This window comes from Pogoniulus pusillus, chromosome 7 (genome assembly GCF_015220805.1).
Source record: "Pogoniulus pusillus isolate bPogPus1 chromosome 7, bPogPus1.pri, whole genome shotgun sequence".
Lineage (NCBI taxonomy): Eukaryota > Metazoa > Chordata > Aves > Piciformes > Lybiidae > Pogoniulus > Pogoniulus pusillus.
Genome location: NC_087270.1, coordinates 16,036,858 through 16,108,946, shown reverse-complemented (window position 1 = coordinate 16,108,946; position 72,089 = coordinate 16,036,858). Strand labels below are relative to the sequence as shown.

The following is a 72,089-nucleotide window of genomic DNA, read 5'->3' as shown; positions in this document are numbered from 1 at the left end:
TGACAAACTGAGGGAGATGAGGTTGTTCATCCTGGAGAAGAGGAGGTTCTGGGGAGACCTAATAGGAGCCTTCTATTACCTGAAGGGAGCCTACAAGAAGGATGGAGAGAGATTGTTTACAGAGGCCTTTAATGACAGGACAAGGGGCAATGGCTTCAAAGTAGAGTAGAGCAGATTTAGATTGGGTGTTAGGAACAGATTGTTTACCATGAGGGTAGTAGAATACTGGAACAGGTTGCCCAGGGAGGTAGTTGGGCCCCCATCCCTGTAGATAGTCAAGGTGAGGCTTGCTGGGGCTCTGGGCACCCTGGTCCAGATGAGGACATCCCTGCTGACTGCAGGGGAAGTTGGATTAGATGACCTTTGGAAATCTCTTCCATCCCGGACCAGTCTGTGATTTCAGCTGCTTTCTCCAGTGTCCTGTTAGACCTCCTCCTGTGACCATAAATACTGTGTCTATGCTGTCTGTCAAGAAAGAAGCAAACTCTATGGAGAGGCTGTTTTCTCATTTTCTTTCTATGCAAATGGCTCTTCCTTTCACAGAAATGAGGTGTGGTCAACCTATGGCAACACTTTATTTAATTTCAGGGTTTGTTTGTTTGTTTTCCTAATAATTTCAGTCAAATAAAATTGCAGCATGTCTTCTGTTAAAAGCGGTTTTTTACATTTCATGGGTGTGAGTTAATTTAACAATAACTACATTTCCCTGGTGCTATTACCAAATAATACTGTTTTTTTGGTGGCTTTTTTTTGTGATGGCTGCATCAAGATCCTGTTATGGATCGGAACAATGTATATGTGCTAGAAATAAAATTAGCAATAAGTGAAAGAGAAGGATGACCCAGGAACTACAGACCAGTCAGTCTCATCTCTGTGCCTGGCAAGATCATGGAGCAGATCCTCCTGAAAGCTCTGCTAAGGCAAACGGAAAACAAAGCAGAGGTGATTGGTGGTAACCAGCAATGGCTTCACCAAGGGCAAATCATGCCTGACAAATTTAGTGGCTTTTTATGATGAAGTCACAGCAACAGTGGACAAGGGAAGGGCAACTGACACCATCTACCTGGACCTGAGTAAGGCATTTGACTCTGTTCCACATGACATCCTGGTCACCAAACTGGAAAAACACAGACTGGGTGGGTGGAGCACTGCTGGATAAGGAACTGGCTGGCTGGTCACATGCAGAGAGTAATGATCAACGGTACAAGGTCCACCTGGAGACCAGTGACAAGTGGCGTCCCTCAGGGGTCAGTGCTGGGACCAGTGCTGTTTAACATCTTCATCAGCAATATGGACAGAGGAATCGAGTGCACCCTCAGCAAGTTTGCAGATGACACCAAGCTGTGTGGCACAGTCAACCTGCCAGAGGGCAGGGATGCCATTCAGAGGGACCTGGACAGGCTGGAGAGATGGGCCCAGGCCAACCTCATGGAATTCAACAAGACCAAGTGTAAGGTCCTGCACCTGAGTCAGCGCAATCCCAAGCACAAACGCAGGCTGGGTGGTGAATGGCTGGAGAGCAGCCCTGAGGAAAAGAACCTGGAGGTCTGGACTGATGAAAAGCTCAGCATGAGCCAGCAGTGTGCATGTGCAGCCCAGACAGCAACTGTGTCCTGGGCTGCAGCAAGAGAGGTGTGACCAGCAGGGCAAGGGTGGGAATTTTCCCCCTGTGCTCTTGTCAGACCCTACCTGGAGTCTTGCGTGCAGTTCTGGAGCACCCAACACAAGAAGGACATTGAACTGTTGGAGCGAGTCCAGAGGAGGGCCATGAAAATGATCAGAGGGCTGGAGCACCTCTGTTATAAGGACAGGCTATGAGAGTTGGGGCTCTTCAGCCTGGAGAAGAGAAGACTTCGAGGAAACCTTACAGTGGCCTTCCAGTATCTGAAAGGGGCCTACAAGAAGGCTGGGGAGGGACTATTCACAAGGTCTTGTAATGACAGGATGAGGGGTAATGGGTTTAAACCAGAAGAGAGGAGATTCAAACTAGATGTTAGGAAAGGGTTCTTTACAGTGAGGGTGGTGAGACACTGGCACAGGTTGCCCAGGAAGGTTGTAGATGCTTCTGCCCCGGAGATGTTCAAGGCCAGGTTGGATGAGACCTTGAGTGACCTGTTCTAGTGGGAGGTGTCCCTGCCTATGGTGGGGGGTTGAAATTGGATGATCTTTGAGGTCCCTTCCAACCTCTCTATGAGTCTCTATGAACCAGATTCATACTAGAGATGGACAAACCAGAGTAGCTGAGGTTTGTTTAGATTTTTCCAGTGCTCACTTCAATTCAAGCTTTCTAAACTAGAAGTTTCAAAGCAATAGTCTATTTGATCTGTGGGACATTGTGTCTGTATCTGGTATCTCTCTGTAGTTCTCTCAGAGGTTTTGGTTTCAACTTTTGCATTCATTTTTGCTACACTTTGACTGCTCCTTTTTATCATCCCTAAATTGGTTTATTGAAAATATTACCAACATGTGCTGTCTTTGTCTTTTGAGCTGGGTTTGTGCAGGTTCTCTAACGTCAGGGAAATACAAGGGTTTACTGTCTAAGCCTTTATTAACTACTTTATTAACTACTCAGTCCCTTGTTTAGTCTGTGAATGACAGTGAGTTTTCCTTTGTCGTTCACATGCTGCTTTCATTTTGTCATATCAATATTGCAGCAAATTAATTAACTCCTGTTCATTCTTTTGTTCGTCTGAATCAGAGGGCAGGCTGTCTAAGATTTCCATAGGACCCAGGAGGGAAGGGCACTCTTGTACTGCTCCCAGCTCTAGGGCTACCTCAGCATGCCTATGGGTAAAATCACCTGCAGCAAATCTTGCCTCCTGTCTTCCAAGATAAGGATTTCACTTGTGAGTGACTTGTGAGTGCCTCCTTTTCTGAGAGGTGCTGTATGGGATAGTGTATGTAAGGGTACCACAGGCCTTTTAAAGGAGCAGGATCCCAACAATTCATGGTTTTGTTCAAAAGAAGGCTAAGGACATTTTGTGTTGAGCAATTACAATCTCCTAATATTAGAAGTACTTAAAAAGATGGTAGAACCTAATATCACGCACAAGAGCCACAGGACTGTTCAAAGAGGATGAGAGGTGCCACATATCCTATGAAAAGAAGGACTTTAGGAGAAGGCTGCCAAATGTTTCTTGCAGATAGTGCATGACATGGATTGTTTTGTTCAGAACCATACAACATCTGTGCATAAAAAGGGTTTATTATTTGCAGTGCTTTTTTTTTCCCCCCTAAGTGCTGAGAATTGTAAAAGAGTAAACCTGCCTTAATATTTTAAAGTGAACTGTATTTTTATTGATAGCTCTTCAACTGTGATGGTATTAGAAGGTTTCCAGTGATGTGGCTGCCCTGCCAGAGATTGTAGCCAGTAGAGAGGGGAGTTTCTTTACAGTTTTAGTTCTCTTAGGATAAGACATCTACTTCCAAAAGCTAGCCATCTCTGCAGGCACAGAAAGATCAGCAACCTCCAAATGATTTCAGACAAATCACCATTTTGTGTCAGAAGAGGCTAGAGGGGATGTTCAGAGCTGCATACTAAACATAACGCAGGTAAAACATCCTGCTCTTGTCAGGGTTGACATATTCCTTTCTCCTATTTTGTTTCCAGTTAAACATTGAGATTTTTTTTGACTTTGACTCAAAGTGCACTGGACATGCCTTTTTTTTTTTTAATAAGAGATTATGAAAAGATGCCAACAGGCTGAAGGAGAGGAAAGATGCAATCAAAGAAACTATTGAGGGAAGTTGAAGGGAGGAGGGAAGTAATGCACAAGGAAGAAGCTATTAAAAAGAGCAAACATTTTTAACCAAGAGAGATGTACAGGTACTGACTGACAGCAGGTGCCTGGAGCTGCTTGGGTGGGAAAGATGACTGCTCACCTAATTTGCCAGCCTCTGTCGTCCCATGGCAGCCACACCACTGGCTGCAGGTTGAACATGCCTGAGGTCATGCTGGCTACTCAAATCCTCAAATTCTGGCATCTAGCAGTTACAAAAGCTAAGAGGAAGGATGTTGATTTGTTATCTGAGTGTTATGCAGTCAGTGACACTATCTACTTAAAACATCAGCATAGCGCTTTCTAAGCTGCTCTGATCATAATGGAGTCAGTTGTGGCCTGGCTGTGCAGTGTGTCTGGCCGATTCATAGACTGTAGACAAGATTCACTAGCACTATGGCAGCAGAAGTCAGTATCTTCAGAGCATCTCCTCTTTTAGACACCTAACACAGGACATCAAGGTGGAAGGGATCTTGAAGAAGGTCATTGTGCATATTCCTCCATGCTAGGGCAACATCTTTTGCAGCTCTAATAAGAGAAACTCCACAAGGCTCTTGCCAGTCTCCTTCAGAGCTTTACTATTCCTGCTGTTGTAAAGATTTTTCCTAATATGCCGCTTGCGTCTTTGCTGCCAGTTTGTTTTCTTGTCCTTTTGGTCATGGGCATGGAAAACAGATTGTTCCCTCCCTTTTTGATGAAGCATTTTATACACTGGAAGACTGTTATCATGTCTGCTCTCCAGTCTTCTCTTTAGAGCAAATAACCCCACTGTGTTCAATCTTCCCTCACAAGTCATGGTTTTTAGACCTCTGATTGTTCTCCTCCCTTTCCTCTGAACTCTCTCCAATTTGACCATGCCTTTCGTGAAGCCGATGCCCGTAGGAGAACACAATGCCCCAGGTGAGGCCTCCCTGGCACTCAGCAAAGTGCAAGCATTGCTTTATGAGTCTTGCAGACTCTACTTCTGTTTAAACATCGCAGTATGGCGTTTGCCTTTTTCTCAGCTGCATACTATTGTCAGTGTACATTTAGCCTGTGATCCACAGCCCTCGGTCCTCCGGTTTCTTTTCTGTGGAACTGCTATCATGGAATTGTTCCCTTTTGCTGCTCGTGTAGGTTAATACATGGGGTAGATGGAGCAAATACATACCACACCTCCCCTCTGCCCCCAAATCCACTCAATGCCAATTTTGCACGTTTCCTACTTCATTGAGCGTCCATGCATTGAGGAAGTATCGAATAACAAATGGATGAGAACAGGCCTTTATTAGAATAGCAACAATAGAGCAACATGGCAGGTATGCAGCCATGGGCAGCAGTACCTAGGTTTGGGTTTAGATAGTAAAACATTGGACTTCACTGTAATGAATGGTTCTTCCTTTGAAAACTGAAAGTGTTTAAGCTACAGGGAAACAACTATAAACTCTTAGTTATCTCTTTAGCAGTCCAGGTTGATTTCCTGAGGGTGGTGTGTCTCTTGCACTTTGTATTTATTTATTTTCAGAGGCATATTCATAGTTTTGTGTTGGAGATCACTTTCTCTGCAACTTCAGGAAGCCTGTTCCTCCCAGGTGCTGGTCTCTGACCGGACAATATAATATGATGGAGGAAAAGAACAATTATCTGGAGATTTTGGCATAAATTGTTGCTAGCCCTCCAAGCAGGTAGCTCCTTAGCTGCTTCTTAGTAGTTTTATTAAAATAGGCCATTTATCTCAAAATCTTTTCTGATAGTTACAGAGTTAAGTTTGTGTGCTAGTTTGAAGCTAGCTACAGTGTTTTGGTGAGTAGAACTAGATTACAGGCTGTGAAAGGGAAACAATGGTGATGTCTACTTCAATCATAGGCTTGCTGAGAGGTATAAGAGCAAGAATCCAAACATAGATAAGGGAGTTTGCTCTCTGTCCAGGCTCTGGGCTGCATCTCTCTAACCTCACCTTCTGTCTCTCTGATTAATACACTTGCTTCCTACCCTCCCCCCCCCCCCCCCCCCCGGCTGACCCTCCATTGTTCCTTGGGCACAAGGCAATGTCTGGGGTAAGGCAGAGGGGTGGGAGAAGATGGAAGGGTGGTTGAGAGCCCCTCCTGGGGACTCAGGTTTCTGGGAGGGGTGTTGTGTTTCTGTATTACCTTTCACCTTGTATATTTCTGTCTATAACTGTATATACTGTAAATATCTGCTTATATATTGTGCTAAGCAGTAAATATAAGCTTCATTCAATTTCCAGAGCCGGCTGAGCCTAATCTGGGTGATTTCCAAAGTGTGTGTGGGGGGGGGCGGGTAACACCTAAACCATCACAGTTTGGAAGCAGGAGATGCTCCCACCTGTATTTTACTGTAAGCAGAGGGATATATGTAGTGGGAATTTTTTGTGTGCACTCCTCAGCTAGAGAACATGGAGGTTCAGCTTTGAGGTGCCTGACTGAGGCAATGGCTCCTACCAGGGGAGTCAGCACATCAAAATGTCACTTTCTCAGGCAGAATAATGGAGGTCTGGTATAGCACTTTCTAATTTTTCAAACAGCATAAAGTGCAATTCCAAATTAACCAGCACACCTCCAACTTAATTTTTCATTTTACTTAACCTCTCTACACGTCTGTTTCCCCATCTGTAAAACTGAGATAATACTTACCTACCTCACAGGGATGTTATGAGGATTAATTAATTGGTGTTTGTACAGTGCTTTGAATATGCAAAGCACTATATGTACTAAGTATTATTATTTTGTTTAAATGCAGCTGAACAGGTTTTGGACGCTGAGAGAAAGCTCTGTCGCTGACACCAATCTATCACGGTGTGGCTAATGACACAGCTTTGGGAACTGGGCAGAAATTTTTCTTATTCTATGCCATAATTAGCCAATATCAATAACAGCAGAAAAACCCCAAACAAAACCCAACAAACCCAGCCTTGTAAGAATTTCAGGGATTGACCATTAAAGAATCACTGCAGAAATCACAATATAAATGCTTCAGAATGGGATCCACCAGGAGCAAATGCCTCGTCTTCAAAAATCACCCAACTTAGATGGGAATGAAGAATATCTGTAAGGCTGGAAGAACACTACTGCCCCATGAAATAAGTAGAACATTGTCTGACTTTAGAGCATGAGTAAATATAGATGAAGTATTTTAGGGGAGATATTTTGGTTCAGTGTGGCATTCAACCCAGACATAGCTGAGAGCATCACCTGTCCCCCTATATGTGTGAATATGTGTCCAAGCCAGTATTTGTTCTGGTATTTTAATAAGCAGTGGTAGCCGCAGCAGGAAAGAGGATTGTCTAGATGGAGATACAAAAGGCTGGATAAATACTGGCAATATGGGGTGTGTATATATGCACTGGGCGAGAGGAACTTCTTCCAAGAAATACAAGGAGATACTCTATAATTTTTCACTTTGCCACAGATTTATTTCAGTTTTAGTAGTTCTTATTCAAATTCATCAGGGGTAATTAATGAAAAAATGTAGGAAGGCCAGCATACACCTAGGATCCTCTGTTTGTTGCTTGAATTATGTTGAGCTGTTTGGTCTGTTGGTTCAGTACCTCAAGCCTAGTGCAGTATTGTCATCCTTTGCTTTACAACACAGTCATTATATCCCTAAACCACATTGTGATACACTGTGGCTTCTGTTTACGACTCCCGAAACTCCCACTCCATATATCACCTGCCATAAAACCCATCAAACTGCTGCTAGTAAAATGGTGCACAGTGGTCTAAGTAGGAGCCAGGCAAATTGTGTGATACCCTACTGTGGTTAATGAGAGTGAAAATGTGGTTAGGATTTTATTCAGGCGATGTTCATTTGCAGGGCCATTGTAGTCAGGTGGCAAAGAAAGAAGTCTTTTGTTAATCTGAATGACAATATATTTTCTATTGTATGAAGTAGCTGAATGCAGAGTTTGTCAAGTTATACATCAATTGTAAATAAGTCAAACTGTGACCTTGAATGGCTATTTTTTATTGCTTGGGGGTCTTGAAAACTGATTAATATGCTGAGATGTTATAGCAACTGTATGAAACCTGTTACTAGGATTCAAACTATTACAGAGCAAATCAGACCAGTTGTTGATAACTACAAAAATATCAAAAGTATTCTATATGTCTGTGCCAGGAAGATTTGTTGTTATTCTTGATTCCTGTTCAAGAGCCACTGGGATGGATAGGCTGCTCAATTGTCTAGTTATTGGGGAAGCAGAATCACAGAATTATCCAGATTGGAAAAGACCTCCAGGATCATCAAGTCAAACCTATTCACCTAACCCTTCTAATTAACTAAACCATGGCACTAAGTGCCTCATCCAGCCTCCTTTTAGACATCTCCAGGGATGGCAACTCCACCAGCTCCCCAGGCAGTCCATTCCAATGGACTTTACTCTTGCTGTAAAGACTTTCTTCCTAACATCCAGCCTAAACCTGCCCTTGGTGCAGTTTGAGACTGTGCCCTCTTGTTCTGTCACTGGGTGCTTGGGAAAAGAGATCAACCCTCACCTGGCTACAACCTCCTTTCAGGTAGTTGTAGAGAGCAATAAGATCTCCCTTGAGCCTCCTTTAGGCTGAACAACCCCAGCTCCCTCAGCCGTTCCTGGTAGGGCTTGTGCTCCAGCCTCCTCACTAGCCTTCTTGCCCTTCTCTGGACTCATTAAAGCACCTCAATATCTTTCATAAATTGAGGGGCCCAGAACTGGACACAGTACTCAGGGTGTGGCCTAACCAGTGCTAAGTACAAGGGCAGAATGATGTCCCTGGTCCTGCTGGTCACACTATTCCTGGTATAGTCCAGGATGCCATTGGCCGCCTTGGTCACCTGGGCACACTGCTGGCTCATGTTCATTTGCCTGTCAGCCAATACCTCCAGGTCCCTCTCTGCCTGGCTGAGATCTGGTCTGTGCCACAGATCCCAAAAGGTAATGCTGTGAGGCCTGTTCTACCAGGGTGATGAAGGCTGCTCCTGATTTAACCACCACTTTTAGTTCCAGAGGTCAAGGGCATGCTCTACTGCATCCCAATGTTCTTTTGAGCTGAATCCAGTGTGTAAACCTTTCATTTTCCTCCTTTACTTTTCCACTCTGGTTTATGGAAGGAGAAGATCTGGGCATGTGGGGCCAGCAACTGGGATTAGCTTATGGTCAAGGTGAGCATAGGAATGCTGCGGTAGCTCATGCCATGTGATGTAGCCATAAGGAGACCCAAAGCTCTCAGGAGGAAGTTTTGTGCCCTCTCAGAGCAAATAGGTAAAAGTTTAATTTCACAGTCCAAAGGGAGACTGTAATTTCAAGAGATGTTTAAGGGCTCAGGAATCTTAAATATGCTTACCACTGAGGCAAACAGAGTTTTCCACATGCTTAAAATTGAACATGTGATAACTGCCCCTTGTTGTTAAACCCTCAGTGATGTAAAAATTCTCAGTGCTGCTTGTACTTGTCTCATTCACTAAAGTGCAGCGTGTTTTTTTTGTTGTAGTTTGTTGTTCCTCCCTCTCTGTTTCTAGTTACAAGACTACATCCCCAGTGATATATAGCTTGAAGACAGGGCATCTGAATTTTCCTTCAGATTGAAAATTTACATGCATTTTGCCTTAGGTAAAGAGCAGATTTCCCCTCCAAAGCCAATAGAAAGTAAATTAGGGTGTGTGTAACAAAACCAAAATTTTGTCACTGTGTTGTGTGTTTTTGACTGTTTCTGCTGTTGTACAAAAAATTACAGTAAATTAAGAAGGCCGATTTATAAAACAAACATCTTTGTAGGCAAAAAGGAAATGCAACCATAATAAAATTGTCAGTCTCAGTGGAATGACTGTATTGTACCGGGCTTTCGAAGAAAATCAGGCTGGCTCCTTCAGAGGAAATCTGATTTCAATTTAAGAGTCTTATTGAGGAAAACAGCACCACAAAAGGGGAAATTAAACCATAAAAACTGCATTAAGATAATGTTAAGGATCTAACTTACCACCACAAAACCCAAAGCAATCTGAAACTGAGATAGAAACTTTATCCTTACTGCATCCTTCTGTGTCAAAGTATTGCAGTTGCCACCAGAAGTGGTGAGAAGGAACAGAAGGTGTGTGCAAGATGCAAGAAGGTGGCTAAGGTTCAGAGAGATACAAGGTAAAAACGGCATCTTCTCACTTCACACATCATCTCTGATGTGAATTCTGACTTGGAGCTGCTCAGTCCACTGAATTAAAGAGATTTTTAGTACCTTTTTTTTTTTTTCCCCCTCAGCTAGCTTAGTGGAACCTGAGTAGTCACAGAGAGGGAAAGGGATTATTTTGTGGCTCATGTGCCAGCAAGAGCTTAGCTAATAAAAGCTCTGGTCTTTCAGTCACTTCCAAGAGTGTAGAGATATCTTGATTTCAAGGAGATGCTGTTTACTTCAACAATGGGACTTCCTGTCTATGGCAGCTAGGCTGAGAGCTCTTTCCACAATGAAAGAAAGCAGAAGACATCAATTTGATACTTTTATGGCACACAAGTGCCTTTAGAATGGCTGATTTTATGCAGGTTAGCACTGGATGAGTTCAAAGTTGCACATGTTCTGTTGACACACAAACTGTAGACCAGAAGTGATCTGAGGAGTGACCATATTGAAGGTCAGGTTTATGGAAAATAATTTTTCTCCTCTTTGCTATCTTTGGGGAAATGTGTCCACCTGCCAAGATGGCTATTCAGTCTGTAGTGCATTTATCTCCTCACTAGATAGATAAAGCATGCGGATGTCATCAAGGCTCATCATTGGAGCACCTGCTGGAGTGGAGTGAATGTTCCACCACTTGCAAAAATCACAAGTACAATGTGGTCAAAGGATGCATGCAAAGGATGCATGTCTCTGAGTTATGCTGTTACAGTCTAGGAGGGTCAAAGTAGGCCTCCAAATCAAGGAGAGGATGAAGACGACTCATCCCTGACTCCAGCATAGCAGCGCACAATGCATTGTACATGGGGAGAGCTGCAGCTAACCTTCATGTTGGGTCAGCTCTGCTCTTACTGATATCCCTGTGGTCCTGTCAATTACTTGTGGAAGGCCTCCCCTAACCAATTTTTCATTCCAGAGGAATGCTGCTTATCAGAGTTACATATGTTCACATTTTTGAGTCTCCCAGTTGGCTTGCACAGGAGGGAAATATTATTTCCAGGTTGTTACAAGGAAAACAAGGTATGGAGGGATCAGGTGGCACAAGACTGTGGGCTGTTGGACATCCCTTAACTGAATGGGCCACTTTATCCAGCTATTTCAAAATGCTTTCTACAACTTGGAAAATACAGAAGTGCCTTTGTGAAAGAGGTACTGTGAAGGGTTTTGGTGTCATGCTTTTTGTCTCAAAGTGGAGAAGCAGATGGTGACTTCCTATGACCTCTTCATACTCTGACATTTTTTCGCAAGAAGAACATTCAGCCATTAGAATAATCTTCCCAGGGAAGTGGTGGAGCCTCAGCATTGGACATGTTTTAGATATGGCTGGATAGGGTGCTGGGCCAGCTTGTCTAGACTGTGCTTTTCCCAAAAAAGTCTGGACCTGATGATTCTTGAAGTCCCTTCCAACCTGGGGTTCCATGAAAATGGTTTCACCAGGAACCTTGTTAGAACACTTGTGCACCCAGAAATTCAAGGAAGTTTTGAAGAGAGCAGAAATATAAACATAAAATAAATAAAATATAAACATAACCCCCTAAACTGAAACATATTCATGCATTTACAATCATCAAAATCCCAGGTTAGACAGATGAAAGATATTTCAGTGTGTTACAAGTCATAGCAATAATAGCCTTGGGACATTGGCTGGGCTGTTCTATTATGTAGAAGTCTCACAGCTTTGTAATGGTTCCACAGATTAAGTCCTATGTACCTGCTCTAAATATTTCTTTAAATTAAGACTTTCTGCTTCTAACTGAAATCTCTGCTGAATATGATAGTATAATAAGGTGCCCTGTTCCATCTGTGTAAATAACACAGAGAGATTTTCTCTTGTTGAAATACCTGTGTTAAAAAAATGCAGCAATAACTTGAGACTTCAAAGGTCTAACTTCAAAAGATTTCTTGCATTCTGCTTGACAGGACAGCATCTTATGCACACATGCTTTTTCACTGCTAAATGCTTTAATAATGAGCTTGGGTTCAGATTTTGTGAATCGGAGCCAAGTAACTACGTTTTATTATATTTGCTGGGAAATGAACTAGCTCTGGGTAATTAGGAAAGCAATTTTATTAGCATCTATTTCATAAAGATTGTTTTTTAATCAGAGTCAGAACTTACTAGAAATGATTCTTTTATTTTTATGGCATGAGTTACTTGACTGGTGCAGACTGCCATGGGTCTTAACCCACAGCAAACCCTTCACACTGAAGGCAGCAGCATCACTATTAATCTGTAACAATGATATAAAACAACCCCAGGATGGTAGTCCCCTAAATAACACGGCAGAAGCTAATAATTACTGTAGTGTGGTTTACTGCATGATGCCACCCTAGGGCTAAATTATAACTGGCCATGCATTTGTGCACCATAAAGAAGAGAGGACACAAGGAGCCTGCTTTCCTCTGCATGTCAAAACATGCCATGCAGAAGCAAAGAGGTCTCAAGGCCACAAGAAGAGCTCAAGGATGAATTAGAAGCAGGATGCAGGAGTACAAAAGTACAGAGGCAATGGAAGGACAAAGAGAGAAGATTTTGGTTCTGTTTTGTACTTGGTTTTAATTTCCTGTAAGGAGAATTGGACACTAAATCAATGAAGGTGCTGGGAGAAGAAGTGGTAGCACGAGGAAAGACCAGTAAGGACCTTTCCTCTTTCTGGAGCTGCTTTTATAGAAAAGGGAAATGTCACTGTGCCCAGCAAAGGGCAAATAATGGCAAATTTGGTTCACTAGCCAAACTGGGATGCGGGGAGGGGAATCAATCAGGCTTAGAATAATCATCATACAAACTGGAACACAGAAAGTTTCACCTCAACATGAGGGAAATCTTTACTGTAAGGGTGACAGAACACTGGAACAGACTGCCCAGAGAGGTTGTGGAGTCTCCTTCTCTGGAGAATTTTAAGACCTGTCTGGATGCATTCCTGTGTGACCTGTCCTAGGTGATTCTGCTTTGGCAGCGGTGTTGGACTCAATGATCTCTGGAGATCACTTCCAACCTCTACCATTCTATGAGTCTGTAATCATAGGGAAACTCGCCACAAAGCCTCTGTTTTCTCAGTGAAACAGAGAGATAATAGAGATTTTTACTTAGTTTTGTTTTCATTTCAAAATCATCTTTTATTAACTAATATTGGCAAATTCCTAAGCACAGAAGTTTATTTAAAAAAAAAAAAAAAAAAGAAACCACTGCTTTTTGAAAATGTTCAGGAAACATTTTGAGTTTGTTGAATGTTTTGAAGCTGTCTTTAGAGTTACTTACTGAAGTTAATATGGAATCACAAATGTTTTAGTTTGCTCCTTGAAATTCCTTTGTTGTTGTTGAATGAAAGAATAATGCCTTTAAGGTGTACTTAGCTGCAAGCCTGTGTACATCACAGGTAGTAGGTAGGCCTTCCACTGCTTTTGACTTGGAGCTGTGTTGTCACTGCTGAGTTGAGAGGAGTTGGCCATGACAGATCCAGAAAAAATCTGAAAAATTTACACCTGCAGTTGTCTTCTTGTCTCAGTCAAACTGCGAGACAAGATTTGCATTTGTTCTTATATCTGCTTTTGCTAACAAGAATAAGTTCATCCCAGATCAGTAGTAATGAAGAAGTTGGTGAGACCTTAAAGCAAAGAGTGGGAGGATCTTTTATGCAAAAGAAGGACTGGGCTGAACTTCCAGAGCTGCTTACTGGGGCTGCCCACATACCCTCAGTTCATAGCCTCTCTTTCTGAAGTAGCAGGCATCTGGAAAAAGGTGATTGCCTGCCTGGTGCTCTCATCACTAGGATGCAGCCATAAAGTTTCTAAATTTAGACTGGCACAGAGACTCTCTGGAAAGGAGACAAGAGTTTGGAGGAGAGATGTCTTTTGTTTTGGGAGTTCATGCAGAGCAAAGAGAGGCTTCCTGCTTGTGTGCTCAGCCAGTTGCAGACAAAAGCACCCAGTACCAGATCTGGAGCTTGACCTGAATCTGCTTATACTTTGGAGGCCTTCAAGGGTTTTGCTTCAGGCCAAATCAGTATGAGATCAAGGAGAAAGTTTATATCCATTTTGAATTGCCTGAACAAGTAAACCATGTTTTAGACCTAAAAAGGAAGGAACATAGGCTACATAGGAGAAAAACAGTTTAAGAGGAAGATCATGGAGAGACTAACAATGAGGTTTCTGAGACTTTGCCACAACAATTTTGTGAAAGGAGGCTCCTGAAAGCCTTTCATATGGCTATAGGGTGATCTCATTCTCCCAGCAAAGAAATATTATAAACAATGGTAAATTTTCCAACTTTTTTTCTCATTTATACTTTACAAATATTATTTCATCTGGAGAGAATAATCTCTCTCGGTTATCTAAATGTCAAAACCTACATCAGAAGAGATTCAACCCAAAGCCCTTAGAGAGGGATGCCTTCTGTCTTCCTCACAGTCCATGGTTTCATCTTGTGATACTCCACAGCTGATGGTTGCAAATCCATTGTGTGAAGGTAAAAGCCAAATGGTTATAAGAAAGAGGAAAGAAGCAAAAGAGCAAGAAAGTGGAAGGAGGAAAGAGGTTAAGTTCCCTCTTTCCACAGTGCACACAGCATGAATGGCTGCTGTTGCCCACTTCTGTCAAGATTGGAGGACTTACTTTAGTATTTGGGATGCAAAGCTATTTTGGTTCACATATATGTAGATACATATATACATATGTATGTCTATGTATATATAGACACATTTTGTGCCTCTATATATCACAAAATACATTCACACATGAAGCACAGCAATCAGTTTTATTCCTTCACTTTGCAGTCATCAGTAAATTTAGTGTATTCATGTGAATAGTTTAAAGAATATGTCCTATGATCTAAGCAAAAGAGAAAATACATTCAAAAATAACGAGTTTGATTGCTCTTATATGCTCTTCTTTTGTGCAAGCCAAGAGAAATGGATAAAAATTGCCACATTTCATCATGTAGGACAAGGGGGCCCAGGTGACACCCTGATCAGGTGTGCATGCATAATAATTCCCAAAATAATCACCCTTTTGAATAATTTCACCCCAAATCTTGCAGCTTCAACTTATTCTCTGCAAGTGACTCATAAATCTTTACTGTGAATGTGAATCAAGTTTCAGAGCCGCAGGCTCAGGAGCTTGTTGGATTTATTCAACTTTAGTCTTTATTTATAGACATAAAAGTGTATTATTGGTTGTAACATCCAAACAAAGGAAAACAGATTGTAAGCATCCATTAACATTTTCCCAAAAGGGAAATCTGGAGTTTCTCCTGGGTCTTTCAGTCTCTCCCTTGTAATATTAACATGATGTCATAAACTCATAATTACTTTGTGATGCTCTTATGTACACTGTAGCTGCTTGTTCAGAGATGATTATTTATTTTCTGCACAGAAAAACTGAGCAATACAAACAGGTGGGAGGAAGCAGATCGGTCTTTGGTGGTTTAAGGTTTGAGAGACCCCAAAATTTTATTTCACACTATTGCAATAATTTTCTCTTGTGTACACAGGGACACAGGTGTTTTATCTAGTGTCATTGAAATAGGTTTCATTAATACTCAGATATAAGATGCAAACATTTTATAAACACTCTATAATGACTAGAGCAAAGAGCAATTTGGGGAGTAGTAATATTCAGAAAGTGGAGTCTTTGCTGCCAGATTGGTCCATAACTTGTCAATATTTCCCCCAAGAAAGTCTCAGTCTGAATTAGTGGTGGACTTAGGCTTTATTATTATAACAAGTACCACAGGCTGTTAAAAAAAAAAAAAAAAAGTACATGGAAAGGATGGAGGAAAGAACTGACTTGCAAATTTAGGGAAGTCCAGCCCTTGGCAGTTGCAAGAGGGCAGGTTGGAGTGGTGCAAAGGGCTATGTGTGCATTGTGGATCCTTTCCTAAGTGTAGGTCTTCCTAGATATATCCCTAATTGCTCCTTGTTTGAGGGGAGGGTAGGACAAAATTTGTTTCAAGTCAATGTTTATCCTGTCACATTTTTGACTTATAAAGGAGTCTGATAGAGTGCTGACTAAATTGAAATGAATGATTGATCTGGTTTTCTTTCTCCTCCTCACGGAATAGCTGTAAGCAGATTGTGATTTCCTCAGATTTATTTGTTATTCAGAAAAGTCTAATACATTGAATTTTTTTTAACCCCCACTCCATTGATTAGATTTCCCAGGTGTCTGGGTTTGGCTGGCAGTCTGGTCTTCGGGCAGCACATCAGGGTAAGGTGCTTTAGTGAGTCCAGAGAAAGGCAAGAAGGCTGGTGAGGGGGCTAGAGCACAAGCCCTACCAGGAATGGCTGAGGGAGCTGGGGTTGCTCTCTACAACTACCTGAAAGGAGGTTGTAGCCAGGTGAGGGTTGATCTCTTCTCCCAAGCACCCAGTGACAGAACAAGAGGACACAGTCTCAAACTGCACCAAGGGCAGGTTTAGGCTGGATGTTAGGAAGAAAGTCTTTACAGCAAGAGTAAAGTCCATTGGAATGGACTGCCTGGGGAGCTGGTGGAGTCGTCATCCCTGGAGGTGTTTAAAAGGAGGCTGGATGAGGCACTTAGTGCCACGTTTTAGTTAATTAGAAGGGTTTAGGTGAATAGGTTTGACTCAATGATCCTGGAGGTCTTTTCCAACCTGGTTAATTCTGTGATTCTGTGAAGAGTGCAACTCAAGTGTTAGAGGTTGGGGGTTGGGCTGCTGAGGATGGGACAGGACCTTCTGCAGGTCAGGTAGATCAGATTAGCCTATCATAGATTGTTTGTTATGTTTTCCCAGGACTGTGAAGCTCTGTGAAATGCATTATTTTGTGCAGTTAGTAGGATAAACTTACTCTTTTCTTCCTTTGTCCAGAGGAAGGTACAGGTGCTTCTCATGCAAAATTGTGTAGTTTCTCTCTGGGAGCTTATGTGGATTTTGAGCAAACCTTTTCTGTAGGATGATTTGCTCACTAGAAGTACACAGATAAAAGAAAATCCCTTTTGAAAGATGGTGAGACTATTCAGGAGTATATTTTGTTCCTGGTACTTGGTCAAAGCTAATTTGATGGAGAAGAGAAAAATCTCTTCCTTCTTCAGCAAAGAGCATAAATATCCATTTTGAGCAATTCTTTAAGGAGCTAAAGTTTCTTATTACTTATTTCTAAGCATTTAAGATTCTGACCTCTTGTGCTTCACTAGCTGCAGACCATTTAGGATTCCAATGACCCTTTAGGATTCCAATGCTGTGATTTATGTCCTAGTCCAAATTCCTGTGAATTATTGGTATTCTGAGTCTCTGACAGGATTTGAGACTGGCCTTTTTGCTTCCCGCTGTAGCTTTCCATACTTCTCCCTTTTTGGTGCTTCATGTAGGCTCAGTGAATGTAATTTAGCCATTCTCTTCAGCTCTGTGTAGATGATTATAATATAGTTCCCTGTGTCTTACATATGCAGGATAGGACTCAGCTCCTAACAGAGAATTTTTTCTCTTGTCTTTATACTTTGGTACTTGAGTCATCTGGGTTTTCCTTACCATGAGTGGTCCATGGCCCTGGCCAGGCTGGAGAGACTGGACTCCATCTCCAGTTGAGCAAGGAGTTTGACTGATCGATCTTAGATCTTTAAATTAAACACAGATCTCCAAAGAGAGACCTAACACTGCACTAATTTATGGGGGGAGATGTTTAAAAGCAGCAGCAGCAGGAGTTCACCTGTTCTCTGGTCATGTTCTGGGCAGGAAAGTTTTCATGAGAAGATACTGTTGACAAAAAGCTTGTGCAATTCAGCCAGCTGCTGAAGGCACTAGTGGTCAAGCAGCTGTGCCTCTCTGCACCTCTCTGGGCTGGTCACAGGCTGTTGCTTCACAAAACCTTTGCTCATAACCAGGAGTGTCTCTTTCCTTTGCATTCCTCTTCAGTCTGTGGTGTTGTTAACAGGCTCAGAAAGGTGACCGGAGTTTGAGGAGAATAAGGAGTAGCTTTGCTTGCCATCTCTCAGTGCCTGAGCCTTCTTTCATTCCTGGAAAGAGGAATGTTGTGGAGGCAGGAATTAATGTGTGGCTGAGTCGGGAATTTTATACAAAAATAGTTATTTTATTTTCCCAAAAACCCACCCCCAAAACTGTATATACAAAGATTAATTTAGTTTAATTAGCAGATTGAGTTGCATGAGGATTATCTACAGGGATACCATCAATAAACTGACTGTTGTGGAAGTCAGAAGTTGGAAAAGGCTTTAGTTATTAATTAATAGCGGTTTTCTTACTAATAAAGTTGAGCCAAAATAACTCAAGATCAGGCTTCCTCGTGAGGTCTGCCTCTGTCGTTCCCTTTTCAGCGGCTGTAGGCGGACCATTAAGAGTCGTTAGGCTCAGAAAGCGGGGGGGAGAAGTCTCAGGTGAGCACGAACGTCCAGGCAGGGACGGACCCCAAGGCGGGAACCCCCAAAGGTGGGAAGCCCCCCAATTTATACCCTCTCTAGACAAAGGGCAGAGTTACCACACCTTAGGCGCGAAAGCGCACAGCCAATCCCAGCCAGATCCCAGCGTGGGCACTGCATAGGGCACTCCTCGTGCGGGCAGCACCCCTTTGCTCACCCCCTTCACGCCTGCGGGGCAGGTGAGGGAGGGGAACCAGGCGGCTTTCCCTCTCCCCCGAAGTCATGGCAGGAGAGGAATTTAGGGGTACAGGACTCCAGGACAAGGAAGTTGTAGGAAATTGAACAACTATTGCTGAACCTTAGATTGCCCCATCCAGATTCCTTACTGACATGGACTTATTTAAGGCATGTCTTTAAGATTGATTGCTTCGAGTTACCTCCGTGTACATATATTTCCCTCTTTTAATGTTACCTCACTTTTTTCCTCCTCTGGATCACTTTCTTTGAAAAATGTTACAATTTGGTGCCACGCTCGCCAGACCTGGTAATAAAACCATTATGCAGTCATCAAGGACTCTCCCTGAACTTGTTGCTGTTGGAGTTTTCTCTGATATGACTTCAGTTCTGGGAATTCCCTCTGCAAGGACCCAGGTTTGTGTTTGTGTTTGGTTGTAGGTGTGAGCCCATTTTTTCTTGTCATTGGGAAGGATGGAAGAGGACTTAGAAAGTGTTGACTTATTTTGACCTTTCAAAGATTTCAGCTTATTTACTTCTCTGGTAGACCTTTGTCAAAACACTAGGTGTAGAGGGCAACTATTTCTTCAGTGGCCTGGGAGCTGGGCACTCTGCATTGCACAGATCAGAAGAGCAGTGCATATACAAGGGAACGCTTGTCATGATGGTGACATACCAATCCTATAGATGCTGTTTTACTATTGGAGATTAGAAAACTTCTTCACAGATTCTGAGGTGGAATTTTGCTCCTGTGTGTTCATTTCAGATTTAGCCTCAGGTATTAATATAAAATTTAAAATTGTGTCCTCTTCACTGAAATCCAATGTAGTTACAAGGTTCTAATAAATATTATGTCCTTCCATCCAGCAATTAAAATTTTCCACTTCATTTCACAATGCAAAACACTCACATGTTGTCAATCATTTTGAAACATGATTTTTTGACATCATGTAATTTCACTTCATTTTTCAGACAGACATCACACCAGGAAAATTATATAAGAAAGGATCCTATTATATCTTTATTTTTCCACCAAATTTCACCTTCAAATACAGACATTTGTGTACATTTCAGTAATTCTGACAATAAACTTTCAAGGGGAAACGAATGGCATCTACATAGCTGGAGATCAGCATATGGAGTTTGCTGCTCTTCAGAGACTGCAGCTCGGGCACAGGCACCTGGTTAGGAACCGCTGGTGTAGCCACAGGAAGTTTACAAGACTTGATGCACAAAGTGAAAAGGTTGCTGCTTGAAACAGATACCACCTGGGAGGCAGGAAGGGAAACATATGCATGGCTTTGAACTTTCCTGTGTTTAACAGTTAGCAGACACTAATGAATTGCCAAACAGCCCTGATTTAAAATGTAGTAGTCAAAAGCAAGGCTACCTGCTGCTTGTCAGGTAGTCCACCTGTTCAGGAAACCAAAGTGCCTCTGCCCTGTGCCAAGAGAAAAGCTGCTGCTTCAAACCTCTGCTCTGGTATGTGTGTGTGTATGTGTGTGTCTCATTGTGTTGTTTCATATCATGTGAATCAGAAATTCAGCAGGCAGTAGAATATCTCTGGCTCATTACAGAAGCCTGGTATTAAGCAACAGATTTTGATTGTAGTGGCGTGTAAATCTGGGGGAAATACAGTCTGCAGAGTGCAATTTGTAACTGTGATCAGATAGAGACTGGCAAAATTAAAAGAAGAGCAAACCAGGCATGCAAAAATCCAGAATGAAAGTTTTGGTTGTAACAGGGTTAGTTCTCAGATATCCTCTCCTCATCTCTGATACTCTTGGAAATTCACACCTGGTCCAAAAACTTCCTGGCTCTCTCCCAGAGGGCTCAGCTGGGCATGGTAGCACGCCTGGATCACGACTGAATTTCCTCCAACCTTCTAGATTTTAAATGCTATGATAGAATCATAGAATCATAGAATCAACCAGGTTGGAAGAGACCTCCAAGATCATCCAGTCCAACCTGCTTCCAGGCAGATTGATCCCAATATGTTTATCTGCAGCACAACCAAGCAGCTGAAATTCTGCTAAGGGGATGTGCAAATGGAGCTGCTAAACCCATTGAAGCTAGTTCAAACTATTACTTGCTGAAGTCAGTGCTAAAGAGCCAGTGCTCTCTAATGCAGGTAAACCTGTGCTGTACATAGATTCACAAAATGGTTTAGGTTGGAGAGGACCTTAAAGATCATCTAGTTGCAACTCCCCTACCATGGGCAGAGACACCTTCCACTAGACCAGGTTTCTCAGGGCCTCATCTATCCTGGCTTTAAATACCTCCCTCAGCAACCTGTTCCAGTGTCTCACCACCCTCACTATAAAGAATTTCTTCCTAGTATCTAGTCTAAATCTACCCTATTCAAGCTTAACTTAATTTCCTCTAATCCTATCACAATGAACCCTTGTAAAACATCCTTTCCTGGCTTTCTTGTAGGCTTCCTTCAGGTACTGAAAGTCTGCTATCAGGTTTCCCTAGAGCCTTCTTTTCTCCAAGCTGAGCAGCCTCAGTTCTTGCAGCCTGTTCCCATAGGGGAAGTCCTCCAGTCCTCTGATCATAGAATCAACCAGACTGGAAGAGACCTCCAAGATCATCCAGTCCGACCTATTACCCAGCCCTGTCCAGTCAACTAGACCATGGCACTGAGTGCCTCATCTTGTCTTTTTTTTTTAACACCTCCTCCTCCTCCTCTGAACTTGCCCCAGCAGCTGCATGTCTCTCTTCTGCTAGGGGCACCAGAACTGGACTCCAAATGTGGTCTCACCAGAACAGAGTCGAAGGGGATTTCCCCAAGCCAAGTGTGGGACCTTGCACTTGTCCTTCACAAACTTCATGATGTTGGCTTGGGCCCACCTCTTAGGCCTGTCCAAGTCCCTTTGGATGGCATTCCTTCCCTCCAGCATGTGAACCAGGGCACAGTGTGGTGTCATCCACAAACTTGCTGAGAGTGCACTCAGTCTCACTGTCCACGTTACTGACAAAGATGTTAAACAACACCGGTCCCAGTACAAACCCTTGAGGGATATCACTTGTCACTGGTTTGCATTTGAATATTGTGCTGTTGATGGCAATTCTCTGAGTGTGGACATCCAGCCAATTTCTTATCCAGTGAGTGGTCCATCCTGCAAATCCATACTTTTCCAACTTGGTGACCAGGATGTCATGTGGGACAGTATCAAATGCTTTACGCAAGTCCAAGTGCATGACATTGGTTGCTCTTCCCTTATCCACTGATGCTGTAATTACGTCATAGAAAGCCACTAAGTTTATCAGGTACAATTTGCCCTTGGTGAAGCCATGCTGGTTAACACCAATCACCAATCTGTGATTGTGCACAGACACTGAATTTGCTCCTTAGAGCCAAGTGAACTGTACTGCATGCCCAGAAACTGGTTATGTTGTCAAATGTTACCTCTTAGTGATCCTGAGAGTCTTTTCCAACCTGAACGTTTCTGTGGTTCTCTTAATCTGCCGGAACTGAATTTGGTTTTAGACTTTGTGGTGATGAGCAGTGATTTTGAGTTGACAGTTATTCCAGGCACCTCATGCAGTCACACAGACTCAGTTTACCTAAAAAGTTCTAACTTTCTTTCCACCAATCCTCAGCTTCCCCCCCCACCCCGCTCTCCTGGCAATAGCTGGTACTTCAATGAAATGAGGGAAAACGGTGATCAGTCAGCTAATATAAAGTGTGCCAGGAGGAGAGACACTTGGGACTCTATTGTGTGGGAAATAATGACGTTCCAGCAAAGGACTGGCAATTCTTGTCCATGGGCAGGCACAACTGGTGGAGATCATCACTGAAGTGCATGGAATAATCATGTGGCAAAAATAATCCAGCAAAGCTTACTGTATCAAACATCTTGGCAGATAGTAAGCTGCTCTGGTGGAGAGAAGGAAGGTGGCTTTTAGAGCAGCTGTGGTTGAAAAGGAGGAAACCTCACAACACAACTCCAGTATGTTAAGTCGGTACTGACTGACAGTTCAGAGCTGGGGGATGGTGCTCTGGTTCTCCTTGTCACTCAAGGTGGCCTTGTGAAAATTGGTAATGATCTGGTGGTAGAAGTGCAGGGAAAGCAAGCAAGCAGAAAATAATGAAGAATGAGAAAAGGTTGTTACCACCACTTCCTTCCACAAAATACAGAATGGCTTGGGGTGCAGATTGAATAGGAAGTTACTGCAGCATAAAAAGCTCCCACCCATCAGCTGAGCTGTACTCACCAGTCTTGTACATCCTCTTAGCCTGCAATTGTTGTAAAGTAAAATGATTTAACTTAGTTTATTTTTTCCTGTGAGGCTTAGATCAGCTTGTGTTATCTTGCTCTAGGCACAAGTCCTGTAGGTATGCATGGTCTGTAGCAGCTGCCCTGGCTCTGCTGTGGGGATGTGCTGTGGGTCAGGGAACTGCATGTGAAGATGGTGCATTTGCAGCCTTAAAATTAGCTCGTTATTATATAACATCAACTCTCTGTGGTCAGATCAGTTCTACTGCAGAGATGTAGTGAAGTAAAAAGTGTGTGATGCAAATGATTTCTCCTGTCCTGATCCTGGAATCACTGGGATCTACCATATAAAATCATGAAGATTTAGCCTGATGAATGACAAGCCAGATATTTTAAGAGATTCTTTGAGTTTAACACAAAATGTGAGTTTTCATTGAACTGGGGCAAGGGTGATGGGCTTCTTGTGAAGCCACCTCCTCCCCACATCTCCATGAGCACACTCTCAAGGCATGAGCAGCATCTGGGGAGCTGAGTTCTCGTGCACAAACACAGCCCTGTGATTTGCAGGGAGCCATTAATTCTGTCCTTCAAAGCAAAGAAATGATGAGGTAAGAAATCTTTCTGGTTTTGAAGAAAAAAATATATGTACACAAACATAAATATATATGAGATTATTCAAATGCATCTTGAATATATTTTGCCTAATCCATACAGAGTTTTATCAATATTTCTTTGTTTATCCTCTTTTATGCCAGCTGCTTTCTTTATATATTTCCATTTTGTACATTTTTCAGAGTGATTGGATCATGTTGCACACTCTTCTATTGAAATATTAAGTGTTTGCAATCCCCATTCATAGGCACCAGCTCTGTTATTATGATCCATCATTCCAAAATCCACATATTTGAAAAAAAAGAGCTTAGCCAGCCCCTGAGTAGCAGAGAGCATTAAACCCAAGGAATCTCATTCATTTTGTTAATAATCTATGGATTAACACCACCAAATTATTTGTTTCATTGTCATATCCTCACTGTATATTTTTAAAGGGAGGGAGGATGTGGAAACCCCAGTGAGGTGAAGTCTGATGAAGACTGGATTTATACTGGTGTGAGTAGGGAAATAGAGCACTTCTTTGTGCCCAGCTCCTGGGGATCTTGTGATGGTTACAGTTTGGACATTGCTAGTTTCTGCTCATGGCCAAGATGGGAGAGGCAAACCCTGTGAGAGCCAGGGTTTCTTGCCAGTAGGCCAGTACATCTTGTTGATGTTATCTAGGGAGTAGATACTCCTGTTGTGTTTGGGATTTTTATTGCCAGCCAGCCTGCACAAGGCCTTATCTTAGTCCATCAGTCACACATGATGGTTTGTGGTAAAAAGGCTCTGCCTCAGTTTCTGCATCCCAGTGATATACATGAAGGTGGATGGTAGAGGGATTAGGAGACAGGTAACCCTTTGGTGTCTGTTCAGGGAGAGCCCCCACTCTGATTTGTGGACATCTAAGACAAGGAGAAGCTTAGTGATGGCAAGAGACTGCAGTGCTGGCTGCACTCTGATGGCTACAACTGACCAGAGAGATGGTGCAAAACCATCAGCTTTGTGCCATCAACAGGTTCACCTGAGTTGCAATGCCACTGCCAGTAGCTTTCTGGATACAATATATTTGCTCCTTGGTAAAGTTTTGTCATCACCACTGAAGCAGGAAAGCATGGTGTACCCCTCTGGTGCCATGCTAGCGTCCTCCTACTCAGGCTGATGTGAGGCAGACCAACATTCTCATTGCTGAAATCTCACCCTGGCCTTTGTGCTGCTTCATGGCAGACCCATTGGAGGGCACGAGGGCTGTGCTGGGTGGCCACGACACCACTGTAGAGACTGCCGCCAGCTGGGTTTGACGCACCATTCATCACCGGTGACAGTCCGTGCCGCAGCATTGTCACCTAGCAACGCCTTGGCCATGGCAGGCAGAACTTTATATATTTTTTAACATAAAAGTAAGGCAATAATTTAAAAATTTGCATTTTTATTTTAAAATATGAGACTATTTTGATGGCAGGGTTGAAATTCAAAGCCGGGGACTTTTGCTTTGCATGGCCGTGACTCCAAGCACTGGAGCGGTGGCTGCTCGATGAGATGAGAGCTATCCATTTCATGTGTACCAGGGTTTAAAGTTGAGCCTGACATTGTGCAATTGCTTTACCCTGTTTTTTCTTTTTTTTTCTTCCTTTATCCCCCCCCCCCTTCATCTCACATATGTGCTATAAAAAATAATCTAGCTAGAACACAGGGTGGACTGTTGTAATGTAGCATCTATTTATGATTTTGAACTTTCTCAACTATTTTTTATTTGTTAATTGGAGGGAAGAAAGAGCAGAGAAGTATATAAGCTCAGATTGTTCCTTTCCCAGTCATTTAAGCACACCTTTAAGACTACAGAAATCTTCTAAACTCTATATTGGCAATTCATAGTGCAGCAACCCATTGCAAAATGTGCTTGCTCATTTTCACTGATTGAATGGACTGATTGTTAATGTGTGTTAAGAGTGTTATGTACCTTTGAAGTAATCTTCTGAAGGATTTGTAGGAAGGACTACTTAAATGTCAAAACAATTTCTCTGTTGTTATGATAGTATTATTGAGTAAATAGTTTAATTTTAGTGCCCTAGTTAAAAAAAATCTATAATGACCACCACATAAACCATTTGCTGCTTTTTTAAACATTTATTTCTATGTTTAGTTCTTTCCACAGAGATTGGAGTTGAAAATAGGCTAGTACCTAAGACATGAATTCTCTTAAATATTAAAGAGATCTCATCAATGATTTTATTAGTCTCAGTACTCAGTGAAGGCTACGCTGACATCTGAAGTCTAATGATTTTTTAAAAAATATATTTAAAGCCTCACACTGCACCTTTAAATATTGAACAATATTGAAAAATATAGAAGTACTTTTTTGTATATTAGCTTTAGGCAGAACTGTTGTATGATTTCCACTCCTTTCATGACATTGTAATGATGTTACCACATACAACTTTATCTTGCATGAAAAGGTGAAGTCATGAGTGATTTCTCCAATTTAAAAGCACTCAACCCTCACAGTGCTAGAAATGAATATTTTGCATATATTCATGCAACAATGATTCAATTTAAGATTTCTATTTTCAAACATTGCTTGAAACCTTCGGTATGTTAGTAGTAAAATTGCCAAAATGTGTAATAAGATTTATTATAGATGAGTAGCATTTTATTTAGTATTTCATGTTAACACGCTTTTAGGGTTACCCTGGCTTAGCAGGAGAATTCATCTTTCTTTTCTAATCAGAGCTAACGCTTTATCATATTGTTAAGATACACTTACTGTGCAATTGTATATCACTGTAGGAGCAGAATTTTCTCTGCATGGAAAGCCTGTGCCTGGTTGATGCATGGTGCCTGCCTCCTGCATCTCAACCCCACTGCTCTGTATTGTACTCCTCCCCATCCCTTTAATGCTATTCTGAGTTTTAGCTTTCCTCATAAAAGACCATCCTGAACTCCACATTGACACCTATTCCAGATCTCGAACAGAGCAAACAGGAGCTCTGTTTGGGGCTGGTTCTGCCCTTGGGCAACTGACAGCAGCTTTTTCAGCCTCTGGCAAACTATCATGGCAGCTGCTAGTCTGGTGACCAAACTGCAAAATACTTTGGTGGCTAAGTTTGTTACAAAGCTTCTGTTTGTTGCTTTACCTGCACCATCTGCCCATCTCACTGTTTGTCATGGAGTTAAGAAGTAGAAGCCATTGTTTCTCTGAACATCTATGTCTGAGGTGCATATTTTGATGCAATTTTGCCAATGCCCTGAGACCATACTGGACTGATTTCACAGCTTTGCCTATGGAGGTGTTTTGTAGCATTGAGGCCCTATGAGCTCCATGTAAGTCCATAAGATATAAAGCAATAGGGTAGGTGTTTAGCCTAAAGCAATCTACATTTTGTTTCAGTTCCCACATTGCCTCTTTTGCTGATCTGGGGAAGGTCAACATCCTTGCTGAAGTATCATCATTGTGCACACACAAACTTGATAAATTTTGAGACTTTGGTGATTAAGGAACAGTAAGACCAGGCCTGAAAAATTCCTAGCATTTTGATCTCTTGACCAGGGTCCAAATCTTGGTGCTTTTTTTTGCCTCCCATAATTCTATTCAGCCACTTGCAGAATGAAATGGCATGTCCTGCAGGTAAGGTGGTGATGAACTGCTGTGCTAAAGTGATAAATATATTTAGATCTTTAAAATGTTGTAACTCCACACGGATGAAGTGGCATCTCTCCTTTTCACATTCCCGTCTGATTCGCCAACAGAAAGAGGGTACCTGCTATTAAGAAAGATTTCTCCTTGACTGAGGAGCTGGAGATGGCAGTGAGAGCAGCTTTCATAGATGAAAATAATTGTACACTTTTTGTATTATTATTTTTGGCAAAGAGCTTTTTGGCATTTCAGCTTTCCAGCGTATTACATCATTACATTGTATAATGCATCATAATGATAGAGTGAATGGAAATGAAGAAATGCCAGCTTCTGTTGCAAGTTTAAAGACAGACACACATTTTCAGCTGGGAAAGCTGCTGTTCAGCTAAGTGTTTTCCTAGATGAAACAAAGCTGCAATCCCACTTGGCATTCGCATTAATTGTGGACTTGCCAACAGGCCAGTTTCACTGGTGTATAAATTAATGGAGAATTATTCAACTCATCTCAATAACTAAGAGAATATCCTCATAAAGCTTGCTGAGCTGTGAGACATTTCCCCTCCCCCCAACTTTCCAGGGTGTTTTGCACCCTATACTTAGAAAAATCACAGAATTTGCATGCCTTTCCAAGAGTAAAAAAAAAAAGCAAGCAAAAAGCCCCATACAAAGAAAGGCATCAAATACACTGCTACTCCAGCGGAGCAGTGTGGGGACTATCTGCATAAAATAGCAAGTTTGTATTGGAAACTGTCCAAATGAAGAGGGAATTTTCTGGTTTGTTGTTGAAGTTGTGAGTTTGGGAGTTTGGGTGTTCTTTGGCTTTTTAATGTTTTTCCTTTCAAAAATCAGGTAAAAACACAAAATGAAAGTGCCTGTGGAACATGCCTTCTTGCCAGCACCAGACATCCTACACTTCTTGTCACTCCTGTGAGACACAAGCCAAGGAAGTGCGAACTTCCCCAAAACTGTCTTGCCAACAGGCCTTCCTGACCAAAACGAGGGGGGGGGGGGGGGGAATCACCTTTATGGTGACAGGATAATTTGATCTCTGTGCCATCTAATCCTTATTTTCTTTATGGAGTCTGCCAGCAAGGGTGCCAATTAGTGCCAATTGTGCTAGTGGCTTTTGTGATGCAGACACCTGCCCACTAGGAATTGGACTGGTACCACCAACACACATATGCCACTAAACAGCTGTCAGATGGTAATGACTTTTTGGAGTAGAAGAAAAGGGCAGAATTTTATTCTGAGGCAATTTTCTGAGAAAAATTTACAATTTTTCTCTTCTCTGTCTATCTTCCTTTCCCTCCCCCCCACTTTTCCCTTCAGTATCTGGATTTCAAGCTTCTAATGATTAAGCAAAGTGTGAATTTTTAAATATATCTTGTAGCATCAACTTCATATCAGAAAACCATGTGGCTTGGATGAGCAAATGTAGAGTAAGAAATAATGCTAATGGTGTTCTTATTATTCTAAATCTTATTTTAAACTTGTGTTCTGAAGTTCATTCCTTATTTAAGGTACTTATTCCAGCAACAGACGAATGAAATGCTATGTTTCCTTTTATCACTCTTCTGAGATGTGGTTTCTGTTTCCCTGGCTAAATTGAAAGAATGGATTAAATGCAAACATCAAACAATTTTTATTTTTTTAATGACAATGAAGTGCTTTGCAGCACTTTTTTTAATCTCACACCATTACAGGCATCATAGTTCAGGATGTCTCTTATGCTTTTATTACACTCTCTTCTAATTTTCAGCCAATTTGACAGTCCTTTCTTTGATGCCTAAGCAGGGGCAGTTTACAAGCCCGCTTCATCCATAAATAGTTATGTGTGCATGTGTATACTTATATAAGTATATAGACGACTGTCTGTATAAACACATGTAACTTTAACTGTAACTTTTGGAGTAATACGATCACACGTAGAGCTGGAAGCACTTCTATGGACTTAATGACAAGTAGCAATTTCTGCTGTGTGTTGTTGAGGTTGCATAAACCTTGTAGCTTGTGTAATGGATCCTTCAGTGAAGTGCTGAGCACTGATTGGTGCTAGGGATATGGATGGAAAGTGCAGGGAGTGTCTCATAGGAGATATTTGGCACTGTGTAAGAGAAGGGACCTTCAGCACTGTGAGAGGATTCTTGTATCCTTTCCAAGCCTTGTGAATTGCTGCCGAAAGCTCCCGACGCCTGATAGTCCTGCCAAAGGCCAGACGCTGGCAATTAGCATGATCTTTCAGTGCTCAGCCAACACATACTGCTGGTTCAGCCTTTGCTCTGACAGGTGTCACACCTTGATTAGCACAATTGCGTATTGGCATCACCCACTACACACAGCTCCTGCTAGTTGTAAAAGGAAATGACCCTGAAGAAACTCAGCCAAGACTGGTATACAGTGATAGAAAACCATCTAATGTTTTAAGGAAAGTGGTGGCATTGGGATTCTATCCACCTTTTAGTAAAACACAGTCACAATCCTTTAGAGAAGGATGCCAGTAACATAAGCATATATACACATAACATGCATATTAAAAGGTCGTGTAAAAGTTTTCAAATTAAATTAAACTAGGGTGAGTGCATCCAGATCATTGCTTTTTATCAGTATTTGTTGCTGATCATTTCTTGTCACTCTTTCCAAGGAATGTAAAGCTGTATTGCAACTTGGACTATCTCCTTTATTGCCTTCCTATTAATTTCTCTTCCAATTATTCATTCCTCAAATGCTAACCATTTTTAATGCACCTGTATCTGGCTGTTAGAGAAAGGAGAGGGTTTGCGGACTGATATGCAGAATTTTCTGGACTTGATGATGGAGCACTTTCCCCATCTGCCTGGGAGACCTATGACTCATGAAGAATATTTCTGAACTGTCACCAGAATGTACTTTTAGGAATGACTACTGGGGCAAACAGCATTCACAGGTTTGGGAGAGGTAACAGCAAATGTACAAAGATTCAAGCCACTGTTTTACTTTGCTGATGGCTTTTGGCCACATTCTTTTTCTCCACCAGTTAATTTGTCAAGGGCTTTCAAAACATTTTTCTATGTCTTGGTGTTGTTGCAAGGCTTCTCAGAGAGGAGAAGAGGGCTCAGATTTTAGAACCTCAGCCCTTGTTCTGGAACTTGAGCTAAGAATCACCTTTACAAAATCCACTAATCCTAGTGATTCGTTTCATGGCTCTACTGGTCAGACTTTAGAAGGGCTTATCCTTCTAAAGTTAATTTTCCTTACTGCACCAGCTGTATTATACTTGAATATGAGGATACTCTGCTAGATTGTACTACTGAGTTTTGGTGGGTGAGTAGTCATATACCCAGGTGAGCAGTGGATATGAAGTTCAACACGTTGTTCTATACATTGTCCTCAAATGCAAGTCAAGGAATTAATTGGTTTTAGCAGACCTTGTTATGGGACTGAAGTGAGAAACTGTGCCACTAACAGGTGTTATTTATTATTTTTAATTTATTTTAAATGATGCAAACATACTTGAAAAAGGTCTTATAGAGTATCTCTTGCACATGCCAATGTACACACTTCCTAATGAATGTGAGAGGTGGTTTTGAACACACACTAATCTTCAAAACATATGTAATATTAAAGGAAAATGTGATAATTCTTTAAACACTCTATCATTGTGAATTCACATCATATTCATTGTAATAGCATTAATCAAAATGAATTCACTTGGTATTCATGTAGATGTCACATGTACTTCCATAGGTGTTTCATTGTAAATTAGCATTTCTCAGAGGACACTTAAAATAAAGTGTTACTGAAAGTTCTCATTACATATATTGCTGAGATTAGTACATTAAGGATCGTGTACTTACAAAGTACTAATGCATTTCTACCACTTAAAATGCTGCATTACCCATTTCTGATATCCAGCAAATATCTAAAGCAATTTTGAGAGTCACTGACATCCTGAAGGAAGTGGTACTTTTGTGATTAAATTGTTTTTGTGCATTTCACTTTGATTCACACACACACACAAAAACCCCCTTTGTGACAGATATGCTGAAATGATTTTTTTATTTAAATGACTTCAGCATCAAGTCAAACAAACAAATAAACAAACACCACCAGCAGCAACAAAAGAAGAGAGCCACATCTAATTAGAAAGAAAAGTTATAAATGCTTTTGGGTCTTAAAATTCATCTTACATAGCCAAATTAGCTGACTGTTTAGTATACTGTGGCACAGGCTTTCTTCTGTGTTTGCTTTCCCATTATTACTTCCAAATAGAAAGACAAAAAGTTTTGTGGTCATAGGCAGATGCATTTCTGATGTCTTCAATTGTCCATTACAGCTTGTTTGGTTAGAAGTTATTTTTATTTTTGAAAACGTGAAGTTTAGAGAAGAAAACAAAGTATTTGATAAATAGCTGACAAAAGGTGTGTTACAGTAACTATAAAAGAGAGAGCATTGTTTCAGTCCTGAAACACTCTAAACCTGTCTGTAAGCATTGTGGAAATCTCCTGAAAAGGGATGATGTAATTATTTTAAGGGATTCTTTGTACCACTAGTAAGACTCTGAAACTTAACAGTGGGTCTAATTCTAGCAGAGACCTTTGGAAAAATGTGGCAGCGTTTTGGTGTTTGTGTTGGAAGAGTCAGATTTGGCCATGAGGTGTTACGAAGCCTTCGCCACTTCTTACAGTCTCTTGGCAAATATTTGTTTGCTCTTCTGGCTTCATTCATGTGTGTTGTGGCGTGCAGCACCAGCTTGCAGCAGGCACTAGTAGGCTGTGCAGAAGGCACCACTCCCAGGGCTGAAAGCACAAAGGAAAACGGGTATCTTTTCAAACTGAAATGATTCTATGATTCTTCATTATGGCTGAAACACTAGCCTGGGCTCTGGGAGATTTGAGTCTAGTCCTGGTGTTGTGCCAGTGTGTCCCCTGTTCAAAAATATGGAGTGGGTAGGGTAAGCTTCTTCCTTTCTGTTACTTGTCATGGTGTAGGGAGCTTGGTGTTTTGGGATGAGCCTCTTGGAGAGGAGAGCTGAGATCTCATGCTCCTCAAGATTGCTCTGTTATCTCGTGCAACTGTACAGCTGTTTTGGCCTTTCTCAGATGTGACCCTCCCCATTCTTGCAGATTATTTCCGGCTTTGCTTGACTCTGTAGTGAGTTGGGCCACATCCCCTGAAACAGTCTGTAATATATGGGAGAAAACATATCACACCTGAGCATCAGCCATACATTAGCACTCAGCTTTGTCTCTTGCCTTGCTTATCTTCCCAGAAGTTTCAGGTCTGAAAGTATCTGCTCAGTTTACAGTGTTAGTTTGGTTTGAGACCATGCAGTGTTGCAAACCACATGATAGATCATGTAATCTAGAAATCTGATTCAGGTTAGAACCATAATTTGCTAATGTAAGATAATAAATAGCTACTAAAATCATATGAAAAATATGATAGTGCTATATGATAGTGCTAGGGCATTGAGTCAATCATCAGCAAGTCTGCAGATGACACCAAGCTGGGAGCAGATGTGGCTGGGTTGGAGGGCAGAAGGGCTCTGCAGAGGGACCTTGGCTGCCTGGACAGATAGGCAGAGTCCAATGGGATGGTGTTCAATAGCTCCAAGTGCAGGGTGCTGCACTTTGGCCACAACAACCCCATGCAGAGATACAGGCTGGGGTTGGAGTGGCTGGAGAGCAGCCAGACAGAGAGGGATCTGGGGGTGCTGATTGATACCCACCTGAACATGAGCCAGCAGTGTGCCCAGGTGGCCAAGAGAGCCAGTGGCATCCTGGCCTGCATCAGGAATGGTGTGGTCAGCAGGAGCAGGGAAGTCATTCTGCCCCTGTACTCTGCACTGGTTAGACCACACCTTGAGTACTGTGTTCAGTTCTGGGCCCCCCAGTTTAGGAGGGACATTGAAATGCTTGAGTGTGTCCAGAGAAGGGCGACGAGGCTGGTGAGAGGCCTTGAGCACAGCCCTACGAGGAGAGGCTGAGGGAGCTGGGATTGTTTAGCCTGGAAAAGAGGAGGCTCAGGGGTGACCCACTTCTAGATGTCTACAACTACCTGAGGGGAGGTTGTGGCCAGGAGGAGGTTGCTCTCTTCTCTCAGGTGGCCAGCACCAGAATGAGAGGACACAGCCTCAAGCTACGTCAGGGGAAATTTAGGCTCGAGGTGAGGAGAAAGTTCTTCACTGAGAGAGTCATTGGACACTGGAATGGGCTGCCCAGGGAGGTGGTGGAGTCACCGTCCCTGGAGCTGTTCAAGGCAAGATTGGACGTGGCACTTGGTGCCATGGTCTAGCCTTGAGAATTGTGGTGAAGGGTTGGACTTGATGATCTATGAGGTCACTTCCAACCTTGTTGATACTGTGATACTGTGATAAAGTGTGTTTCTATAATCCTGTTCCTCCCCTTTTCTGTCTCCTCCTCCTCTTCAGCATAACAAGGATCCTAATAGGCTTCATGTGTAAGTGCCCATTTTTATTAAAGACATGTGTAATCTTTTGTAGCCCAAATGTCCCTATCATAAATGCTAACCGAGGAAAATATTAGGACTCATTTATTTATGAACCCGTTAATAATGAGGTGCAGCTATGAAAAAGGCTTTCTCAGCACAAAGCCTACTGAACAAACAATGTACACTGGGGAAAAAGAGCTAGTTAGCCTTCCTGACTTAGATAAAGCTATGGAGAAATGACAAGTGCCAGTAATTAGCAAAGCCTCTTCAACAAGATAACCCTATACATCTTTGTCTATTTCAATCACCAAAGACTCCGATTCAGTATAAAATTAAAGCTGGGATGCCATCAATTTCTGTTAACCTCTTTATACTGTTCTGTGTTCATGCATATGTGATAGATAGTTTTTGTCATTTTATTAAATGGTGACATCTCAGTATGCATGTGACTAAAACAGTTTTCTCCTTAGCAAAGTACTTTTAATCATCTCTCCGTTGCCTTTATTAACTCAGTTCTAAGTCCTAATTGCTCTATTCTGTAGTATTGGCAGATGTTCTGAGGGGTACAAGTACTTGTGCCCACTCCTTTTACAAGCAGTGTATCTGTGATGAACATGAGCAGGTACAGTGGTTCTGCATATGTCTGCATATGACCACCTGCAGAACATCCTGCTGCATTTTTACTGAAACAAGGCAAAATTTGTTGAATACAGTGATCAGCACTTGCACACAGACCTCTGGTTTCCAGCTGTATCAACTTCATTCTCCACACTTGCCCAGATGGACGTTCCCTGTATGGTTTTCGTGGTGTAGCTGCAGTTCACCTGCTTGGAGTGTAAGCCAAAGCCAGTTGGGACCTCAGATGAAAGACTCCAGTTAACTTTGTGATCTATGAATGCAGCCTGCATGCAGACTGCTTTTTTCCACCTTAAATGCTGGGTATTTTTTTCCCCTGCAAACTTCCAGTATTTGTGAGCTCATTTCCTTGTGATTTTCAGATAAATCAGAAAACATGTTCACCTGAAGCTCTGCAAGGGAAAAAAAAAGTTGTAAATCAGCCTTGTTTCCATGACACGAGGGCAGGTGTGCTGGGAGTGCTTGCAGAGTTAGCACTGGGTGACCTGAGAAGTTGGATGTGTCATTTGGTGTCATAACAGAAGTTCTTTCTGGCTCCCTTCTCTTGCTCTGTAATATCTTTTTACTTGTTTTAAGTACTCTAGGCCTTGACTTTTGAGGTTATTAATCTTAATCTGTGCTCTTTTTAAACTTTACTACTAGCACTTTTTTTTCTCACATACACTTTTATTCATTCTTTTCAGCAGCAATAACCTCTCATATTGGCCAAATTAGGAAATAATTGCAAATAATAGAGAATCCTTTTCCAGCACTACAATAAAGGCTTATATATGTGCTGCGTGTGAGGGATGGCACAGAACGTAAATACCAAAATAGGGGCAGATAGGCAGGGAAGGGAAGCATATTGTTTGGCTTTTGCTTTGCATTTCTTCCTGGCTCATAGGTCATTGTGTTCAGAGATGTGTTTGTCAGCCCATCGCAGAGGTGTGTCATGTGTGGTAGTTTGCACAGGGGAAGGGAAAAGTGAGAGACAACTTTGCAGGTCAGCCCATGCCAGCCTCTGCAGGACCCTGTTCAGCGTCTTTTAGTCTTCTGTGGTAGAAACATTGTTGCACGAATTGAATCGTTGCTTGGACTTTTAAAAAGACAGCGTCTGATCTGTCTTGCTTTTATTTATGTGGCCGTGGTAGCTGTGGCATGTTTCTGTTCAGTGAGCAGGGAGAAACCTTGCCAATTCCACGAATTCCAGCCCACTTTTCCTGTGTGTTGTTGCACTTGTGGATCTCTGAAACTCCCAACTGTCCAGTCGAGGATGTGTAAACCACAAGATTTGATTTGACTTGGATCACAAATGGCCAAGAACCCAATCTAGCTACTTGCAAAACAGCAAAACTAATTCAGTATCACATTAATAATCACTTTTCAATAGTGAGTATATCTGGAGGAGTTTGGGATGTGCTTGTTTGATATATAGCCCTCTAATCTCAGGTGTCTAGCTGCTCTCATATGTAGGCATTTTCAGGATCAAAGCTCCTATGAATGTTATTTGTGACAAATAATTCTATCAGTTCTTGGGAAGAAAATATGGAGAACATTCATGTAATGCTGCCATCTCAGCTGGGGAGCAAGGAAATATGTTGACTGTAGGAGAGAGCAGAGCTCTCTCAGTGCTCTCATCATATTAATGCTTACCTTCCTTCCTTTCAGTCAAAGTTCTCTGAGCTGCTGCTTTCCATTGTTTTTTATTATTCATTTGAATCAGAAAATAATATTTTTGTCTCTCTAATTCAGGAAAAATTGTCATTGCCCACCTCCTGCTGAGGGAAAAAAGTGCCAGAGCCCATCTCCTATGAGTTTCTTCTCACTTCAAATGCAGGCTGCAATGGCTCCTTTGGAAATGTAACAGGCTATTATAGAAATATGTATTTACACAGTATTTTAAGATGCACATTATCCACCTGATAGACCATAACAGCTCACCATTACAGCCTAGTGAATAAAACCTCTTCGCACCATTTTTTTTCAAAGCAGATACTTTTTATACAATAAATTGTGAAATCTATTGAGTAAAAGTGCAAGTTCATCATGTAGGAGAGTCAGTGGATGCCATTTATCTTAACCCCACTGCAATGGGAAATTCCTGCCTTAGCCTTGTCCTGTAGGATGAATTATTCTGACCCGTGATAAAAATAAAAAAATAAAGAAAAGAGTCCGAGAAAGGCTTTGTGAACATGAAAGCAAAAGTTGCAACACTAGTTTAGTGGATAGTTTAATGAAAGAGATCACACTGCTTGTGAGCACCGGCAAATGAATAACATGGCTCATGTGGATATCTTCAACCATTTATGTCCTCTGCTACATCCTGCAGTACCTGTCTGTGAGCTTTCAGCTACTGGCAGTCTGAGCAATGTGCTCTCCCTATGCCACTGCCTTTCAGGACTTGTGCTGACCTCCTGACTCCCCAGGGACCTGTAAGCATCTCAGGAATGTAAGGAGTTCTCTTACACTACTCTTGCCTCCGAGTTCTAGGTATCTCTTCCTGCAGAGTAATTTTCCCTCTTCCATAGCTGATCCACACTGCCTTTTCTGCCCAGATTTCCTGTCCTTGTTTGACTCACTCCAGCCAATCCACACTTGAACAGTTTATCTCTTCTAGGAATTCACACTAGAAATGGTGCTGCTCTAGGTCCAATTTCTCTCTTTGTCTGAAGATGCTCATTTTGAATAGATAATAATAAAAAATTAACAAGCTGTCTTTATTAGCCTGAAGCTAGGCATAAGGATCCTTTCTGTCATGTCCTGTGAGTTTTAGCTTAACACAAAACAAAAGAACACAGAAAAGGACACAAGACCCCAAAAATTAAGCTTGTGGCTGAAGACATGGTGTTCCTAGCATTAACTATATTGGAGAAGCTGCAAATAGACAAGATTTCCAACCTGTTATAAAATAAAATAGAGCCTAGCTCCTGTTGTGAAACAATTTTACATTGCAGACATTCATGAACACATGGAAAATGTGGTGACTTCAAGTCTCTTTTCATTCCTTATCTTCAGGATGCCAAAACTGATTTTTTTTAAAGAAAATCTCTAATAGTTACAGTTGACTCCTGTGAAGAGTCTGGCATGTCTGGAACAAAAAGAGAATTCCAGACAGCCAAGCAACATTGTCTTCTTCCCTCCTACCATTCACATTAAGCATACACAACAGACATACCAAGAATGAGTTTTACATATCATGCCAATTCAGATTATTAATATAAATCACCTCCAAAAAAGGGAAAGATTTTAAAGGGAAGAGAATAACTGCCAAAATGACTTACACACAGAGCCAGTGTCTAACACTAAACCTAGTGGAAATTGTGTATTTCCACTCTTCATGAAACAAAGCAGTGGGGAGTCAGTGCTTTGAACCATGAATGGGACACTTGCTGTGAATCCCCACTAGAAAGCATATGGTTTGAGAGGAAACAGAAACACCACCAAAAAAAGCACTGGTCTATATGTTGTGGCAGGCCTGATAGGCCCAAAATAGGCTTATACATGTCCTGCCTTGCCTAGGCATGTTTTTCTGTTCCACCAGAGAGGCAAGCGCAGGAAACAGACACAAAAAAGCCTGTAGCCATTGAGTATGGCCTGCCCAGGGTCCTGTGGTGTAAGGTACACACACTCAGCTTGTGCCTGCCTAGTGCAAGGCCTGTGCTTTTCCCAAGTTAGGGAAAAGAAAGCCTGTGGCTTTGCCTAATATGGTATGGTTTGGCTAACTGCCATCCTGATTGGCTATCCTTGTGTCCAAAGGGCAATTAATCTTGGCCCACATTGATAAAAGGAGATATGCAGGTGAACAACCTGCTTTGCTTTTCTGCTTTGCTTCCCTGCTCTCTGCTGTGCTCTCTCTGCTGTGCTCAGCCCTGCTGCTATTGCACACTGCCTTATTGCTTGCCTGGTAAACTCCACTGCTGTGAGTTAGCAGGAGCAGACCCTGGATGTCTGCATGCAATTGGCCTGTGTGGCCAGCGTGACATCGTGCTTTCCCCAGAAGCCAGGAAGATTCAAGTCTCAATGTCCAACAAGACAGAGTGCCCTGAAAGCATTTGGGCACTGTCTGGAGTGTGGCTAGTCCCCGCGAGGATAAAAATAATAATCTGTGAGTAAATGCTTTAATGCCTCTTTGTAATTCTCTACTGCCTTCTGCCACAGAGCAGAAGGAGCCCCTTGAGCCCATCTACTGGGCAAGCAGCATATCGACTACAAGCAGCATTTGACTGCAGAACCTTCTCTTCCAGTTCAATGAATGTTTCTGTATTTTGCTGGTTATTACTAGATCTAGATATTATCCATAGAAAATTTCCATGACCCTGTAAGAACTGAAATATTATTGAAATTAGTGGTTGGGAGTAGCAGGAGTTCTGAATAGCAAAATTAATAAACAATAGTAATTTTGGAAAATATCATCTCACATCAATTAATTTCCCCTCCCCAACACTATGACCCACAGATCTGTAAGTAGTTTAAACGCATCCCTTGCTTTTGCTGAAAGAGCCCCCAATACAAGAAGATCTTGGAACTGTTAGAGCAGATCTAGAGGAGGATTACAATAATCTGAGGGTGGGAGTATCTCTCTCCTATGAAGACAGGCTGCAGGAGTTGGGGTTGGTCTGGAGGAGAGAAGGATCAGGTGACACCTTATATCAGCCTTCTGAAGAGTACAAGATAGCATTTGAAGCTACAGGGTAGCTGGAGAGGGACATTTAAAAAGGCACGTTGCAATAGGATGAAGGATAATGGCTTAAACTGGAAGAAGCTAGATTTGGATTAGACATCTCCTTGTGGAGAACTTGTGGAGGCTCCAACCCTCCACAGGGTTCAAAGCCAGGCTGGATGCAGCCTTGAGAAACCTGTTCTAGGAGGAGGTGGCCTTGCCTATAACAGTGGACTTGGAACCAGGTGATCCTCAACGTCCCTTCCAACCCAAACTATTTTATGATTCTTTGATTCCATGAAGAAGGGACTGAAGGACTCATCTGCCAGGTGTCAGTATTAACTTCAGCCCTGCATAGTTGACTAATCTGCACTTTTCAACTCAGAAGGGAATGGTTTGGAGGGGCAGATGTTACCTACTGGGTGTAGGGGTGCCTATGGCTCATGTCTTTGTGTGGCAGATGGCCATTTGCAGAGCCCCTGTGGTGTGAGTACCTACCCACACTGCTTTCCTCCAGCCCACCTTTTTCTAGCATTTCTGGAAGTACTTTTGTGGTGTCCAATCCACAGATTATGGCTGACCTTAGCTCAACGTTTTCATCTTGGGCATCTCCTCCTTTCTTTGCTCTTGGCTTTGTAGTAACAGACTTGGTGGAATGGGCAAAATGACTTGATGATCTCAGAGGTCCTTTCCAGCCTGGATGATTCTATGATTCTGTGACTCTTTTCCAAAGAATGTCCAAGAAGTCATATGTTGTGGCTTTTACAGTTTTCTAGGCATGTTTGGGAAAAGTGTTCTCCCTTTTAAAATAGTATAGTTGGTTTAATTTTCATTATTTTTAGATGTTAAATTTTAGATCAGTACAGTATGTCTTAAACTACTGTATTAGAATGCTGCTTGACTCACTTCCAAATTGAAGACCTTTTAAAAAAATTGAAGCAGTCCAATAATTTTAAATCACTCTGCACTGTGCATTGCAATTTAAAATTATTGGAGTGCTTCAAATTTTTATAAGCCCTTGAATTTGGAAGTGATCAAGGTTCTGGGCAGACTCAGTGTAGAGCAATTTAAAATTATAAGAGCTGTCAAATTTTTATATAAGCACTTCAGTTAGAAAAGGGATTTGGGTTCTGGGCATGTGCAAAAGGGAGCAATTTAAATTATTAAAGTGCTTCAATTTTTTTTCTAAGCACCTGATTTTGGAAGGATTTTGGTTTGCGCAGCCTAAAATGACAACTTCCTTTGAGAGTTTCTTCTTATAAAGAATTTCAATCTCGCAAACTAAAGTATTCTTTAAAATGTGAATTCACTGATACTTTAAAAGCTGATTTGCAGAGAGGAGCTTGGTGCCCAAAATTCCACTCATTTTATCATTTTACTCTTTAAGGAGCAAATTGATGGTATAGGCATAGCTGCCTCTTTGGATTTTAATTTTTTCCCCCAATTGTTGCATTCATGGTACAGAAGAAGAGAGGATAAATTAAAAATTCTATGAGAAGAAATTCTGTTTGTGGGTTTGGGGTTGTTTGTTTGTTTGTTTTATTTTTTTTCTCTGTCCTATGGACTACCATGCCTGGCCAAGAGATACAGGGGATGTGAAATTGAAACAATTTGTTATTCAATTTCATTATATTGAATATATATTCAATATAATGTCTCTCAGCACTCAAATTGAAAGCCATGTGATAGCTGACTCGATCTGCAAGAAGGCAGTTGGAAAGCATCTCTGTACAGGAGGGATTCCTGCCAGGATCCAACTTTGCCCCAAATCTACCCTGTCCTTTTTGCTATCCAATGCTGGGCAGGACAGCAGGAAGAGCAGGCAAGAGGAGTGGAGCAAACAGCTCCTCTCACTATGGATGCATGTACCAGCTGAGAATTAAGGCTTGGTGGACACATGCGATTTTGTGTTCTGTGAAAAGGATACGATCTGTGCTCCAAGTCACACTGTCTGTTGCAGCAGGACAAATACAGAGGGAATCCGAGCTAGCTGAACTGGAGATCACTGTGTCCAGACACAGCATTTGGCCCACAGGCAAGATGTGGCAAAGCGGTACCCTTACAGGTCTGGCAGAGGAAAGAGACAAGAGGTTAGTGTGCTGGGCTCTCAGCTTATGACTGTCTCTTTCACATCTTAGAAACAGGCATTTACTCCATAAGATTATCAGTTAATGTATAGAGGGCATCACGCACCTTAAGCCTCAGATATCAGGAGTACATGTGGCGGGGAATAGTGCGTTTCGTCAAATGTCAATTTAGTATCTTCTTCCCCTTGAATGCCTCTTTCACTTGTTACCATGGAGGTCATAGGTGACCATTTATAGGATGTTTTTTTTCCTTGGAAAATGAAGTTTTTGAATAAAAGCCAGTGACTGAATTAAATAGGGGCAAAGCTATGGTAGAGGTGAAATTCAAAAGACAATAAGTAATAATTGGTTTTAAAGCAGGAGCCAGATTAATCATTTAGTCAGGAACAAAGGGTAAAATTCCTGAAAGCCTGTTGCATTTTCCCTTGGAAGTTGGGGTTTTTTTGTGGTTTGTTTTTTTTTTTTTTTTCCCAGAAAGGTAGAAGCACAAAAATAGTTTTTTACTTTCCATACTGTTAGCTACATTGTTCTCTTGGGATGTGAAAACCTGTGCTAGAAGGACAAGGAGTGGAAGACCAAACACATTTTCAGTTGACAGAAATTTTCTTAGATTGTGTTTTCATGGAATCTTTCTGGAAATTTGTGTCAGGCACTGCATAAGCTCTGCTCAGCCATACTTGTGGAGACAGGAGCTGTAGAGACAAGGTGTGTTGGCAGGCTTGGTGTGAATGTGTGGCCAGGGCTTATTAATGTGACTGTGTTAGCAGCAGGAAGAGGTTTTCTGGGGGGAGTTTGATATATGTAAATTCTGTCTATCCCTTATTTTCTGTACAGTGTGTGGACATGGGTATCTATATGATTAAAAAATTGGCAAAAAAGCAATAAAGGTAGGTCTGGGCTGTCCTAGGGGTGGCTGCAGGCAGGTCCAAGCCATCTTGATTGTGTTGTGTGCTGGACACCCACATGTGGCTGGAGCTGTGTGCAAAGGCAGAGTGGTATCAACTGGATGTTAAACATAGAGAAAGACCCTTGTCCTACCTGTCTGAATCCTGATTCTTGCACAAAATAAAGAGCAAATGAGCTCTGAGCTGTTGCCTTGCACAGGCACACGTATGAGCACGAAGGCTGCCTTAAAGTTCCTGTCTCACAGATTCACTTCAGACACTGAGTGCTTGAACTCTGCTTTTGGGCTGTACTCATGCTAATGTTGACAGTTTTTTTCCTCCTTTGTTACACTGTGCAAACCAAATAGAAAGTGAGGTGAGCCTGTCTGAGCAGATGAAAGATGGCAAGAAATTGGCGCTTGGGGACCAGTGTCTTGGTGACATCGACTGCAGTCCTTTTTTTCTCTCTCTCCCTGGCTTCCCCTCTCCTTCTCATTCTCTCTGAAATGGTCTGTGCCTCCAGTAATTTACATAATACTCTTCTGACACCTTTACTTTAGTCATCAATCACGGTACCTTCTCTCAGTCTATCTTTTGTCTGAGCATGTCTCTTCTTTATCAGGCCATGCACAAAAGATTAATTTCACAGTTTTTCTCCCTTCTTTCTTTCCTTGCAAGATACAAAGCTCATGAAATGACAGAAGCAAGATAATGAAAACAACAATGCAAGCAATTTTTTTTTTTGTTCTTGCTGGTTGGATCTCAAGATACTTTTTTTAACCTCATTGTGTGCCATCTGTCTTAGAAAAGGTCCGCTCCGTATTTTTTAATACAATTCTTATGCTGTTCTGAAGACTACCTGGGGGAAAAAAAATACATATTTTAATCAGGCCATAGGCACTGATTGAAAAAAAAACAAGAAGAATTTGCTGAACAATTAAAGTGAGGGGTCCATTTCTAATGGTGGCATGGGCTACTGCACAGTGCCCATGCCCCAATTAATATTAATGATCTCTTGTGCATAACAAATTTATGACATTTGATTGACTCACACAACTACACTTCAAGCTGTCATGTAAAGTGAAATATATGGATGCCACAGACTAATTTGCATATGCATATGTTCTTAATATTAATTAGTGTAATGGATCTAAGGACCTGGAGATAATTTGAGTACTGGGAGATGAGAAGCAAACAAACAAAACAAAACTTGCTGCAAAGTGCCCTGGTATGGGTTGGTCCAGCAGTCAAATAACTCTCCCCAAATGTAAAATAATGGATTCCTTCTCCTTCCCCATGTCTCTCTCAAGACCTACTGAATTAAAATCTTATCCCATATAATGCATCGTTTTGGCTCTGACCCTGACAATTTTTAATTCGAAATATTTAACACACCAAACAGATTACAGAATTATATATGGATGAGTTTGAGTGCAGGCTTATGGGCTGTGAGATTTGCAGCCTTATGCAGGGGTTATTTCGTGATACACTTGTGTAATTTCCAGCTGTATGAGTTTATTGTGGGAAACGATCTCCCCATCTTAGATTTGTGCTTGAATTGTCTGAGAATGATCGTGAACATTTCCAGAAGAACAGCTATTTTTAACCACCAGGAATTGGTTTTCCAAAGTTAGTGAAAATTCACTTTTTTTTGGGGTGTCCTTAGGGAATGAGAAATGCCAGAGCCTGAAAGCAAAGAGGCATCAGGGTGATCTTTTCTATCTGCCTTTTGTTGTGCAAGGGATTGGCTTGAGGGAAGACTGATGTCCTAGTCCTGAATGCATATCTATTAAGCTCTCTGTGCTGAAAAACATTAAATTTTCCTTAGGTCTGGACCAATGAGCTGAACATAAGCAAGTGGACAAGACAGGGCAGGCTTCCCGTCGGTGTCCACAGTCACTGACTTCTTATGCCTGCATTTGTTATTGGCATTATTGGCTGGTCATTCAACATGCACAGCAATGAGCCTGTAAAAAATCATCTCTTGTAAGCTGCGCTCAGTGTTCTCTTTCACATTTGGTGAGATGAATTAGCAGAGCTCACCCTTGTGGGTGTTGAAGCCATCCTACACACTGACATGTGGCATCCACCTGTCAAACTCTCCCGCCTGAAATAAATGGATAATTCCACTGATTCTGCAGATTTGGTACATTGGCTGTACAATTAGTGGTGCCCACTGCCCTGCAGTGCAAGCTGCCTTCAGCACACTTGTGCTGAGCATGATGCTGTTGCCTTCAGGACAGATGGACAGGAGCCTTCTGTGGGTGCAGTAAGACCTGTCCAGATGTACTAGTGTTACTACCTTTGTGAAAGCTAAGGAGTACGTTTGGCTGGTGGTAAAGAGGAGGCTGGTTAGTGGGTTCTATCCACTAAGTCATTCTAGGACCACTAAGTGCTGGAGGAAACTGGGAGTTAGTGAGAAAAAGAAGGGATGCTCTGATGCTCCTGCAAATGGGCAAAAGTCATGAGGAAGTGACTATCACTCTGTCCAGTTGTGTTAAGAGCTTTGTGATGATGCCAGTGGAAAAGATGAGTAGGCTCAGTGCTTTGGTGCTCCGCAGCCTGTTAAGAGCCTTCTAGGGGAAATGGTGGCTTAGGACATCCCCATGTGATGTTCTGCATGAAGGGTAGTGGGAGTTAGGTGTGAGATGTTTCTTTGAGTCTCATCATGGTTCTATTACAGCCTGAGCTGTTGGCTGAAAGACTGTTTCTGTGCTGATGGAGAGGTGGCAGAGCAGTGACCACATACACAGCATCACTGCCACTAGAAGAACTTCTTCATGGGCAATCTCAGTGAACCTTGAGTAGCCAGCCAAGGAGCTTGGGGCTGCACTTACAGCAAAGCCCATTCATGGGCAATCTGTGGGGAACAAATCTCAATTTACAGCAGGGAGGGATGAAAATCCCAAAGGCTGGGGCATAACAGAGGCTTCCCCAAGACAAGGGTGTTTTAGAGCTGGAAAACTGGTTAATGCCATTCCCAAACTCAGAGGCTCAGCCCTGGACCCTTTGTGACAAATGGTCTTCAGCCCATTTCCAGCTTGCAAAGCTGTAATGAATTTGTGAGTTGCTGTTTGCCTTTATGAGGTGATAAGCACCGATGGCTGCCTGATACAGCAGGGAGGAGAATGTCAGTTCTTGATCAGATTAGGTGTACAGTAAGTTGTTTTGTAGAAAAAAAATGACCTTCCCATATGAAGGCATCACTTATATACTGAATATATATAACAAAAGCTGGAAAGCCTCTAGTCACTCATTTTAGCTGCTAAAATGCCTTTAGGCCAACATTCCTGCTGCGAAAGGGGTTATGGACGTGTCATATGGGGGTCATCAGTGAAAAATATACCCAACTTTTGTTATTCTTAAGTCTAAATCAAAAAACCTCTTTTCACAATCCACTAAGGGACGATTTACTAGAAGAGTAGAATGTGGTATCAATTATTTCTGTGGGCATCCTTTTTGTTATAAGAAGCAAAGAGGATCGCTTGAGAGTCAATAGCATGACTCCATCTCAGATTACTAAATAATGAAATGCTAAACTTGGCCTAGAGTAAGGACTATTGCTGTCTCAAAGGGACCAGAGGCTTCAATTAAATCAGAGGACAGTGTTCAATGAATGAGAAAAGGATGCTTAAGGTACGATGACATATTACCGGATTTTACATTTAATTGCAGTGCTTTGTTCTTTTAATAAAAGCACAAGAGCGGTGGATCTCCATTATGGTCATCTGGTGCCATTGTTCACTGTGGACAGTTTATTGTAATTTATTGGCTGTGTTTAATCCCTCTATTTTTCATATAAATGAATTCTGTCTCCTTTACTTTATGAATTTTCTTTGCTTTAAAAAAACCCAACCACCTAATAGTTATTTACACACAAAAGAGCTTTTTCGCTGAAATACTCAATGGTGCAAGAAAGAAACAACCCAGCCTAGTACAAAACTGGAATGAAAGGGAGGGCTTCTGCTTGGAGATGTGTAACTCTACATCACTCAAGCAGGTACTGCTGCTTTCAGAGCAATGTGGCTGTGTGGGGCAGCATCTCACATGGGCTTTGGAACATTGTGGGTTTTGAAAGGGCCTGGACCCTGGACTCCTAAGACCTCTGGTCCTGACCTGCTCATCTTATATGGCTCTGTACCATTGAGCATTCCTGTGGCTGGGCCATGCTAGGGCTTACCCATGGGCACAGATGCCTCTGTGTTGAGCAGCTTTCTGAATTTCTGGTGCAGGAAGGAATTGATTTAAAAAACTCTTGCCCCCAGAGGTGGCCTTCAGCTTGTCTTGAGATAACATACATGTGGCTGTAGTTTGGCTGAAAACCACAGGAGCGTGTGTATGTGATTATACATATATGTGTACATATGCAAGCATGTGTAGTTATTGTTTCATGTTTGCAGATCTAGTTATATGCATTTATTTTTAAATGTAAACTTATAATTGATTTTAAATGGTTGTCAGGCAGCCCCTCCTTGTAGACATTTTTGCTGTGTCATGTCATTGCTATGACTTGTTTCACCTGATCATGCCAATTGTATTCTATTATATAAATGATGATATCATCAGTGATCTAACTAATGTAACCTGATGCATCATGACAACAAGGCAGTTACTGACAGGAGAAGCTGAGAGGTCTGTAAAATTCAGATTCTTGCCTATATTTTCAGAGGGGGGTTGGTTTGATTGTGCTTTTTTTCCTCACTTTTGTTCTTTTCATTAAAAAATCCTCGGGAAGGAGAGGGACTCTTAAATGCAGCTGAAAGCACAGGCAGTGGAGACAGACTCTCTTCATCCCTGGACAGCGAGTGTCTGTTTTTAGGGCAAGATTCTCTCTGAAGTAGGGTCACAGTGGGCAGTTCACTTTCCTGTTTAAACAGGTTGAGTCTCTTTCTTTCGTTTCTGGCTTGTTTCAGCTCACCTTGTGTCAGAGCCTGTCTCTGGAAATGTGGCAGTTCAGTGAGGATGGTGAGATGACTCTCAGAAGTAATGACACAAACCAAATGACAGCCAGATCTATTGAAACTGCTGCCTGAGGTTTCTAACCAGGACAGTTTCCGGGCCCAGGAGGAAGTTGTGAGCTGCATTGCCTCCTGGGGAGAAATTTCTTGGTGGTTTTATCTGGAGGTTTTTTTTTTTTTTTTTTTGGTGGATTTCTTTTCAGACAGTGTGCAGTGCTTTTAACAGCCTGCAGTATCTAATTTTTATAACATCATTTAGCCATGTGACAGCATTGGAATAATGAATTCAGGAAGTGTGTGGTGAGGATTTTCTGTGCAAGAGAGTACAGGCAGTACTTAACACCCTATTGATTGCAGCAAGCAACTGATAAACAAATGACTGCCTCCAGACCAACTCAAAAAGCTTCTGCAGGTCCCAGCCTTGTGATTGCTTGGGTGTGGGATTGGGACTATAATCTGCAAACTCGGCCTTTCAGTGCCAGGAAATTGCTTTTGCTTCCACTGCAGCAGTCCACCTCAATGGCAACTGTGGCAGAGAACAATCTCCTGGGTGGCCAGACAGCCAGGGCTGGGCAGTACCCAAGTGTAGGCACAAGCAGTATGCCTGAGCACTAGTTGTGCATATGGCTAGTGCCATGTGCTGAGTGCCAGCCCCCTTGGTGTGGAGTCCTGTGCTGTGTGGGAGAGAATTATAGCTGTGAACTAGGCAGTCAGTACACCCAACACTGTGTTTGTCATGGCTTCTTCTTCCAGGGGCTAATGAAATGTGATTCTGCCATATGCATATTTGTAAATTACTGTGTGATGAATATGGGGCTCTACCACAGCAAACCCTTCCTCTTGACAAAGTGCTGTGCCTATTCCCAGTTCTCCCTTGCCTCTGTTTTTGTTAATTTTACACTGAAGGATCAACATGCCCAGGATGCACGTGTGCATCCATCTCTCTCCCTCTCAAAGGAAATTAGTGCTTTCCTGTCACCGCAGGTGATATGAGAAGGGGAGGAAGTACACAAACTGATTTATCTGGAGCTGTCAGCTGTTTTGAGGATGTTGACTACTAAGGGTGTCAGCTCCTCCTCAGTAGTTGGCTGACTCTGAAGAAGACCCTTTCCTCATTAAAAGAGCACTGAGCTGCACTTGAAAGTGACTTTCCCACTTGTTCTTCTCTCACAAACATCACAATAACAGATTCGCTGTTTAAAGTGGCATGATCTTCATGCCTGGCCCAGGGAGCTCTGTAAAATACACTTCTGCAGCACTTGGTAGCATTGGTACCATCCATGCAAAATTCATTTGAGGTATAAACTAGAGACTATCATCACAGATGACAGTTATAGCAAATCAGCACACTGTGTACAGTTTCATCCTTTATTCATGTTATGTATCATAATAAACGTCGTCCTAGCAACACAGTTCGTGGAGAGTCAAACACAGTATCCCACAATGCTCTGCACGGATAGATGTGAGAAATCATGATTGTTAAGAGCCTGGTACAGCCTGAAAAGGAATCGGTGCTTCCTACCATTGTTTGAGAGGACTTACTGCTCCCACCTACTCCCACAGCAGCCTTTGGAGAGATATGGGAAGGGAGCTGGGTGAACTGGGGGTCCTGCTGCAGGAGGATCTGAGCCAGAGTAGAGTGTTAGCAGCACAGGAAACTAGATCAAAAAATGTGTCAAGACTTGAAATGGGAAGGCTTGAAGAAGAGGAGGAGGGACTATTGCATGGCTAAATTGAGTAATATTCAGAAAGAAATATTACACATGTACAAAATTGTATGTTCCTTCTTTTTAATAACTGCTTAGTGAAAAAGTAGTACCGAGGCATTGAAAGTGGAAGGAAAAAGAAATCTTAGTTTAAAAATTTATGTCTTCGGTATAGAATTCCACTCAGACCTGAGAGAGATGTTTCCTGAGTGGAGTCAGCTGTGATTCCTATAACATTTTGCCAGCCCATAGGGAATGTCATCTTCTTCTGATGTCTCCATTTACAGGAAAGGCTTTGTTGCAGATACAGCACCAGGCTCCTACACCAAAGGGCTGAGTTCACTTTCAGACCTTTACAAGCACTTGTTCAGTGAGATATGCAGCCCATTTTCTCCAGTTCTTGGTCTGATACCTGCTAAAGCATGGTCCTTATCCCTTGCTCACACACTCCTTCTTAGGGAGGAGCTGCTGCTTGGGGTGCTGCTCAGTCCTTGGTGGGGCTGCTGGTTCCTTAACATTGAGCCACTCAAGTGGGGCCAGTGGGACACTGTCCCTTGTCCCAAATTCAAATTATGTGTTTCTACTGCTGGAAAATCTAGAAGAGAGTCTCTATCTCCTGACTAAGATGTGTCTTCTGATAGGAGTGATCATGTTCATGAACTCTCACATGGAGCAAATATTTTCCAGGATGAAACACTGTTTTCAGAGGACCCTTTTGAAAACTTTTCCTCCTGCTTTGAACAGCATTGTTGTTTGATGTCTCTTTGAGATGCAAATATCTTAATCAATAGGCTGCAAGAAATGAGGAAACATCTTGGAAAGTCATCTAAAGTGTTGCTAAGATGCACTCAATTTCTGAATGAGCATTGAACAACTTTCATAGTGAACTCGATCCAGGGTGTAGTTCTGCAGTTCCAAACTAACAGAGCCAGTGAGACATGAATGCCAGAGGAGACAAAGTCAATCCTTCCTGCACAAATCTCTCAAGAGGCAAGAAAACGCAGACAGTGTAGGAGTTCAGCCTACATGAAGCATGTTTTGCCATGAAGCAAAGCATGATACCAAACAAAGGCCCAAAAATTTGAAGTCTGGACATCAATTGAGAACAAAGCCTTTACAAGCTGTGGAGAGGTTTTGCCTGGAAATGTCACATAACAGGACACCCCATCCTCCAAGTTTATATCTAGGTCTTCAAACAAAACACGTAGAGATGGGATTTGGGCTCAACTCTGCATAACTTGTTGTTTAGAAAACCTAAAAAACAGAATAGTTTATTCCAGTTTTTAAAGTACATTCGGTTTTGGTGGCTACAGCTGAAAGGGCATTTGGGGTTCTGGGGGTGAGATCTCACAGAAACACTAAAAAACCCCATCACTGTTCTGGTTATCAATGGTAATTTGGTATACTTTTCAATTTGCTCCTCCCGGTCTGATTCCACTGCAGAATAATTAAAAAGAAACCTGTGCTGACTGTGCTGCCCCCCGCCCATGGAGTGGTGCCTGCCTGATCCCATTGTCTGCACCCTGAATGCTGAGCCTACAGTTAATAATTAGTTAGCAGCGGCTAAATGAAATCACACAACTGATTCTCTGGTACACTGGCAGAGGCCATGGCTGAGCCAGCCAGGACTTTGTCATCTTGGCAGGGAGAAGAAGTGCTTGCTGCTATTCTGCAGCCAATGTGCCATGCAGGGGAGCTGGCGCAGCCGGGGCAGTGTGGCTGGCAGCATGCTGAGCCCGGCAAAGCGGTGTGGGCAGGAGGGGAGAAGGAATGTTTTTGCCATCTGGGGAAAAAAAAGGAAAAATGACTCTTTTTTGGTAAGGAGGTTTCTTGGAGATGTCTCTCAGGCTCATATTTATTGTTTATTGCCCGTAAAACTCTGTTTCTATGCTTCACAAAGCCATCATTTTGATGTAGTCTGCCTAGCCTGAAATGATAAATGGAAGCAATGAAGGGGGAGGAAGGGTTTTCTGGTGATTAAAACTCCAGATTCGACTTGAAAAAGTAGGTTTCAGCTCCATCCCTGCCACCAACTTTGGGGTGAATTTTGACCAATCATTTATTCTCTTTGGTTTATGTGAGCCAGATAAAACAGCGATTCCTCCCTTTTAGTGTGAGGGGCTTTTTGCCTGTCTAGTAAGACAATCCAAGTCTTTTCACCGAGGATCCCTTTTAACTATGTAAAATGTGACCAAAATGGGATGCCACTGTAATTTAAACTCCTATTGCTTGTATTTTAACAATGTGTTCATGGATATGGAGAGGGAAAATAGTATTGTGATGAGAAAGGATGTGAATGACGAGAGTGTGAACAGTGGCAAATGGCGAACCTCAGCAAAATCCCTTTTTGACTGGAGCAGGTTTATTTCCTTCAGCGTGACTGAAATGAATATGGACTGTTATTTTATGGAGGCACCTGTAAACTGAGTAAATGCAGTGGCTTTTAGATGTAAGAGGTCAGAGTGGATGATCTAATCCTTTTTAACCTCAAAACTAAATGAAGGCTTTTAAAAATTATTCTTTATCACAGTCAGGAAATCGAAAGATGGGATGGTAAAGCTGAACCCCAAACTCCAGTATTTCCTATCCCTGATGCTTTGCTCATCCCTGTGCCATCAAATTTCCAGCTGGGCAACATGTCCCAGAGGGTCTCTGAGCCACCTCTGTAAAGGGTGTCTGAAAGGCAACTGAAAAATGCCTATTGTGAGGAGACTAATTCACTATTACAGGTGATCACCTCTCCATTGGAAGTGTAAGGGATGATAAATCAATAAATGGTTGAAAACTTCTGCCCTGGTCTTCACTAGCAGTTAAAACCAGCTCACCTCATCCACATTTGTGTGCCTATCTTGATTTCCCACTCCTACTGAATAGAGCACTTCCTGCCACCATTGTCAAAACAGCCAGTGGCCCTTTTTTACTTTTCTTTTTTTCTACTTACCCTACAATGAAACATTCATAAAGTGAAAAATACATAAAGACCTCAATATATAGCACTGTTGCATACCAGATACACAAGTACACTGATATGAATACTTCACAAAGAAACATAATCACTCATCAGTGCTATTGTTTTTTCTGCATGTGTGATCTGGATCAAGGGCACAGCATGCACTTGGCAGTTGAATGATTCCCTTAAGGGTCTGGATGTACTGCTCTGACCAGAACTCTGCTCGGACACTTCACTTAGCATGTCCAAGCAGACTCAGACAGGAAAGGAGACCCCATGAGAAACACATAACTATCTGTAACATTGTGTTGTGGACATCCTCTCTTTGCAAAGGTGATACTAGAATCTCACCATCACCATAGTGTTATCAGAATGGATGTGCATGGAGAGGGACCTCTCCCCTCCCCAGCTCTGGCTAAATAATATGTTAGGAACTTCCCAAATGAGGGGCTGCACTGGGTCATGGTGCTTGGCAGTCTTCTGTGGACCTCTGCTGCAAATTTATTTAATCACATTTCAAAACCATTATATTCCTGGCCTCTGCAACATGCTGTGCACTAAGTTGCATAATTTAGTTAGTCTTTGTAAAAGTGTTTCTTATGGACTATTTCAAACCCACTGCTTCATAATTTGGAGCACCCTAGTTGTTATGCCAGAAGAAATAAGGACAAATTGTTCCTGCTTGCTTTCCCTATACCTTTCTCTATAATGTTCATAATTTCATAGACCTTATTGTGTGTTGTCTGATTTTCCTCTATCATTCTGTAGCTTGAAGGGCTACATTTTTTACAGAAGTCAGCACAAGGGAGATAAATAGATGAATTGGTGGGTTAATGAAGATCCTGCAATGTTGAAGAAAAATTGATCATCAGCTAAACCAAAAATAAAATTTTAGACCTTTTCTGACAAAAAACCTCCAAACAAACCCCCAAACCAAAACAACAACACCCCAAGCCCCATAACAAATCAAACAAAAAACCCAACAAACAAAGTCCCCAAACCATCCAACCAACCAAAAGGTAAAAGTATACACCTTTAAATGGCCAGTTTGATATTAGACATGATTTCAGAGTTTCATTTCAATGTTTAACCCTTTTGTTTTTGTGCAAAGTAACAACTAAAGCATATCAAAGTCCGAGATGTTTCATATGAAAGGCACGAGATATTTTTGTTTTGAGAGTTGCAAAATGTTTGCATACCTCTCTGAATTTTTACTCCCTAACCTGTCCACCTAGTCTGTCCACCTGCAGATTTTTCACCCAAAAAGCTCATTTTTACTCAGCTGTAAAGAGAAACTGGTATAATGAGTTTAAACCACACATTTTTGACCACATATAGAAACTCTTCCAACACTGATCTGTCAAAGATCTTGTGCCAGACAGTTTTCCATGACTTTCATTTTATGTGTGCTCAACACTCCACAAAACAAAGCCCATCCAGAACTGTGAATCCAAGGGCTGTTGAACACTGTAGATTTTCCCCTTGTATGATAATCACATCAACATGCACGCTAATTGACATCGGATGTGACACTGTGAGTATGTGAACAGTGTTCGATAGCCATCATAACTCCTCATTTTACTGCTTTTGGTCATGAAGGTGAGTAGTTACATGTAGTAGGAGTGAATATAAAACAAATGGAGTACTAGAACTAAACTACCCGAAGATTGTTGCTTTCCCCTGCTGGCAAAGTGTGTCTAGAGTTTCTCACCTTTTCAAGCTTGCAACTTTGGACTTTGGTGTTGTGGGGGGTTTTTTTTGCTGTTGTTGTTGTTGTTTTGTTTGTGTGTGTTTTTTTTTTTTTTAAAGAGGAAGAAACTAATCTCTTTCCCAAAGAAATGCAGGAGTATGCTTGTTCCCACCTGAATTTTGCTGAGGGTGAATTCCTCACTGTTGTGGTTTTGAGTCCTTGGAAATGAATGGAAACAGTTCTGTTTTCTCCTGAGAGTTTTTTCCATCTGGAGGTCCTTTTGTGAACTCATGAGGGAAAAACTTAATGGTGGACAGTTTGCACCTTGTGTGCTGGAAGCCCACAAATGTCAAGATTTCTTCCCTGCAGTGCAGATATTGTCTAGGATAGTTTTGTGATTGACTCTGATGGTATGTGATAGGTGTAGATTTTAGCGTTGGGTTCAGCCTTAGTCTCTGTATTACACGTCTGCCTAAAAACTGATTTTTGGTCATAAAAGCAAGTTTGTTTTAAAGCTGACTCAAAATAAATGCATAGACTTTGCTGAAATATGCAACATCCGCTAGGAAATGCTCTGTATTGTATAATGAGTTTATTTAGGGTAAACCTAGTAAGATCAAGAAATGTCTTAACATGCAAATTGTATTTGTTTTTAAGACACATTATTCTACCTGGTCTCAACCCACTTCCATTTTTTTAACCATTAATCTTGCATTTTGCTCCTGATCCTTTCTTTGCTACAATAAGCTTTCACTATGTGACTGTGTGGGGAGGAAAAGCTCTATTATTATAAGATTTTATGAGTTGTCAACAATATAATGACATTAGCCACCTAACTGAGAAGTAAAAACCTTTGTGGTGTCACATAACAGGTAAGAATGGGCTGGTAAGCCTTTGTGAAACAAACAAAGTAAATAAGAAAAATCCTCCAAAAGGTATATTGAAATGGGTGGCTCTAACCTCTCCTAGCTTATTAGACCAGTGAGGGCACATTAAATATTTCATATGTGTGTATCTTTATGTCTCCATAAAATAAATAGAGATAAGTGCACACGCACAGTCATACATATATACACACAAGCAAGAGGCACCCAAGTCTTTCAAAATCAGAAAGGTCTCAAATTTAATTGGAATGGAAAATGCTAACTAATTGGCATCCAAATTTGATTTGCTGTAGAAACCTCATGTTTGTTTGAAACACAACACTGTGCCTTGGAACACAAACCCAGTCCTTCAAAAATCATACATGAGAACTGTGGAAGAATCAATTAAAGTTGATTTGGCAGATCTGCTTTTGACAAATATAAAGAAATCTCTGATTAGGCTGAGAAGAAAAGAATTCCTCTTTCGTGCTCTCTCTATTCTCTCCGTCTTTAAAGGCAGTAGATGTCAGAAGGGGGTGGGTAGTGATATGCAAAACATGGCCTCCATAACCAAAGTAGCCTGCAAAATTAGGTGTCAGCATGCAAAGCTTATTGATGTATGAATGCGGAAAATGAAAGCAGGCAGTAGACAGACGGGGCTAAAGGTGAGACAGCCACAGTGAAAGCAGCTGTACATCTACGTCAAGGTGTTGCTATATGAGCCTGCTTTTTTCTGGAGGGCCACAGCCTAACAAGCTGTTCCTGGCCATAAAATGATGAAACAATACAATGTAGGCACACACTGTGTGAATACCAAATAAATTGACTCGGACCCCCCCATACCCCTTCAAAGTAGGCCTGTGTATTCATTAATAAATTCATATTCTGCGTTTTCAATAAAGGAAGAAAATGCAGTGTAAACTGGAGTTACTTAGTGACACCCAGCTCATTGCTTTTTATTGTTGCTTGCAGCTACGAAGCCTTCGCTGTGCACTAGTAGAATTTATTACTGTCTGTCTTTGTGGCAAGTTGGCAAAGTGAGCCTTTTGAAGAAAATTGACCCACACTTCATGAATATGATGAAAAATGCCAATAACACTACAAAGACAAAGCTCTTGACATTAGCGTGTGAAGAACTAAGAGACGGTAATGAAGATAGTGCAATTACAAATCATTGCTCTCCTCCCTGGCTGAGGGGCGCGAGTGTTCAGGGGCTGATGGGGAGCCCCAAGATGCTGCTGAAGAGTGAGGGGAGGACACGCAGTGTTTCACTGCCTGCCCCCCTCCCCATCCTCCATGCTTTGAAGGAGGAAAGGGGTGAGAAGGGGGAAGCAAGCAAAATGCTTAATCCAACAAGGATTTCCCTCCTAGAAGGTTGCCCCTACTTCTTTTTGAGCCTGCGCACAGAAGCAAAGTGGTCTTGTTGCTAAGGCACAAGATCAGAAGCCATGGGGTCTGGCTTGTGCTTGCCCTTCTGCCATGCTCTTCCTAAAAGCTCGTGGAAAAAAAAAGTCACTCTAAGGCTCTGTGCCTCAGTTTCCATCCCTGCAAAATATTTTTTTTCCTTCCAGCCTACTTTAACTGACATCTCTGAGCCACTTCATTCTGCGTGTGTGTGTGCACCCCTCCTCTCATTTTAACTTAAAAATCATCATTGTACAAGCAGGAATGTCTGTCTCACAGGCTCTGTCCTAGCAAAGTGAAAGGGAAAACAAGAAGCAACGTGACATACAAAAGTTCTCATTTAACCCTGTCTTGGTGATAAGCAATTCCATCAGTGAAAATATATATAAGCAAATAGGGCAGTGCTTTTTCTCCTCCCAGCAGCTGATGGAGCACTAGAACAAAGCAACTTCAAGACAACAAATGTGAAGGCTAGGAGAATCTGAGCTGGAGAAAAAAAAATTAAAGCCAGTGACAAAAGGTTATTTAGCCCTGTGTTGAACATTTGCCACTTTCTGAACTTATTATTCATCAATCAAGTTTTCTGTCACCAAGATAAACTGTAAGTGCCAGGCACTTTGTTTATGCATTCTACTCTTATATTTATTGTGGAGAGAGACCTACTAAAAATCAAATGAAAAGCAAGCCTGCTATCTACTAAATTTGAATGTGACAGTCATAGGTATATCTTGTGACATTGGATTACTGGTGCCAGAACAAATTAGTTCAGCTTTACTGTTCTCATGCTTCTCATTCCACTTGTAGGAGATGTCATTTGTAAATGAAGGCCAACTATGAGTGGTTTCCTCTGACATAGGACCACTGAAGAGGTAATCATGAAGTCAACCAGAACAGTTCTGCAGGTCTGTATGAACTAGTAGGCACCTAAATACAGCCTACCTTGAAACTGCAATTTATCTCCATCAGACCTGTGTCGTCTGTGGATCTAGGCTGGATCTTGGGAGGAACATGGGGGCTTCAGATTCACAGATGTTCCATTGGTCTTCATGCAAGGTCCTTCTGCTTTGAATATTGAATGTTTCAACATGCACAAGTTGTTGCATTTGCTGGTGTCCTTTCATCACTCATTTTGAAATACACAAAGGCCTCTTGGGGATTGCTCTTTGGTGTCTGCAGACTGTGGAGCTAGGACTAAGCCCTTCCCCTCAAGACTAGCTGATTGTGATGCCAGCCAGCCAGATGTGATTTCCCCAGGTTGTTCAGATGTCATCAATGAGACCATGACAAGATCCAAAAGGCTCTGTTTCTGGCCATGGGCTTTTAACACCCATGACTTGAAGCTAGCCCTTGAATGGAGTGGAAAACAACTGATTAAACCACTTTACAATTGCTTTAAAAGGAGGAGATGAATCAAAAGCGATCCTCTTTTCCTGAATTTGCTTTTCCTGTGTGGATTCCTCCTGCTTAATGGGCAGAAACTGAGATGTGCCACGGTCTCTTTCCCATCTTTTCCCCCATGCTTTGCCTATATTTTCTATGAAAATGATACCCATCGTGTGGGAGACATGACAGGTGTCTCTTAGGTATGCTATATAGCGTGAAGGTCCAGATACTACCCTGGAACACTCGGTCTTCTCAAAGTGTGTCAGGGTATCTTCAGCATCCTGACTATGTCTTATCATGTGACATAATTTCTCTTTCCTGGTCATAAGAAAGATGCACAAAATCTGAGTAGTCAAAGAGCCTGTACCAGTATTCCCAAATGGTCAATTCCTTCCATGGAGTATCCTTGTTAGAGGTACCATGAACCCAATAGGAGGAAAGGGCTCTGTGCTTTAGAGAACTAGACTGGACAAGATTCTGTTTTCCGTGCTTTATAAATCACTTAGAGGAGAAAAGAGGCATACAAGCAGCAGAAGCAGCTACTGTGTAACACCTGAAAAAGCAGAAAACAGGACTGACTGTGTCTGAGCATCCATCCTTCCAAAGACACTGCAGATTAGAAATCGTTACTTGTTATTTGGCTTTGAAAACAAGGCGAATACAGAAATCTCCAGAGGAAAGCATGAGACCACTACATAAATCAGAATGATACCAGTTAAAGAACAAAAAAGGGATGGAGCAAGAGCAAGCAAGTAGATTTCCCAGATATAAAAAGCAGCATTGAAATCCAGAGCAAAGTTTCATCAAAGGCTGGCTTAAGTGCAAAGGTTCAGACCTGACTAAGGAGCAGCTCATTTTTTTGTTGCTCTAGAGGAAGACCTGTCTCTTAAGATCTGAGTGAGCAAATGAATGTTGCTCTCTCGCTCAGCTGAATGAAGCAGTGGCACAGTCTGGCCACAGATGGGGAATCTCACAAGTAAAGATGAAGCCATTAGGTAACATATTGAAGCAACTCTACTGAGCAGGCTGAATGCCTGATCAGTTAGAAAAAGGAAAAAAGGAAAAAAACCCACAGCTGCCCAGTTCTACCATCAATATTTGACTTCTGCACTTCTTTCCAGAGCATTTTGTTGCTCATCTCTCTAACAGGCGATGTCCCATATACATATTAAATAACCTTCCATACAAAGCTACAGGTTTCACACTGGGACACTCATGCTGGGGCGTTCCTTCCTGACGCTGGAAATGCAGACCAGCCTTGTGGCAAGCCAGTCCTCACATCAAAAACTTGTCTCTGTAACTTGCAAAAAGTGCAAGTAGATAACAGGACAATTTATTTGGCATAATTGATGATGCCTGATGATGACTGGAAATCCATCTGTGGTACTGCTGGACTTAACTGCATTTCAGATACAAGAAGACATATTTTTTCAGATGTTGGCATGTTTAGCGTTTTCAGATGAACAATTTATCCTTCTGGATTCATTCTGCTGCTCGCAGAAATGATTGTATATTAGCATGTCTCATGAAAATCATGTGTGACATTACTTTTGCATCTATATATTGAAAGGAAATGTAACTGAGGTCAGATAAAAACCCTTTGAAATCAGTGGAAATGTCTCCCATCATCTTCAATGTGAACAGATGAACATAGAAATATAGGATTGGAAAGGAGACCTCTTGGGTCACCAAGTCAGTCCTCTGCAGTCCTCTGCACTTTATATAATCCCAGCTCCCTCAGCTCTTTCTCTTTATCCTGACAGTGGGCTGGTGATGTGCTCAGCATATTGTTGAAAATAATACTGAGATTTTCATATCATAGGTAGCTGATGGTTACCACACTCCTAACAGACATAAGCAATTCCCAGCAAGCCATCTTAGAAATGTGGTTAGGTGAAGGAACGCAGGAAGACTGAAAGGGTACAGGACTGTCTGTTTAGTCTGTATGTTTGCACTAAACACTCACAGTATGAGTCCCATTAGGCAATGGATGGGATCCTTGCAGCAAATAGAAGGGACTAATCACACTAAAAAAGACAGGGGCCCAGTTCTGTGATCATGTTTCTGGTCTTTAACCTTTAAAAGTGATAGGTAAAGGCGATTCAAGTTCTTTGGATTATTTTTTGTGTGTACATAATGTAAATACTGAAAGTGAAAATCATTTATTGAAAGGTATGACTGGGAAGATTTCATGCAATTTTATTCAAAGCCAATTATTTAAAAATAAGGTAGTAGAGAATGCAGGAAAGAGTTAAAATTAAAAGCTGTTTCTAAGGCCAGCAATAATAATACAATAACCCGGTGGTAGCCACAGGCAGAATTTACTGTCCTTGGTCTAGTGAACCAGTATTAACCCTTCAAGTGTCCTGGATGGCTCTGTGCAGAGTGTCACTTTCTGCTCCACTGTATGGATGTATGCTTTCTGTCAGATTGCTCAATTAATTATAATTGTCCTACCTTTGAAGGGATGGCCCTGGGCATACTAGGGGGTGTGGCCCTCATGGGGCTTTATTTCAAGCCATATCCTACTGTCTCCAACTCAGTCAATGAATCTTACTCATCAATATTTAATGACACAAGTGTACCTTTTTTTCCTGTTGTTCAATTATTCTTCTACACAGCTAGACAGGTGCATTGCCTTCCTATTAGATTCTGCTGCCTAGTTCTGTGTTAGCATCTAAGAAAGAGGTGGGTAGAGCCACCTGCATGTTTGGGAAATGAGCATCACAGACCTCTTGTTCTGTCTCTGAGTTGTGACAATAGGTGTCTTGCTACAGGTTCATCACCAAACTGGTACTTCTCAGCTTTATAGCAGCTTTTACCAACTGTGTCACACAGGAAGAAATTGGTTTTGAGGAACTGCACAGAAAAGAGACATATCAAAGATTCTGCTTGTTCTTTTAATGTAACCTCTGCTACTCCAAAAGTTACCAGTGGCATATTTTGTACTGTTCACACCTTGGTATAGTCTTGGGCAGGAACATCCTCTATATTCTTGGTGTTTTGTGACAAAATGAAGCAATTTTAAAACACCAGCCTGCCCATCTGCTCTGAACTACTTTTTACAATATTCAAAGTAGATATGTTTCCTTTTCCTGGTTTCACACGAGTGAAATGCAGACCACAGTTAGGTTATGAGACTAGGGCCCAGGAATTTTTCTACTTTTAATCCTGTCTCTGACATTGATTCCTTCATTAGCCTTGGGCAAGTCATTTCACTTGGATATATTCGAATCACTCCATCTATAAAATGGAGATGCAGTGAGGTGTCATGGAGATTTATTAGGCTATGTCTCTAACATACTTTGAAGAAGTTGAACCATATACACCTGTTAATGAATGGAATTTTAAAATATGAATGAAAACATTTTCTCATTTCAGAAGCCCAAGCTCTGACTAAGTGTCCTGCAGATCTGTGGCTACCAATGCAGTCAGCAGGTATGATTTTCCACTCACTGTGTAAACTCATCAGATAAAAATTAGCTGAATGTGAACATTATGGCAGCTTAATCCCAGACAGTTTCCTAGTCAGAAATGTGTTGATGTTGCCAGGCATCATACTGTCCCTTTTAAATGTAAAGAAAAGCAGCTTTTTTGTGGTTAAGAAATTTCCAGGAGTAATTTAGGATTGGTGGGTATACACAAAAATTGCATTTCTGAATAATGTGAGGACTATGGAGCAAACCCATAGGCCTGTGTGAGTGTTTCTCTAACAGACTTCATGAAGACAAGATCTCATCCAACTTGCTAGTAAGCTTTGGCAGGAGACTTGGAGGGTTCATTAGGACTTGGAGCCTTTTGTTCACTTGTGGCTGGATGTGATGAAGGTTAATAACCAGTGGAAGTATCTTTAGCATCTAGACTATAGAGAAGATAATGATATGGGTTGGTCCCATTCTATTACTGTCTGCATTGACTATGTCTTGGTTTCAGCAGAAAGGCATTAAACTGGACATGTAGCCCTATCTACCTCATCAACCTGAGCTGCACACCTGGCTAAGAAACGTAACTCACCTTTGGCACTGGCCAGAACTGAAACAAGCTGGTGCCAAACTCACATTGTCCTTACTCATGCTGAACTTTCGGTGGACAAGAATAAATCTTCTCCATGACTAATCTGTGCATGACTCACCAACTGCATCATAATGCAAACCTCAAAGAGCTGTGGGAAACAATGGTGCACTGAGGCATGTTTTAAATGAACACTGACCTTGCTCAGCAGACAGTGAGGTTCACAAAGCCACTTGGTGCATGAGGCGGTTTCTGTAGAGATGGGGCAGTGTGAGCACAGTGTGGTCGCCAGCCCTCCTGCTGCCCTTCTGCTCAGCCACTTCCCAGCCAGTCCCTGAGGCTGCCAGCTACCAAACAACTGTTGTTGCTGATTTCTGAGCATCTCTGCCCAAAGACACTAAATGCTTTCTCTTCTGCAGCATGTCATCAGTAATGCAGGATTTTTGAGGGCACCTTGAAAAGCAAAGTGGTCGTAGTATAGCTGAGAATAGGAGCAGAGGATACTCCACAATCTAAAGAGAGGAAGACGCCTTTGATGTGGAACAGATGGGACTTGGGGTGTAGTGGGTTTGAAAGGACATAGAACAACAATAGGAAGGGTGAGCGTTCTCAAGAGAGAAAGGAATCCTAAAAAAGTTATGGTGCAATAAGATCAGGTTCCTTTTGTTTATCGAAAGCAGTTTGAATTCAGCTCTTCCCTCTTCAGATACAGTACTAATCACATACAGGTCAGAGTGCACACAGATGATGAAGATAACTGCCAGCTCATGCTGATTCAGAGCATGGTGGAAAATGTGACCAAAAGGACTATATATGGCCTAATGCTGCAGGTTGTGGCATTGTGCCTGGACCTGAATGAAAACAAGAAAAAGTAAATGCACTGAGATACAGACCTCTTGTGATCAGCAACAGTGATGGGCATTTTGTTTGGGGGAATTAAGAAAGAGCATAGTGCTCCCAGACACATGCGGAGGGATGTTGAGAAGAGTCCCTTTCTCCACTTTGGAGGAAGGTTCAGCACAGGTGTCTTCCTAACCAAGGGAAACAAGAGGCAAGAGCCTGGTCCTGCTTCTCCAGCCACTCACATTAAAGTTTTGCACTGGAAGGTTCCTCATCCATATCTGATTTACCTTCCAGGACATGATGTAGAAATTAGCCTTCAGTAGCTAAGGAAAGGGCCCAACTTTGTTGGATATGTTCAATGTCCAGGAGCAGCCTCTGACCTCTGGTTTACAGGGCTTAACAGGGCTCAGCCATGGCTGTTTCCTATGTGGGCTGACAGTTTGCTTCTCCTGTAAATGTGGTAGTCATAACTGACCCTATAATTTCTTCTAGCATGTAATATTAGAAAAATTATATCTAAAAAGTCACAAATCTTCTAGTGTGGTCGAGTTGTAATACGTTTTTCAGTGCCTGTGTTCAAACCTTGCTCCTATCTGCGCACAAGCAGCTGGGTGTGTTGCAGAGTGAGCTTACTTGGCCCTAGGGAATGGATAAAGAGGCTGTTTCATGTGACGTGTTTACAAACCCCTGTGGATATTTTGAGGGGAGGGGAGGCTCCTGGGATTTTATGCAGTCATACATATCCCTTCTGACTTGGAAAGATGGATTTTGTCCAGAGTCTGGCTGAAAAATAAGGAAGCAGGGGGCATGCTCTAAGGATGGTTCTTGCTGTTTCAGAAATGAAATGCAACTATTGAAATCACCATTTGCCACTTCCTTGCAATGCTTTTCTGCTCATACCTTCATTTAAGATGGAAGGTACAGAATGAACACAAATGTGTTTAAGTTTTTTTGTGGGGCAAGGCAGTAGGTGTGGATCTGTGGTAATATGAGAGCATGAGGCTTCAAAGGCACCTGGAAGTGCAGATAAGATCAGAGCAGGTCAAAGAGGCAACCTTGGCAGCTGTGGTCCTGCTCCATGGAGCATGGTGAACCCTATCTCAGCTTGCCAGCAGCAGGTGCAGCTGCTTGAGTCCCGTGGCACTGCTCTTTGGTTCAGCACCCTGCCTGTGAGGTGTCAGATCCTTTTCATGGGAGACTATGGGCTGCAAAGGAGGGAAATCACACAAGAGTGAATATTTCCACTTTCCTTAGTGTCCTGCTCTGTCTCAAGTTGCTGCCTGCTTGTTAGGCTTTAAGGTAGTTTGTTTCTTTTTTTCTCTTGCATGAATTTGGTGGTGTTGCTTTACACTGGAAACCTGCTTCACCAAGTTTCTGGCCTACCCCATTGGTTAGACTTGTTTTACCACATCGTGATCTTTTTTTTTTTATAGCCTACATCTGTCAGGAAAACTTTGTCATTCATCATCTTCCTTTCTGCTGCATTCATTTTCATCTGGGCACAAAATGTCCTTGTGTTTCTAAAGTAATGCAAAGTCTCCTGGCTCAGTGATCAGAGTGGAAAGGATAGATGACGTGCAATACCTATGCCATGGCATGCAAATAGTTTTCAAAGGTAGGAAAGTGGAGGAAGGAGATCCTCAACATACACAAACTAGGCTGTGGGACTTCCACTCTCCTTAGTGGCATCACTTCAAGGCACTGCTGCCTTAGGCATCTTGAAATTCTGCCTATGTCTACTGCTGTCTCATTCTGGTGGAGAGAAACTTTTCCTCAGAAGCAGTCTCATGTTTGCATCTTTCAAGGTTGCATTCTTTCTCCCTTTTCCTGTTATTCATATTGTTACAGATGAGAACCATGCTGGTGCTAACAACCGTGTTTAAACATGGGACAGAACTGAAGTGTAGGTGTGTTTTGGTCGTTAGGTTTCTATACCTGCAATGAAAGTGTTCCAGAAGATTGTAATACTGCATAGAAAGTTGTTCAGCTGCTGTTATGTTAAAAGGTGGCATTATCTGTGGTAGAATTCATAGATACTTTGCACTAGACCAAGATAAGGAAAAAACATTTCTCTGTGACAGTGGTTTTGTTACAGATTCTTTGCTGCACTATGTTGGACAAAAAGCTTTGTTTGATGTTCTTTGAAGAAAGTTCAAGTGTTTTTTTTCAGTAACCTCGTTTGGGGTGAATCTGGGATGGCTAGCAATTTGGGTAAGATAAATAAGGCTTCGTGTAACATCTACTCAAAGTTACACTGTCTTTCATGCACAACCAAGAGGACTGATGGTTATAGCTGCTCCTTGCCCTAAGAGGTGAAGCCACTTCCTAGGCACAGAGCATTGTGACTGACCATTTCTGTTTTCCAGAAACTTGGGTACAGATAGATGAAAGTCAGAATCTAGTGCAAGCAACAGGTGTGTTTTGGCTGTTCACTTCAGGGGAGTTTGGATTCCCACCAAAAGACCCACATTTGACATCTCAAGGCATCATAGCCTTTGAAGTCACAAGCAAATTCCATTTGGCCTTCCTAGGCTCTGAAGGAGAAACCCCAGTGATTGAGTGGAAAGGCAGATGTGAAAGCCATCACTCTGCTCTTTGACTCTGGAGCCTGCCTCCCTCCTTAGTATTGCACTTGTACAGAGACAAACAAAAATTTGGAGACTTGTGCCACACTTTCTTCATAATGCATGTGTACAAATATTTGCATGCAGTAGTGGTTCAAAGGAGCCTGAAGATCCTATCTTAACTGTGGTGCTTTCCCAGGCCATTGCTGTGCTTTGCCTTTGTGAATAAAGGCAGCAGTGTCTGTAGTCAGGAGATCTCTCATATAGATTTAATCGGGCTGTTTTCCTCCCTAGGGAGCAGAGTTGAGGATAGCAAAGTTCAAGGTAGTGTGTGTTTAAGTTCTGTAGGTAGAATACTCATGGAAATTTGAAGCCTAAATTGCACATTCCAGTCTCCTTATTGAAATGATGAACAAGGAGGAAGCAGATCCTTTCAGAGGGAACATGCACCAGGCTTTAAATACCAATGCAGATCCAGAGTTTATTTATAAACACCGCGTGTGTAGATGTGCAGATGCCCCCTCACGTGTAGATGTGCAGATGTCCCCTCATGTGTAGATGTGCAGATGTCCCCTCATGTGTAGACATGCAGATGCCCCTTCATGTGTAGACGTGCAGATGTCCCCACACGTGTAGATGTGCCCACACGTGTAGATGTGCAGACGCCTCCTCACGTGTAGATGTGCAGACGTCCCCACACGTGTAGATGTGCAGACGCCCCCTCACGTGTAGATGTGCAGACGCCCCCTCACGTGTAGATGTGCAGATGCCCCCTCACGTGTAGACGTGCAGATGCCCCCTCACGTGTAGATGTGCAGACGTCCCCACACGTGTAGATGTGCAGATGCCCCCTCACGTGTAGATGTGCAGATGTCCCCACACGTGTAGATGTGCAGACGCCCCCACACGTGTAGATGTGCAGATGTCCCCACACGTGTAGATGTGCAGACATCCCCACACGTGTAGATGTGCAGATGCCCCCTTACGTGTAGATGTGCAGATGCCCCCTCACGTGTAGATGTGCAGATGCCCCCTCACGTGTAGATGTGCAGACGCCCCCTCACGTGTAGATGTGCAGATGCCCCCTCACGTGTAGATGTGCAGATGCCCCCTCACGTGTAGATGTGCAGACACACCCTCATGCTTATACATACACATGCCGACGAGTAATGTTTATCAACAGCACATTGCCTATCTCTCCACTTACAGATTCTATTGATGATTGCTTTATTCATCTTGTGGTAGACCCATTTAAATGAAAATATCCTCCCCATTTCCTCGCCACCATAAATTCTGTGCTGTGGGGAAGTAGTGAAGTGCACCAGCTATACGTCCATGGAGAAATGCCCTGTTGAGAAGAAGAGTATTATACAGGGAACAATTGACAGCCCTTCACTTCAGTGGGTACATTTCTCTGTACAGCTGCATCACCACTAATGATAAATGAGTAATGTTTGATAGCTGGCTCCGTTGCCTGACAGCTACAGTTTTGGCCAGAGGGCCACGACAGGCTTTAGACTTCTGTTCAAAATGAGTTAAACATATTAGGTATTACGAAGCCACAGAAGCCTCGAGAATGAGTGCTGAAATGAGTTATCAAGGTATGCTCCTGGGTACACAACTTGCAAAGCAGATGTCATTCTAATAATGTGTGATATAGAACATGTCTGGCCTAAACCCTGCTGGATGAAATATGAAGCCCCGTTGGTGATATTTAATACCATTTTATGAGGTGCCATCTTATAAAGACAATGCCCGCCTTATGTGGAATGCTTAAGGTATTTTGCCAAAGGCACTGGGAGGTATCTGAACTAAGTAGAATTTTTATTATTTTATAAGCCTTTACTTTGTAATATTTCTGTTTCTACATTATTGTGGTACTAGTGCTCTAACCCTTTGTCTAGTGAACTTCATGAATGGTTTACTGATAGATTGACTGATAGCCAGGGTTGCCTGTGGATGTAAAGGCCAGTTCCTACCTAAATATATTCCTAGCAAGAAAACAGAAAGCAGACTTCAGAAGGAAATAAAGCTCTATAGGAGGCACTCCTGGAAACGAGATCCTTGAAGCTATGAGATCCAGAGGCTTTGGTGTTTTTTAAAGGAGTGAGGCTTGGGAAGGTTGCGAGTTTGTGTATTACAGCTGCAGCATTCATTTTGTCTTGAATTCCTGTTGTAAACTTTGACTTCCCATTGAGATTTCTGGATCCTTCTACTGATATCCCAAATACCCTGAATTGCTTAGTTTAAGGGAAATGATGAGTGCTTTCATTCTCCAATTCTTTCTTTATTTACAAATTTTCATTTAATGTTGCAACAAAGATTGCCTCCTTTTTTTTTTTTTTTTTTGGAAAGTGAAGGCAGAGGTGATGCATGAGGTATCTCCTTCCTGGGATCCAAAGACTGTGCTGACAGTGCTGCTCAGTAGAAGACCACAATGGGGGTAATATATACATTTCAGTGATGCTGAGTGGGTGCAAATGGGCTCAGTGCTGCAATCCCATTGCCACTGTTGGAGGATCTGGTCTAGTGCAGCTACACCCTTCCATTTCACATGGTCCTGGAACATGTTGCCCAGGGAGGTGGTGGGAGCCCCATCCCTGGATGTTTTTAATGCCAGGCTGGATGTGGTTCTGGGAAACCTGATCTAGCGGAAGGTGTCCCTGCCTATGGCAGAGGGGGTGAAACTAGATGATCCTTGGGCTCACTTCCAACACTGACAGTTCTGTGATTCTAGTCTTCCATGCCTCTCCTGAGCAAATAGTGTCCAAGACTCAGAAAGCAATCACTCTCGAAAGTGCTCACCAGGGTAAGCACTTCTGCTCAGTGAGATGATTCAGTGGAATGTCTCTGGCAGAGCAGCCTGGGACCCCTAATCCTTCTCCTTTGATGATTTCCTGCTCAGCTGCGATCTGACTATGAACACCACAGGACCAGATCCCTGTGACTGCTTCTGCCAATATACTTTTCTGAATCGTCAGCACTAAAGACATTACTCAGCTTGGTGTGCCAGTGATCACTGTGTACAATTTCCAGCTTGAAAGACACCTCTGTGTTAAAATGTGTGGCAGTTCACAGGACCACAGGATCACAGGATGTCAGGGGATGGAGGGGACCCAAAGAGAACATCGAGTCCAACTCCCCCTCTGCCAGAGCTCAGGTCACAGAGAAATGCATCTAGATGGGCCTTAAAAGTCTCCAGAGAAGGAGATTCCACAGCCTCTCTGGGGAGGCTGTTCTAGTGTTCTGTGACCCTTACAGTAAAGAAGTTCCCCCCTGTGTTGAGGTGGAACCTCTTGTGCTGCAACTTACATCCATTGCTCCTTGTCCTATCACAGTGAGAAGAGCCTGTCCCCCCACTCTTGGCACCCAGCTCTCAGATATTTATAAATCTACTAAATCCCCTCTCAGTCTTCTCTTCTCCAGACTAAAAAGTCCCGGGTCTCACAGCCTCTCCTCATAAGGAATGTGTTCCAGTCCCCTAATCATCCTTGTGGCCCTCTGATGGACCCTCTCCAGCAGATCCCTGCCGTTCTTAACCTTGGGAGCCCAAAACTGAATGCAGTATTTAAGATGAGGTCTCACTAGGGAAGAGTAGAAGGGAAGGAGAACCTCCCTTGATCTGCTGGATACTGTTCTTAATAGACCCCAGGATCCCACTGGCCTTCTTGGCCACAAGTGCACATTGCTATGCCATGGTTAACTTGTATCTACCAGGACCCTCTCCACAGGGCTGCCCTCCAGCAGATCACCTCCCAACCTGGGATGGTTTATTATTCCTCCCCAGGTGTAGGACTCTGCACTTGTCCTTGTTGAACCTTATGTGGTTTCTTTGTGCCCAGCTCTCCAGTCTGTCCAGGTCTCTCTGGATGGCCGCGCAGCCTTCAGCTGTATCAGCCAAGCCTCCCAATTTGGTGTCATCAGCAAACTTGCTGAGCAGACACTCTGTGCCCTCATCAGTGTCATTGATGAAGATGCTGAACAGGACTGGGCACAGCACTGATCCCTGGGGGACTCCACTGGTTTCAGCTCTCCAGATGGACCTGGCATCATTAAGCGCCATTCTTTGAACTCTGTTTTGCAGCCAGTTCCTAACCCACCTCACTGTCTGCTCTTCCATCCCACACTTCCTCAGCTTGCTCACTAAAGTGTCATGGGAGACAGTGTCAAAGGCCTTGCTAAGGTCAAGGTAGATTACAGCCACAGGTCTCTCTGAACCTACCCATTCACTTATGTCATCATAGAATGCTATCAGGTTAGTCAAGCATGATTTCCCCTTGGTAAATCCATGCTGACTCCTCCTGATAACCTTCTTCTCTTCCAAGTGCCTTGAGATGCCCTCCAGAAGGAGCTGCTCCATCATTTTTCCAGGGATGGAGGTGAGGCAGACTGGTTGGTATATCCCTGGAATCTCTTTCTTGCCCTTTTTGAAGACTGGAGTGACACTGGCTCTCCTCCAGTCCTCAGGCACCTCTCTTGTTCACCACAATTTGGCAAAAATGATGGAGAGTGACAGAGTGATAACATCAGATAGTTCTCTCAGCACCCTTGGGTGCATCTCATCACCCTCATCATCATAGAACCCTACCAACTTTTGTTTTTCTTCCCCCCCCACCCTTGAAAAACTTCCTTTCCATTCCAAATGCATTGTTCTGTGAGCCCAGCATTTGCAGATATTCAGATTCATCTTCCTTTATACCACAAGCATACCAGAGATATATAATCCATTTGGACACTGGCAAGTGATGACTATCAGAGGCAGAATGAGTACTGAGCAGCCCATAGTTACCCAGTAACATTGTCTTGGCAGCAACTCATTCACTGTGCTAGATGGTATGTCCATCTCCTTGCCTATGGCTTGTAGCACATAAAATACAAGCGAGAAGTCAGACCGAATATTTTGTGTGCAACGCTCTTTGCATCTCAGCCTGGCTTTTCTAGCCTCAGATTTAAAGGTACTTGTGCTCCAACTGTCTGGTCGAGATGCTGCTTTTTGAAAGAAACATGTCTTGGAAATTCCGGAAAGTCATTGCTCAGTGTATAACATGTCAAGTTACATCTGCTGTGTCACAAAAAATCAGCGTGTTGCAAAGGACTGTAATGAAAGGTGACAAGATATGCTGCAAACAGTTTCTGTTGATGTTTTTGTTTATCCTGGAGTGAATTTCATGCAGTGTCATGATCACAAGGGAAGCGTGGCTTCTTTTTCATCACTCAGCAAAATTTTTGCCTGTGGTAATCAGCTGAATGACCCTAAATGTTTTGGGTGTGAAGGTAGATTAGCCTCCATGCCAAAATTTGCAAAGTGCTCCTGGGAATGCTGTCCTTGCTCCGGCACATATGGCAATGGGTTTGTACTTGGGCAGACCCCAGGGAACTCATGATGAGCAAGGAGCACTGGGTGTCATTTCCCCTCCCAGCCCCAGCTGGGTATCATCACTCATGCAGGTGTCACATGGGGAATTTCCCCCTTAGTCCCCTGCACACATGTGCTTAGGCGTGGGGCTCTCCAAAAGGACCTATGAGGTAGAAATCAGAGTTCTCAAGGCATGCTGGGGAGCTTCATGGGGCTTTCTTCACTTCTCAGAGAAAGCTCATAAATTCATTTGCAAATCCTTCATTTGAGCTGTACAGGTGGCTTGTGTTTATCAGTTTTCTACTTGAAGCTTATTTCCTTAAAATCTGTCCTTATGTTTGCTAAAAAACACACAGTCTCTGTTCTAAGCTGTGTGAAGCTTTTAGCTCCTTTTTCCTCTCTCTCTCTCTCCCCCCCCCCCCCCCCCCCCCATATTGTTGCATGAGTTGAATGGGGAAATGCACAGAGCTGGGAGATTAAAGATGTAAATTTTATAAACAGATATCAAAGGTTCTAAATCTTGAGCAAAGAAAAGCCAACGTAAGTATGAACATTAAAAAACATACATAAATAGTACTTCAAGGCTGAATGTGTTAAATTATTCAAGAGTTAAGTCATAAGTGTTCTTAAACTTAAGTATAAAAATGCCCTTGACAATATTTCATAGCTGTGCATTTCTTTAAAATATTTAGCATTCTCATTAAAGAGAATGACTTTATTTTATATATTAGTTACACTACTACTTGTTAATATGAAGGAATTTAATAGCAAAGAACATTCTTATGTATATAAGCTGAGGAAAATTTACATATAAAGTTGGACGACTATTCACTTTTTATTTATTCCTGGATCATCTGCAACCACACATAGCTATAAAACATTTAAACAAATTTGTTCCTTAATGTGTAGTATTAATATCTCCTGCCCCAAAATATCATTTGCTAATGCCATCGTGAAGACAGGTTCATTCAAACTACATGGAAGTTCTTACCTTTGAAAGACTTAATGAACCTTACATTTTTGGTATACTGCACAGTGTAATGCCTGTTACATATTCATTGCCAGAATGGAAGATTTCCTTAACTCTGAGCTTCCTGGTCTAGTTCACTGTAAAACATTGTCAAAAGTCACAAGAGGCTTTCACTGAAAATTGTGACTCTCGATAGCAGGATGTAATGGAAGGTTTGGAATAGAAGAACCACTGGTATATGGGCCTAGGGGGAATCGTTCTGACAGACAAATGGATGAATAATACAGTTTTTGACATAATGGGATGAAAAAGTTTAGACCAGAAAGAACTGAATTAAAATTATTGCTTTAAAGAAATTTTGAAGTTCTCAAAACCACTAGTGTTACCTGAGTGCATTTTGTTTGACCACATATTGGCATAACAGGTTTTTAATCAGGGTTAGCTTTGAATCGATTTGTAAGATTACTAACCAATCTGCCATAGAAATTGTAGTTACTTTCTTGGAAGCAACCCCACTAACACCATTTTACAGGGTGTTTATTTGGAGGGAGCAGGATTTTTTGATCTATCTGTTTTTTAAAGTCCTGCATAATCAGTTTGCCTTACATCTCTCTTTGGTGAGGACAGTAAAACAAAAAATACTATTATTCTGAGATTTCCTCTAGAATAGCAGCAGATTTCGTAGAGCTAGATTATTTTGTATACTTTTCCTTTCTTTAATCAGTGTTTTCTGAACTTTTGGAAATCGGCATCTCTGACATTCTAGAGCCATGGTGAAATACAGAAATCAGCTGATGTAGAAATCACTGGAAGATCAAGGCCTTTGTTAATCAAGGTCATCCAAAAAAGATTGTATGTTTTTCTGCTTGCTATTTTTAAGATGCTTGCAGGGCGGAGCTGTCAGAGAGATGCATTTTTAGGAGTGTTGGGTGTGTTTTGTGTGCACGTGTGCACCCAAGGTTTTGACCACACGTCTCTGGGGAGGGGGCAGGGCAATAACAGCTTCTTCACCCTGAAGCCTCTTTTTGAGCTATCTTTCATCTAAACTGGCAGTGACTAAGTCAATAGCTAAGATGCAGAAATAAGTCTGGTGGAGAGAGGCCCTCATGGTGGCAACAATGAAAAATGTGTTAGTGTGGAGCTATAAAGGGATGGTAAATCTAGAATTTAGGTATCAGTCACCACTTGGTACCATGCTGTTGTCAGGAGTGTGTTGAGATATCCGAGAGAGCAGGTTGAGAAAGGGAAGCTAATTATATTGCAGTATTCACTTCTGCTCATTAGCTATAGTACAAAGGCCCTGCTTTTTGTATACATATTGAAGTGCCAAGGACTACAGGAATAGATAATTTAATGTTTCTTTTGTCTCACCAGTGGGTCAGTTCAGACACAAAAACTGTCGTCTCATAGGCCTGCAGCTTTCCGCCCTCCAGAATTAGGTATTTTACTTCTGTGTCACCCCAAGCAAACACAAAAAGGCAGCTCATTCTCTTTTGACACCCCAGCAAAGCCAAACTAAAGGAAGGCAAACCTTATGTGCCCCTTGGTGATTCCTCACCCAGTGCTTGCATGAGGGTCTGCAAGGTGAGTCCTGTCTTCTCCCCTCTGCTCAGCACAGGCACCAGTGTTGATGGAAATGCTCTTTCTATGTAAATCCCTCTTCCCCACATAGCCTCAATAACTCCAAGGGCAATTTGACAGCCCAAACCTACACCCCTGACATCTGTCCTTGGGTCACATTGCCCCCTCCATCATCCTGAATCCACAGACAGCCACCCATTCTCCAG

General features: G+C 42.2%; 1 long non-coding RNA gene across 1 annotated transcript; it reads left to right on the top strand.

The window, feature by feature from the left end:
* The first annotated feature begins 46,194 nt into the window (after positions 1–46,194).
* LOC135176748 (uncharacterized) lies at positions 46,195–60,674 on the top strand. The gene is made up of 4 exons (XR_010302808.1): positions 46,195–46,236; positions 55,980–56,077; positions 59,940–59,996; positions 60,495–60,674. It is a non-coding gene; the product is annotated as an uncharacterized LOC135176748 (long non-coding RNA).
* The last annotated feature ends 11,415 nt before the right edge of the window (positions 60,675–72,089 follow it).